At 37.3% G+C, this 68,886-nt stretch overlaps 9 protein-coding genes and 1 long non-coding RNA gene across 14 annotated transcripts; 3 read left to right on the top strand and 7 right to left on the bottom strand.

The window, feature by feature from the left end:
- Positions 1-3,623: 3,623 nt before the first annotated feature.
- On the bottom strand, positions 3,624-5,745 carry LOC149037816 (uncharacterized). Its single transcript, XM_089187388.1, has one exon. It carries the CDS (start codon positions 5,743-5,745, stop codon positions 4,276-4,278), a length of 1,470 nt encoding a protein of 489 aa, XP_089043514.1. The 3' UTR covers positions 3,624-4,275.
- LOC113664876 (uncharacterized) lies at positions 3,624-10,225 on the bottom strand. Of its 2 annotated transcripts, XM_089187412.1 has the most exons (6): positions 10,096-10,183; positions 9,591-9,674; positions 8,998-9,153; positions 8,136-8,237; positions 7,758-8,025; positions 3,624-6,813 (listed from the first exon to the last, which is right to left on the bottom strand). In XM_089187412.1, the coding sequence occupies exons 1-6, from the start codon at positions 10,177-10,179 to the stop codon at positions 6,653-6,655; spliced, it is 855 nt and encodes a 284-aa protein (XP_089043538.1). In that variant the 5' UTR covers positions 10,180-10,183; the 3' UTR covers positions 3,624-6,652. The 2 variants fall into 2 exon arrangements, with proteins under 2 accessions (XP_089043538.1, XP_089043539.1); XM_089187413.1 differs by lacking the exon at positions 8,136-8,237 and having other exon boundaries at positions 10,096-10,225.
- A 610-nt stretch (positions 10,226-10,835) lies between these two features.
- On the top strand, positions 10,836-12,458 carry LOC149037815 (uncharacterized). 3 transcript variants are annotated; one of them, XR_016181098.1, is made up of 4 exons: positions 10,836-10,973; positions 11,085-11,138; positions 11,285-11,323; positions 11,902-12,458. XR_016181098.1 is itself a non-coding variant. In XM_089187425.1 (3 exons), exons 1-3 carry the CDS (start codon positions 11,012-11,014, stop codon positions 12,051-12,053), a joined length of 318 nt encoding a protein of 105 aa, XP_089043551.1. In that variant the 5' UTR covers positions 10,894-11,011; the 3' UTR covers positions 12,054-12,458. The 3 variants fall into 3 exon arrangements, 1 of the variants encoding a protein (XP_089043551.1); XR_016181097.1 differs by lacking the exon at positions 11,902-12,458 and having other exon boundaries at positions 11,285-11,531; XM_089187425.1 differs by having other exon boundaries at positions 10,894-11,138.
- A 727-nt stretch (positions 12,459-13,185) lies between these two features.
- LOC149037814 (uncharacterized) lies at positions 13,186-14,307 on the bottom strand. The gene has a single exon (XM_089187400.1). It carries the CDS (start codon positions 14,260-14,262, stop codon positions 13,201-13,203), a length of 1,062 nt encoding a protein of 353 aa, XP_089043526.1. The 5' UTR covers positions 14,263-14,307; the 3' UTR covers positions 13,186-13,200.
- A 5,929-nt stretch (positions 14,308-20,236) lies between these two features.
- LOC149037813 (uncharacterized) lies at positions 20,237-23,313 on the top strand. Its single transcript, XM_089186408.1, has 6 exons — positions 20,237-20,256; positions 20,588-20,666; positions 21,077-21,232; positions 22,158-22,259; positions 22,366-22,636; positions 23,135-23,313. Exons 1-6 carry the CDS (start codon positions 20,237-20,239, stop codon positions 23,311-23,313), a joined length of 807 nt encoding a protein of 268 aa, XP_089042534.1.
- Positions 23,314-34,283: 10,970 nt separating this feature from the next.
- LOC149037812 (uncharacterized) lies at positions 34,284-36,106 on the bottom strand. Its single transcript, XM_089187423.1, has 4 exons — positions 35,934-36,106; positions 35,537-35,614; positions 34,870-35,148; positions 34,284-34,445 (listed from the first exon to the last, which is right to left on the bottom strand). Exons 1-3 carry the CDS (start codon positions 36,053-36,055, stop codon positions 34,899-34,901), a joined length of 450 nt encoding a protein of 149 aa, XP_089043549.1. The 5' UTR covers positions 36,056-36,106; the 3' UTR covers positions 34,284-34,445; positions 34,870-34,898.
- Positions 36,107-41,684: 5,578 nt separating this feature from the next.
- Positions 41,685-43,413, bottom strand: LOC149037811 (uncharacterized). The gene is made up of 4 exons (XM_089187424.1): positions 43,243-43,413; positions 43,005-43,082; positions 42,338-42,616; positions 41,685-41,908 (listed from the first exon to the last, which is right to left on the bottom strand). The coding sequence occupies exons 1-3, from the start codon at positions 43,362-43,364 to the stop codon at positions 42,367-42,369; spliced, it is 450 nt and encodes a 149-aa protein (XP_089043550.1). The 5' UTR covers positions 43,365-43,413; the 3' UTR covers positions 41,685-41,908; positions 42,338-42,366.
- Positions 43,414-46,184: 2,771 nt separating this feature from the next.
- On the bottom strand, positions 46,185-46,975 carry LOC149037810 (uncharacterized). Its single transcript, XR_016181107.1, has 2 exons — positions 46,838-46,975; positions 46,185-46,408 (listed from the first exon to the last, which is right to left on the bottom strand). It is a non-coding gene; the product is annotated as an uncharacterized LOC149037810 (long non-coding RNA).
- A 6,015-nt stretch (positions 46,976-52,990) lies between these two features.
- Positions 52,991-54,977, bottom strand: LOC113678859 (uncharacterized). Of its 2 annotated transcripts, none has more exons than XM_027195775.2 (4): positions 54,688-54,977; positions 54,279-54,356; positions 53,639-53,914; positions 52,991-53,212 (listed from the first exon to the last, which is right to left on the bottom strand). In XM_027195775.2, exons 1-3 carry the CDS (start codon positions 54,807-54,809, stop codon positions 53,668-53,670), a joined length of 447 nt encoding a protein of 148 aa, XP_027051576.2. In that variant the 5' UTR covers positions 54,810-54,977; the 3' UTR covers positions 52,991-53,212; positions 53,639-53,667. The 2 variants fall into 2 exon arrangements, with proteins under 2 accessions (XP_027051576.2, XP_027051577.2); XM_027195776.2 differs by having other exon boundaries at positions 52,991-53,209; positions 54,688-54,963.
- Positions 54,978-57,000: 2,023 nt separating this feature from the next.
- Positions 57,001-61,101, top strand: LOC149037809 (uncharacterized). Its single transcript, XM_089186407.1, has 3 exons — positions 57,001-57,090; positions 60,541-60,714; positions 60,899-61,101. The coding sequence occupies exons 1-3, from the start codon at positions 57,001-57,003 to the stop codon at positions 60,974-60,976; spliced, it is 342 nt and encodes a 113-aa protein (XP_089042533.1). The 3' UTR covers positions 60,977-61,101.
- The last annotated feature ends 7,785 nt before the right edge of the window (positions 61,102-68,886 follow it).

Genomic DNA, 68,886 nt, shown 5'->3' with positions numbered 1-68,886 from the left:
AAATGGGTGAAAAACGGTTACCAAATATAAAGATTGAGCTCGATTTGTACAGAAAAACAAAAAAGCCGTATAGGAACCTGAAAATCAATGGCTTGTCAACTTCTCCATAAATTAAGCACGCAAGGTTAAATGATCAAACAGACTAGATTTTCCCGCCTTGAATTAATTCGAAACTTAGCAATATTGTGCGATTTATATAAACTTTGCGTTACAACTGACACTGCAAAAAATTAAGCAAATTAGGACGGCCAAGCAAACAACATTGGACGAGCTGGACTAAACGGAGATTTTATGAGAAGAATTTCTGCTCATGTGATAAACATTTTCATGAAAACAGTTTCAATTTTAAATGGCCTTATTTCACCCGTTGTTTAAATTGGGAACACTGACAACGGCTACCATCTTTCTGGATCTTAAAACCTGTTCTGCCGAAGATAACTGACCCCGCGCGAAAAATGCAATGTGTACATGATATTAACATTTATAAACTTCTCATGACGTTTATGGGCACAGATTAAGCACGTCTATTTGATTAAATTCACACAAGCGGTTTGATTGTTAACCAACTGATAAATAGGTATGAATGAAATGAATTTGACTCAACACAGCAGAAGTACCGATGTTAATGCGTCAGATGTTCTTTATCTGAGGGATAAGACGAAAATTTTGAAAAAATGAGGGAACTTCGTAAGAACGACGTCCTTCTAAGGCAATTCATGTCGTATAAGAATATTAATCAAAATAATGATGGTCTGTGTAATAGCAGCTCTGATTATAAAAGCGCTAGTGTATGAATTTAAATGAAAACACGATTTTTTAAAAATTTTTTAAAACATTTTTTTAAACATGATTTCAGATTTAAAAATTTGATTTTCCCGATCACATATCGCGTCTCTACTTTTATCTTTCACTCTAAGAATATGACACCACAGAATTGTTTAACGTACAATTTCTCCCTACAGTATCAATATATTCTTTAGCCAACAGTTTTGGAGAATAAAGAAACTTATCAGCTGGACGGCGTCAAATTGACGCAACACTTTATTCTCTAAAAATATTTCCTGACATATTTGTTACGTTTGCAAAGGAGACTTAGTAAGATCATGGAAGTTCAAGGCCTAAAATTGAGTTCATCATTTTATTTTGCAGACTATAATCATTTTAGTCAAGATTTAAGCAACAAAATCTTTGCCGGAATCTAAGATTATTTGGAGGTTATGTCCTCTGACTTTGAATGTCCAGTGCAAAACATTTCAGTTTTGTGAAACGGGAAAGATTGTTTCTAAATTTATTTTTATTTACTACTAACCTTTTTTACGTAAGAAGCTTGTCTTGTTTGATATTCTAGTCGAATGACTGATGAAACCAAAGGCAAGAAACCGAAATACGACTTTCTCTGCAAAACAAAGATAAATGCAAATAGCTATTGTAAGAAAGACGTGAAACCTTCTGTAAAATAGAGGTGAAATGGGTGAATAACGGTTACCAAGTATTAAGATTGAGCTTGATTTGTACAGAACAAAAACAAAAGTAAAAAAAGCCGTTTAGGAACCTGAAAATCAATCGCTCATGATCTCCATGAATTAAGCGCACAAGTTTAAATTATCAAACAGACTAGAATTATCTCCCCGCCTTGAATTCATTTGAAATTTAGCAATACTGTGCGATTTGTATATAATCTGCGTTACAACTGACACTGAAAACGTTAAGCTACTTAGGACGGCCAAGGAACAACAGTAAACGAGCCGAGGCCAAAAGAAGATTTTATGAGAAGAAGATTTTCTGCTCATGTGATGAACATTTTCATGATAACAGTTTCAATTTCCAATGGCCTTATTTCACGCGTTGTTTACATTGGGAATACTAAAAACGGCTACCATCTTTCTGGATCCCAAAACTTGTTTTGCCGAAGAAAACTGACCCTGCACGAAAATTGCAATGTGTACAAGATATTAACATTTGTAAACTTCTCATGACGTTTATGGGCAAAAATTTAGCTTGTTTTATTTGATTAAATTCATACAAGCGGTTTGATTGTTAACCAACTGATGGATAGCTATGAATGAAACGAATTTGACTCAACACGGCAGAAGTACCTATGTTAATACGTCAGACGTTCTTTATCCAATGGATAAGAAGAACATTTTGAAAAAAGAGGGAACTTATTGAGAACGACGTCCTTCTATGGCAATTCATGTTGTGTAAGAATATTAATCAATGTAATAATGGTCAGTGTAAGAGCAGCTCTGATTATAAAGGCGCTGGAATATGAATTGGAAAATTGATGAGAGGTCGCATTAACACATCAAAACATTGACAATTAAATATCGTACTTACCTCGACTCTCACTCTGAACGCTTTATTGCTTTGTATGGTGAAACAGCCAAATTTAGAATTAGAATCAGCAGCATGTGTCTATTATAAGGTTATAAGCATGTGGTGAATCTCAGCCCACCCCTGAGGGGCCGATATTAAGTATGCATTGTAAGACAAGTCGGGCAGAGGTTTGCGGGGAATCTAGCACTAATTATTAGTACAAGAGCCCAGACAGACCTCTTGCTGGCTCGTGTTTCTAAAGACCTCGTACGTTCGCGTGGGCGAAGAAGCGCTCGTGACCAAATGCCGATAATGAGGTCTCGTATGCTAGCGTATCCTCCCTCGCAGTTTTTGTTAGCTCTCGTCACGCAACGGAATGAGGGAGTGCGCGTTGCGTGACGAGACTAAACAATGGATCCGAAGGAGACAACAGTGAGCGTTGCACCGATTCAGTTTATTTTTGCTTACAATTATTTAGACAACAAAGAAAATAAACCACAGAAGGCAGGTTACAAACCCATTTTCTGAATCTTTGCCCGATTTGACGTTCTCACCTAGCAACCATAAAAAAATACCATTAGTGTAAGAATCACGTTCCGCAAATATTGATAGTTTTACTCATGCGTAGATCAATCCGAGGCTTCATCATTCCCCCACCCCCCACCTGCGCATAGGGTGCGTTGCGTGACCAGACCAAAGAAGACGCGGCTGCGATACATTACGAGCAGCCCCTCCTTTTCGGCATAGTCCGCCGCGCGAGTCAAAAAAAAAAAAAGAACAAAAGAACAAAATAAAACAGGGAAAAAAAGAAAGAAAGAAATTGTTGTCAGCACGCTACAGGGAGCTCTGGGAGTGAGGCGCCCCATCATCAATTTTTCTCACCAACTTTTTTTTTTGTATTTTTTTTTCTTCATAGGCGACGGACTTCGCTGAAAAGAAAGACTGGAACTGCTTGTAGTCTACAACTGCCAAAAAGACTGCAAACGCATAAAAAGTTTGCATATTGTAATTTATCACATAAACTGCGGTGTTATGCAGGGATTTCCGGCCCCGAGAAAAGCCGTAACAACACAGGTGAAAAGATATCGTATTTGTTCACGTGTGTTGATATAGCCAATACAATTTGTCGGAACTTTATCTATAAAAGACCTGCGCGCTCGATGTACTTTGGTTTGATTTATGACCCTCAAGCGAAAGAACTCCTCTAACAAAGTATACAAAAAATATTTTCGTTGCAGATATTGGCAATGAATCCAGAATAAAAGCTGAACAAAACAGAGATGTACTGACTCTCACAAGGGCGTTGTACTCTAACCAAGTGCTTTTATTTCTCACCAAACGTTTTTCTAGTTATATTTACATTATATGCTACCAAATTTAATGTATGTGGCTTAAAAATAGGCTGCGATTTGGCCAATGGTACTCGTATCTTCTACAAAGTTCTTCTCCAGCTTTCTACGGTGCAGCGCTTTAAAGGTCACACTTCGCAACAAAAAGATTCGTTTATGTTATCAAGCCAAATGGACATTATCATTTCATTGTCATTATCATTTCAACTTCATGCAATAGTGTAGTTTGATCGTCCGGGTGAGTGTAGTCCTGAGAAGGACTGTTGTCGGTAGTGGTGACTGACTTTTCGACAACCTGAGCGGAAATCATCATCAGAGTCAAGTGAAAGGTTGTTGTCAGTCGAATGTACTTAGTCCAGTTTGTGTACACAGATTGTTCAGTTTTGCCGTGATGTTATTGGCTGTAAGACTCAAATGGCGTAGGTCAGTCGTGATTGGTCGGTTTGGATCCGTTAGTGAAGTTAGGTCGTTCTGTTCGGGTCGTTTGTAATGTTAATGTTGCGGATGAGTCGTTTGTATTGTGCCGGTAATGGTTGACACCTGTTGAGGGGAGTCTGTTCCAAGTTAGTAAACCACCTTTCCAGAGTCAGTCGTTGAAAGTAGTTGGTGCTTAGGTTAGGCATTGCGCAGAGTTCCAGTCAATAGTGTGGTTCCTAAGTCGGTGATGTTCAGCAATGTGATTGTTGACATCGCCTTTCCTCGTCGCTCGTTTGTGTTCAGTCAGTCTAGTTGCGAGGTTTCTGCTAGTCTCACCGATGTAGGAGGCGTGGCAGTCGGAGCAATTGATCTTATATACTGCTCCTTGTCTGTTCCTCGGTTCGTCTCTGTCTTTGATGTTAGTCAGTAACTGACGTAGTGTGGTAATAGGTTTGTAAGCGACGCGGATATTGAATGGTTGTAGGATGCATGAGATGTTCTCAGATATGCCTTTTATGTATGGTATAGTGGCTGTGGTCGTAGGAGTTGCGTTGTCGTTAGCTTCGGTAGTAGTAGTAGGTCTGTGAGTGTTACGTTGGATGAAGTCTTCGTTGTAGTTGTTCTTTGAAAAAACACGGTTAAGGTACTTGTTCTCGTCGGATAAGCTGTCTGTCGTATTACATACTAATTGCGTTCGTCGGATAAGAGTCCTGATAGTAGTGGCTTTGTGTGATGTCGGGTTGTAGGATGACTCGTCCAGTAATCTGTCGGTATGTGTCGGTTTCCTGTAAACTGTTGTCCGTGGTGAATTGTCGTCACGGCTTACCAAGCAGTCTAGAAAAGGTAGTTTAACATTTTCTTCGACCTCTCTATTAAACTGTATGTCAGTGTTTTGTTCGTTAAGGCGGTGGTGGAATGCGTCGATTTCGTCGTGTCGTACGGCAGTAAAAGTATCGTCAACGTAGCGTAACCAAAGTGGCATCGTCTGTCGGCAAGTGGAAAGGGCGCTTTCCTCGATGTTCTGCATCACAATTTCTGCTACAACAACAGAAACTGGAGACCCCATAGCTGTACCGTGTAACTGTTTGTAGTGTTTGCCGTTCCACTGAAAGTAAGTTGATGTCAGGCAAAGGTTTATTAAGTCCATAATGTCCTCTGTCGGTAGCGGTAGAGGGTCGCTAGATTGTAGGATAGCAGTCTCAGTACATTGTAGTGCCAGTTGAAGTGGAATACTTGTAAAAAGCGATTTCACATCAAATGACACTAGTTTGTAGTCGTCAGGTATCTGTACAGTCTTAGTGGCGTTAATGAAGTCCTCGGTGGATTGTAGTTTTCGTCTGGATTTGTCGGTGAGCGGTTGTAGTATTGTCGTTAGGTACTTGGACAGTTGGTATGTCGGAGAACCACAGAAGGAAACAATAGGTCGCGTTGGGAAACCAGGTTTGTGTAGTTTCGGCAGACCATAAAGTTTCGGCGGCTGTGGTACTGAGCACCTTAGTCGGTAGTAGCGTTGGGTGTCAATGGCGTTTGTCTTCTTGAGTGTCAGTAATGTGCTGTTAAGTTTGCATTGAAGCGCAGGAGCCGGGTCACGTTTGAGTTCTTCGTAAGTCTGTTTGTCGTTAACAAGTGTGTCCATTTTGTCGTGATAGTCAGTCTTGTCCATGACAACAGTAACTCGTCCTTAGTACCTAACGACAATACTACAACCGCTCACCGACAAATCCAGACGAAAACTACATTAACATTACAAACGACCCAAACAGAACGACCTAACTTCACTAACAGATCCAAACCGACCAATCACGACTGACCTACGCCACTTGAGTCTTACAGCCAATAACATCACGGCAAAACTGAACAATCAGTGTACACAAACCGGACTAAGTACATTCGACTGACAACAACCTTTCACTTGACTCTGATGATGACTTCCGCTCAGGCTGTCGAAACGTCAGTCACCACTACCGACAACAGTCCTTCTCAGGACTATACTCACCCGGACGATCAAACTACACTATTACATGTTACCCCCGGGTTCAAACCATCTACTGTATTTCAACTTCAGTTACGATCTAAAAACCTCTAATATAATCAAGGGCGCTTTCCATCTTGCTCAAATGTCTGATTTAACCAATTGAAATCCAAGCCCAACATGGCCACCAAAAAAACCAAACTTTGGCAATATTTCTTTTCTTCATCGGTTTGAATGGAAATTCCAGATCCATTTGAAGGACATAAATTTTTTCCTTGAGTATACTGTTAACTTCCTCGAAAGCTGAGTCAACGAGTAGTTCATTGAAATCTTAGATAGAAGCGACTTTTCCTAGTATTAACGTATAAAAGGAAGACATGTTGAAAATTTTCAGAAAAGAAGTTTTGTAGTTGAGTCCCGCGTTTCGACCCGAAAATCGATTCACGAGTCTGGATAAAAAACACTGCTTAAGGTTATGGGATATGAAACCGGAACTGAATTTTAGCTCAAAGGATAGCGCAACGGGATTAATCTCTCATTGAAAAAAAAAATTATTACACTTGGTTCGAGACAGAAGAGTTTATCATATTCGTGTCTTCTATTTACAAACCACGCCACATGTCAACCGTCGGACATTATGGCATACCCGACGCCAACGGCGGTTCCTAAACACACGTCTGCAAATCCGTCGTGCTACCCAGTTACACACCCGGTTACAAACCCATCCTCTAAATCTTCGCCAGATTAGGCGTTTCTCACCTAGAAACCACGAAAAAATTCAGTTGGTGTAAAAATCACGTCCCGTATATCTTTCTTGAGTTTTACACCCCGCCCAGGGTATTTTTTTAACTTTTAAAGATTGGTTTGTTCTTATTCTACTCCCGACTTTCTAGGCCAAAATTGCAAATTTTTTATTTAAGGATTCTCTTTTTTGTGATCAACGAATGCTGTAGAATCAAGCGAAGTCACTTATTATGTTTCGGTGCTGCTGTTGGGTGATTCGCTTGTATGCATCAAACTGCGCTGTAAAACTTTTCGTTCTAAGTCATTTGCTCACAAAACGTTCTCTTTTCATTTGGACTTCTCCATGTTAAAAAATAAAAACACTTGTATTCTTCTTTGCCATCTCGACACTTCAGCTTTAAATTCCCCATCCAGGCAAGGTTCACATTCCCCACCCCCCAGAGGGCCTTTTGGTCAAACGACCCTAGGTGTCCGAATCGATGTCTACATGTATCATGTATTACGGCGTGAATTATCTCGTGGATAATGCGTGACACATTACCCTGTGGTACGCACACATGCGCTATAAAATAAAACACCGCACAAATCTTCGAATTTTCCACAAATGTAGTTAGACAAAGTTGCCTTTAGTCCCCAAGTATTTCTGATTGAGGGACCAAGCGGCCAATTATAAGCGGAAAAAATGGCCCATCTCGCTTTCTTGAGAGTCAATCAGCACACATCAATCGAATCACGTTACCAGCACGCAGAGGTCATAAGGTCCCATTTTTTTTCTAATCATCGATGTAAACAGGGAATAATATTAAGGATTACTTTCTTTCTTTTAAGCAGTTCTCTCTTAATGTGCGTTATTTTGTCAAAGAAAACAAAAACAATAGTTGTCCTAAACACATCCCACCCACAGCCTCACCCGGACACCTTACATTACCAGAAAGCACATCCTATTCGATACGACTTACGTGCGTTAGGAATGTCATATAGATCGGTTATTTTAGGGAAATCTCTGGCTTCCTCATCAATGACTTCATCAACATCCTCATCAGACTCCACATGAGCTTCCTTGTCATTTGGTTTCATAGCTCTTCTTACGACCACATAAATTGGCAGATTTGCACACAGATCCTCCATTTCAATACTGAGCACTGAACGATCGTCAAGCAGTTCCACAACCTTCATTTGTATTTCAGTTGAGGTGGTTGGTACGTCTTCACCTGTTCCGAAAGTATGCTGATTATATAATGAGACAAAGTCATGAAAATTAGTAATCAGACGCGCCAAAACATTGCGAGGCTGACGGTAAAAGACCCAAGGTGTGGAAGTAATTCAATCTCACTCACCGTCTCTAAAGCTTCCTTTAAAACAGCGGGTGTGGGAGTTTTATCGACTGAATTCGCCACATAGCAAGCCTTTTCTGCTGGCAGATGAATCATTGTCACTTGCTGCATGAAAAATAAACTCGGCTTCAGTTGGTACTTTTGGGAAAAGCAAATAGTAAAGCCGGGACACAGATACAATGAACTGACACACTTGAAAACCTAAAAGTTTATACTGAGATAAACTCGAGTTATTGCAGTAATTGATAATGATAAAGATGCATTTAAATGGCGCATTTTCCGAATGAATATGCTCTGATGCGCTTAACAACCCTTCAAACTACAGTTTACAATGCTCTATTCAAATGAAATTTTGTAGGTACTCTTAGTTTAGGAATTTGTGGACACATGGCCAGGCCATAACACCGGAGCTACGTTCTTAACGGTTTATCGTCCTTATTTGGATAAACTTGAAGGTCTAAACATTTGCAGATGTCATAGCAAAGGCAGCACATTCTCGTCATTCATATTAAGACTCTGAGTGTTGGGCGGGTCTGGGACTTGAAACCTTCACCTCGTGCACGGCAGTCCAGCGCTCTACAACCTGAGCTAACCGTGGGGTTATTAATATCATTAGAAGAAATGGCATGAAACAGACTTTTAGCGAAGCTTGCAGCGCGTAACAAAGTGCCATACTAATAAAAAAAAATGATAGTAATAATCTGGTTAATAAAAATCTAAGAAAACACATAATAGTTAAAGGAAAGAGGTCCTTCAACAACTTATCGGTGAAAGGTTTTTTTTTTTTTTAAATAGAATGAGTTCAATACTTCACCGCCCTTACCAACCCAAACAATTGTATTCAACAAATACGACCAAATATTACCTTTTTGAAATCGTAGATTATATCTCCTGCTGATTTATTAGGTGATGTCTTTGGTATATGGAAAGTCTCTGTTCCCTTTGTAATGTCGATTGCAATCTCTTCTTTAAATGTTTTCCCGCCTTCAGAGAACTCCACTGAATATTTACTGACAGAGCTCTGAGAAAAAATGGGATTTTATTCAATTAAAAGAAGATGTATTTCGACCTACATGTAATTACGTGGATTCGTTTTCGCTACCGTTAGTCAAAAACCAAAATTAAAGGTTGAAAAGGAAGTTGGACGGCAATGACTTAAAAATTCTGGTCTTTGTTAACGCAACATCTACTAAACTATGGAATAACAGAAACTGAACTTGCAAAGATCGATCTTTATTTAAAAGGAACAATTTTATGAAACAGGCTAAGGGTAACTCAATAAATTTCTAACCCCTCAACATCCAGGATTTCTGCCGACTGGTAACCATACATTTTCCAATTGGCTCTCTGAGAGAATTTGAAGCTAAATCAAGACCATGTCTTTTTCTTAATTCTCATTATATTCCGGCCCGACAATGTATTTTAACTGCTTGGATATTAAAACAAATAATCACTTACCTTCTTCTCTGATATCGAAGAGAATGACTCGACAGATACGACCAACGGGGCAAGAAACGAAAACAATATTGACAACTTGAATGTCTGTGAAAAAACTGCAAGTCAGTAATTTAACGCGAATTTCGAATTTTAACATTTAAAAACTTCTCTTATTTTTTACTCCCGTACTCGACATATGATTTTTCTCTTGCTTTATATCAATAATATCTAGGCATTCAGATTAAGAATTTCAATAGTCGTCTGATACTAGCCGGAGCATGGCTGAGGAGTCTAAGAAGTCGAAAAACAGATAAAATATGAGTCACTACGTTATACCTACCATTTCTATTAACACGTGGAATTAGGGATTGGATCTTGACAAAATTAAATAACTAATATGAAAGAAATACCCAAGGAAGAGTACATTACTCAACTTCAATTTAGCCTATAAACCTGCAATGCAAGTGCATGTGTTACTAAGACGACAGTTCGTGCTACAAATACTCCTAAAATTTTCAAAACTCACCATCTTCACAGTGTAAGAACACAGCAAGTCAAACGCCAGAGCTTCTGATTTGCTTTCAGGCGAGCTTCTGCCATTTAAATGCATGGCGTTTCAGCAATCTCGAAACAAATATTGGTAACAGTTTCGAACTGTTTTCCTTTTCAGCGCTGCGGGATTCGATTCAATGTTCGTTGAAAGTTGATGATCACACAACGGTCAAAACGTTACGTGCTCATCAACTTTCAAAACTTAGGTTAGAGAGTAGCAGTGCAGCAGGATTCAATTCAATGTAGCTTGAAAGTTGGTAGGCACACAAACAACATATAACATCACGTACTCATAAATGGAGAGTGTAGCGCCATCTTTCCCTCTTAATATGTGAGGTGAAGTGAGGATTTACAACTCATGATCAGGATTAAAACAAATCGACATCTTTCATTTATAAGATATGAATGAATCGGGGTGAAAGCTGAATAATGAATAACGGGTTTAAGTTAAAAGTAAATAATGAATAATTGGGTTTGTAAACCTCGGAATAATGAATAACCTAGTCATGCCAATGGAATAATAAATACCGCTTTCTTATAAGATTGTCTTGGTTATGTATTTTCTGATATACCTTCAGAAGCTTTTTTTTAAGTGAATCAACAACGTGCAAAGTAAAACTACAAGAGACGCAAAAAGTGTTCCGACGAAACTTCCGGCCGAAAGTGTTTCGAGTCGTAAGACAACTTCACAGCTTGACAGGTTTTCTGTCAAATGTCTTGTTATGGCATCGTTTGACGTTTGATTCTCGTGGAAGTTGCACGGTGGTTATCTTTGCCGAGGTCGTGTCTGGTCGGTTTTCGGGGAATAATGGGTAAAAGCAAGAAAGAGAAAAAAAGAATTCGCGATCAACGGTAAGGCAATTTTATATCTATTTCAGTTTGTTTCAAACATGCACCGATTTCAAGTTTATTCGAATCTATCTTTTTTGTATGCTTTGGATATGGTAAATATCTTTCCCTCAGCAAACGTTTCTGGTCACCTGAATGACGGCGCTGTTCAAGGCGGTCAACCAGCAGGTCAGTACCAAACAGATTTTGAGATCGATTTGTGATACGATGATGACAATAATGAATAGTGAATCACAAACTTCGAATAAAATTCATCATGACATGAGTACAAAATTTTTTAGACTATTCATCCTTTTTTCTTTCTCCCTATCCAGGTCGCAATCAACGGAAAGACGCCGGAAGGATAAATCGAGGTACGGATTTCAATGCCGTATGCGTATTTCGACGAAATAATCGGAGAATTCCAGTAAGACATTTCCTCGCATCATGAACATAAAGTGGCGCGCATCGCCATTGGGAAACTACCATGTCCAGATCAAGTTAACAAATACAAACGCTGCGAAGCAGTTTCCGTGTAGATCGATTATGATCGAGCATTAGTAAGAGAAATTTGGAGAAATCGATTTTGAAGGATGTTGTTTCTTAAATTAGCACCAAAAGTTTAGAGTAACTTATTTGGAGACGACTTTAATTTTGTGTTGTCCTTTCCAAAATCTCGCACATTCCTGCTGGCTATAGACAACCAACCGACTTGACCTTTTGCTTGTGCTTTATCATATCGATTCCGCTCTTAATGGCAATTGAATCTCCACTTGTTGAGTCAAAGTTTGGTATTAAGTTTCCAAGCTTCATGATTTCAACATGGTCTAGAAAGATCACTTTTTTTCTTCCTGTCAATAATAAGTCGATCGCCGCCGATGCGGCAGGGTACATCATTTATTCCAAATTTACTTCACGCTGTGAACGTCACTTACTCTTTCTGTTTCCTCAGGATTGGTGTGCGAGCGAAAGGTGAGCCACCTGAAAGCGCGGAAAAAAGGCTCCTATATTCGGCTCGTTTATGCTTTGCTAAAAGGAGACGAAAAGACTGTTGCTCAGGCTAAGGTTTTGGCAGAGCTGCGTGCGATAAAGATAGCATGCTAATCTTTTACAAAAAATAAAATATCTTCTAATGAACAGTTTTCCTTTAACTTTAGTATCAGCTTGAGGCAGTCGGAAAAGCTATAAACGAGCGAACACAAACACAAGCATTATGCTTGTTAATAGAGATAAGTCTTTTATTTTTTACCCACATAGCCCCACTTCATCATGTAAAAGCTCCATACAGATGTTTTTTTATCTTTTGCCTATTTTGTGGTTTTTCCAAACATTCGGGTTATGTTTATATAGATTTGTCACCAATAACTGGAGCAAGAAAGGTATGTAGGAAGATGGAGTTGCTTGCGGAAGAGAATAGTTGCCGTTAAAGCGAAAAATACTTTGTGATAATAATAACAACCATAGCACCGAACATTAGCAACAAACACATGTAAACGTAAACGTAAATAATCAAAGTGCTCTGTGAGCAAACTCGTGAATTGACACATGATTTTTTTGGATTATGTTTAATGTTATCTGGTTTAGGGAATTTTGTGGTTGATTGTCATATCTAGAGAACGAGCAGTAGTTCAGTGTTCGCAGCAAAGAAACAAAGTAACGTTGGGATAAGAAGGCATTACAATTAAAATGATCATGCTATTACATTTGACAAGGGTGGATGATGTCATGTGTTTTAAACGTATATCATTTTTGTTTCTGGTTCAAAAGAAAAGGTTGGAAGTACACCTTTTGCTGTTCATTTACGCAAAATGTAAATTCATCAACGTCAACAGTAGAAACTATACGGCAAATATACATTCATTAGCACTTCCATGAAATTCATGAACGCGAACGAACTTTCAATAACGCTATTTCCATATGTATTAACATTCAATAGCATCAACGGATGAACAATTGCACCTTTGAACAATCAAACAGAACAAATATACTTTTAATCTCGCGTAATGGTTGATCATTAACACCAATAGAAAATCAATTGCATAGTAGGACAATCAATTGCGTATTAGAGACATTCAATAATACAATTTGCATAGAGATGTACATTCAATTGCACCTTCATACAATCGTTTATTCGACATGGTAAATCATTAACGTGAACTGACAAACATGTGTGTAGTAATAACAATCAACTAGGGAAAAAGAAATTTCAAAATTGTTCGATTACAGTGTACTCTAATGTAATGTTTTGTAATTATCCTTCAATTTCTTCATTATTTAAACATCTTGGAATGTACGTTTGCATAAATCTGTACCACTGTCCACATTTAGCAGCCGTGATGGTGCCTATGTTTCTCTGCAGGGCCTGAAGTAGCAATTGAGTGCGGAAGTTGCCTAACGCGATTCCTTGTCGCCTTGCCTCTGCTCTGTTGTTCATCTGTTCTTGCTGCTCTGGACGGCTTATGTCCGCTTTTATGGCTGCTTTTAAGGCACTTATTGCTTGCTCTACAATGTTAAGAAACGGGCTGTATGGTGGTAGCTTTTTAAGCTCAGAATTAGGACCAGGAATGGCAGGATTGTTGTGGGCTGGTGCACCGTCATAAATGAAAATCACATGTTCATTTGGGTCGAGATTTAGCCTTGTCTGTGACAGAAAATCATTAAATCTTTGTCCATTCATTCCACCGAGAAATGCCGAGTGAAAAACGAGTCCATTGGTGGGTGAAATTGCCAGTGCTACAGTAACATTTCTCCCTCGCTGACCACATACTTGTCGATATGCCCTCTCTCCCATCCTTGCTCGTCCGTGACTTCTTGCCGTCCAAATATTGTACCCACACTCGTCTACGAAAATACTATGATTCACTACAGCATGGCGCATGAACCAGTTGGCATAGTCGACTCTTTTTTGCAGGACATCAGGGCGGTTTCGTTCAACTGGGAGTGGCCTTGCCAATTTCATACGATACAACATACCTTCAAGTGTTCTTGCTACTGTACGGTCATGGATTGTTGGTTTTCTTGGAAGACGCTGTCTCAATTCTTGATTTATCTGTGCTAGTGTCAGCAGGCAATTTTCGTTCAAAATGTCATTCAGGCAATTCCTCATTTCATCATCTACTCGAACATGATTTGCTCCTCCTCGTGGTCTCTCCGCGACCCTTCCTTCTCGCAAGTATCGTGCAACGATACTTCTTGCCGTTGAACGGTTCACTCCGATAGTAGCGGCAACCGTCAAATAATCTTCATTCACATCTTCGAAGGCTTGAATAATTCTTTGACGCTGTTCAAGTAGGATTCTGTTTCTTGGTGGCATGATTTTCTCCGGTTATTTCTGTCTACTTGTTCGTACAGTGTACTAAACATGTAAAATGTTCTTCATTTTATATCTGCTTCAGCAAAATATTGTGCAAAAAGGAACATAAAATTTAAATGATAATGTACATACTCTTGTATTTTTGTTCAATATTATAAAATACATGTAACTAAGATGAATGACACTAATGAATATTTTTTTCATCCTATTGGTTATTCGAAAAACACCAATGTTTGTCAGTTCACGTTAATGATTGACCATTTTGAATAAACGATTGTATGAAGGTGCAATTGAATGTACGTCTCTATGCAAATTGTATTATTGAATGTCTCTAATACGCAATTGATTGTCATACTATGCAATTGATTTTCCATTGGTGTTAATGATTAATCATTACGCGAGATTGAAAGTATATTTTTTATGTTTGATTGTCCAAAGGTGCAATTGTTCATCCGTTGATGCTATTGAATGTTAATACATATGCAAATACCGTTATTGAAAGTTCGTTCGCGTTCATGAATTTCATTGAAGTGCTAATGAATGTATATTTGCCGTATAGTTTCAACTGTTGACGTAAATGAACAGCAAAAGGTGTAAATGTGGGTGAAAAGTGAAATTTATTGTCTATCATTGTAAATATTAGAAAACCAAGGCAATACTGTCTTAATGAAAACATTAACGATTCCCTCTTTATCAAATGAGACAAACGGGAACGAGTTTTGAGTGATATAACTAAGCCAAGACTGCCACCGTCATTTTGGATCTCCGCCTGGGTAAATTTTAGTCACGTGCTAGGCAACGTATAATCAAGAACAAGATAGAATTTCATTTCAGACCTATTTATCAATTTTGTGGTGTATAACTTTCGCATTTTAGTGCTTAGTATTTATTTTGAATCTTCAAATTGCCTTGAAACTTAAAAGAAAATTGTTCTTTAAAAATTCACTGAAAATCGGTAGTTAAAATTGTTTGTTTAGGTGTTATTTGATTTTCGTGATAACTTATAATTTCGTCAGTCGCCGGCATCTTTTGTTGCTTTACACATGAAAAACACACGATACGAAACGTGATGATCGATTTTGTCCTCAATCTCACGTCACGCCATAACAGAAAAAGCTTTTAAACATCTGTAAACTTCGAGCGCTTCGCAGTAAGTGATATTTTTAATGAATCTTAGGATTGTTTTCAAGTTCAAGGATTGTAAATTACAATTTTATGAAAAACGAAGGTTGTTCTGTTATTTCAGCGTGAATCCTTGCATGCCTGCCAGTCGCTGGCGCCGCTTGTTGAAACTAAAACGAAAAAAAAAACAACTCTTTTAAGATTATCATTGGCTTCTTTTTCACCCCACCACTATTCTTAGCAACAAAGGTCGCCATTTCGTTTGTTTATTGCTCGCCAAAAACTATCAAATGCACTTACAAGCCTAAAATCGAAAAAAAGTTTACAGGAATCGACCAATTGAGCGAGCGAGTGAGCGAGTGCCATTTCCCACATCATATCTATAACTCACTCTTGCGCATGCGCGCAATTCACTAGTTAAAAATGGGTCATCAGACAAAAGGAAACAGTATTTCCTTTATTAACATGACATATATAAAAGATCTCGATTTGTTCTAATCCTGATCATGAGTTGTAAATTCTCATTTCACCCCACATATTAAGAGGGAAAGATGGCGCGACACTCTTCATTTATGAGTGCGTGATTTTAGATGTTGTTTGTGTAATCATCAACTTTCAAGGAACATAGAATTGAATCCTACAGCGCTGAAGAGGAACTTTTTCAGGCAGGAAAACAGCGCGAAAATGTTATCAATATTTCTTTCGAGATTGCTGAAACGCCATGCATTAAAATGGCAGAAGCTCGCCTGAAAGCAAATCAGAAGCTCTGTCGTTTGACTTCCTGTGTTCTCACCCTGTTTGTGAAAATGGTGAGTTTTGAAAATTTTAGGAGTATTTGTAGCACGAACTGTCGTCTTGTCAAGATCCAATCCCTAATTCCACGTTTAAATAGAAATGTTGGGTCGTATTTTATTTGTTTTTCGATTCCTCATACTCCGGCTAGTATCAGACGACTATTGAAATTCTTCATCTGAATACCTAGATATTATTGATATAACGCAAGAGAAATCTCATATGTCGAGTACGGGAGTACAAAATAAGATAAGTTTTTTATTGTTAAACGACTGAAGGTTAAAAGTTATTCCCTTGACAATCTTGAAAAGGGAATAAGGTTTTACGAGACTTAAGAAGTGAATGTCGACAATGAATAAAAGTGCTTTTCTTAAATGCTCTGACTTTTTAGAAGTCGTTAGTTACACTTAGAACAAGTAATTAATGCTTCATTGTTCCTTTATTAGAAACATCAACTAAAAACAGCCGTACGAACGCTTTTGATAGCGTCGCAGCGATAGCTCCATTTTAAGACAGTTGGCATCGGACGAACCAAGTTCAAAAGGGCTCAAATAAAATTATATCATGAGGAATTTTGTCTTAAGTCGTCTATGTTGAAATCGCTGAAATGTACTGCACCAGGAAACAAACATATTGCTTTGAAAGCAGCATTTCATAAATCTTTAACGAAATTCGCGTTAAATTACTGACTTGTTGTTTTTTCACAGACATTCAAGTTGTCTCTTGCCCTGTTATCCGCGAGATAATTCATGTGGTCATACAAGATACATGTAGACACCGACTCGGACACCCTCGGTCGTTTGACCAAAGGCCCTCTCGAGGGTGGGGAATATCAACCTTGCCTGGGTGGGGAATTTAGAGCTGAAGCGTCAAGACTACAAAGAAGAATACACGTGTTTTAATTTTTAACATGGAGGAGTCCAAAGGTAAAGAGTACGTTTCATGAGCAAAGGCTTAGAACAAAGAGTTGCACAGCGCAGTTTAATGCATATAAGCGAATCACCCAACAGCTGCACCAAAAACTAATAGGTGACTTTGCTTGATTCTACAGCATTTGTTGATCACAAAAAAGAGAACCCTTAAATAAAAAGTTTGCTTGAGCTGGGCATTTGAACGCAATTTTGGCCTAGATAGTCGGGAATAAGAACGAGCCATTCTTTAAAAGTTCAAACGCCCGGGGGTGGGGAATGATAAGGCCTCGAAAATAATTACGTACGACCAAAACTCAAGAAAGATGTACGGAACGTAATATTTACACTAACTGCATTTTTTCGTGGTTGCTGAGAAACGCCATATCTGGCGAAGATTCAAAAGATGGGTTTGTAAGCGAGTGTGTATGTGGACATTAGACCAAGGAATGAAATAAGGTGCTTTTTCAGCGCCAGTGCGGTGTTTGCATCATTACTGGTAATGTGGCTTCTGTGACGCTCAATACCGTTTCCGAATCAATTCGATTACTGCTTACAACAACTTTTAAAATACCAGCAGTGACGGCCATCGCGTAAGTTGACGATCGAGCTGGGTATCTAAGATCATATAACCGATATGTGACATATGTAAAAAGCCCACCACAAATGTCAGTTGTCAGTTAGATTTTCAGCGATTTGTCAGTTGTCAGTTAAAATTTTGGCCATATGTCAGCTAACAGTTAACCCCATCCCGACCCTCATGCATGGATGCACGTAGATATGGAATTTTTGCCTCTAGGGCTGGAAATCCTTTTAAAACACTGCAGTGTATTCTATGTAGTAAAGTGATTTTCGCGGCCTTTGTGGATTTTGACAATATTTCAACGAGTTTTAGGTTACACAACACTACTTGAAGAACCACGACACAAGTTCGTATAATAGAACACAGCTTTGATGTAATCTGATAACAAAAATTTCTCAAGTGCCCGCCTGCATTGAGATAGGTTTTTTGGAAAGTTCTCAATTTGATTTTACCATTTCATATCCGACTCTCATTTTAGAATACAACAGACTATTGCATGCTTAAAGCAATATTATCATTCTCCTTTCCTCGTGGTAACCTTACTTACCCCTTGTTATAAATAGCCACACATAAATTGTCGATCTCTTCGCCTGACGAAGACTAGCAGTGTAGCAGTCAGCATTAGTGGATATGACGGCGACACGCAATTTAACAGTGTGAACGCTATAGCCCAGTATGTAGTCGGAGGTTATGATGGTAGAGGGTTTTTGAACACTCTCGAGTAATATGAACCTGGGACGTAGTGGAGTGGGGATTGCAGTAGGTTGGAAACCTGCGGTCAAAGGACCGGATCGGTGTCTACATGTATCATGTATGATCTCATGAATTATCCCGTGGATAATGCATGGCACATTACCCCGTGGCACCCACATGCGCCATAAAATAAAACACCGCATAAATGTTCGCACTTTCCACGATTGTAGTAAGACAAAGTTGCCTTTTAAGTCTCCAATTATTTCATATAGAGGGAGTAAGGCGGCCAATTCCTAAGCGGGGAAAATGGCTCATCTCGCTTGCTTGAGAGTCAATAAGCACACATTGTTCGATTCGTGTTACAAGCAGCAGAGCCAGTCATGCCATTAGGTCCCTTTTTATCTTTCATGAAAACAAGGAGTAATATTGAGGATTTAATTCTTCCTTTGTTTCTCTTTTGATTTGCGTTATTTTGTCAAAGAAAAAAAAAATAACTGTCCTAAACACGTTCCAACACTGGCTTCGCTTCGACACCTTACTCTAACAGAAAACACACCCTATTCGGTACGACTTACTTGCGCTAGGAATGTCGTGTATATTAGTTATTTAAAGGAAATCTTTGGTCTCCTCGTCAAGGACTTCATCAACATCCTCATCAGACTCCACATCAACTTCCTCGTCATTTGGGCTCATAGCTCTCGTTACGATCACATAAATTGACTGATTGGCACACAGATCCTCCATTTCAATACTCAGCACTGAACCATCGTCAAGCAGTCCCACAACCTTCATTTGTATTTTAGTTGAAGTGGTTGGTAAGTCTTCAACTGTTCCGGAAGTTTGCTAATTATATAATAAGGCAAAGTCATGAGAATTAGGAATCAGACGCGCCAAAACATTGCGAGGCTGACGGTAAAAGACCCAAGGTGTGGAAGTGATTCAATCTCACTCACCGTCTCTAAAGCTTCCTTATAAACAGCGGGTGTGGGAGTTTTATCGACTGAACTCGCCATATAGCAAGCTTTTTCTGCTGGCAGATGAATTATTGTCACTTGCTGCATGAAAAATAAATTCAGCTTTACTCAGAGTACTTTAGGGAAAAGCAAATAGTAAAAAGGACACAGGTACAATGAACTGACGCACTTGACAGCCTGGAAGTTTATACTGAAACAAACTCGAGTTATTAGAATAAGTGATAATGATAAAGATGTATTCATATGGTGCATTTTCTAAATTAATATGCTCTGATGCGCTCTATAGCCCTTTCTCGGGGGACTTTAGCCAAAATACAGTGTGAAATGCTTCCTTTAAATTAAATTTTGCAGGTACTCTTAACTCTTTACGAGGTGCGTAGGTTCTTTAACGTCCCCTCCTATCCAGTACGGAGAAGATGCAGGACACGGGGCTTACGGTTTATCGTCCTTATTTGGATAAACTTGAAAGTCTAAACATTTCCATATTTCATAGTGAAGGCAGCACATTCTCGTCATTTCAATTAAGACTCTGAGTGTTGGGCGTGTCTGGGGCTTGAAACCTTCACCTCCCCACGGCAGTCCAGCGCTCTACAACCTGAGCTAACCGTGGGGTTATTAATATTATTAGAAGAAATGGCATGATATAGACTTTTAGCGAAGTAGCGCTATACTTTAAAAAAAAGTAATAATAATCCGGTGCAAAAGAATCTAGAAAACATATAATAGATAAAGGAAAGAAGTCCTTATACGACTTGTCGGTAAAAGGCTTTTTTTTTTTTTTTTTAAGAAAATGAGGAAAGTCTCTGTTCCCTTTGTAATGTCGATTGCAATCTTTTCTTTAAATGTTCTCCAGCCTTCCGACATCTCCAATGAATATTTATTGACGACCTACATGTAATTACATGGATTCAGTCTCGCTACCGTTAGTCAAAAACCAAAATAAAGATTAAAGAATTCTGGTCTTTGTTAACGTAACATTTACTTAACTATGGCACAATAGAAACTGAACTTGCAACGGTCAATCTTTATTTAAAAGTAACAATTTTATGAAACAGGCGAAGGGTAACGCAATAAATTTCTAACCCTCAACATCCAGGATTTCTGCCGCCTGGTAACCATACATTTTTCATGTTAATGTTATCTTTCTTAATTCTCATTATCTTCCGGCCCGAAAATGTATTTTAGCTGTAAGGATATTAAAAAAAAATGATCGCTTGCCTTCTTATCTTATATCCCAGAGGTTGACTGAATAGATACGACCAAAAGGGCAAGACAGTTCTTGCCCTGTTGCTCGTGTCTGTCCAGTCAACCTCTTTGATATCAGAGAAGAAGGTAAGTGATCATTTGTTTTAATATCCTTACGGCTAAAATACATTGTCGGGCCGGAAGATAATAAGAATTAAGAAAAAGACATGGTCTTGATTTAGCTTCAAATTCTCTCAGAGAGCCAATTGGAAAATGTATGGTCACCAGTCGGCAGAAATCCTGGATATTGAGAGGTTAGAAATTTATTACGTTATCCTTGGCCTGCTTCATGAAATTGTTCCTTTTAAATGAAGATCGATCGTTGCAAGTTCAGTTTCTGTTATTCCATAGTTAAGTAAGTCAATGCCGTTCAACTTCCTTTTTAATCTTTAATTTTGGTTTTTGACTAACAGTAGCGATATTGAATCCATGTAGTTACATGAATGCCTAAAAAAGAATATCTTTCTTCCATGAATTGAAATTCTATTTGTTCTTAGAGCTCTGTCAGCAAATATTCATTGGAGTTGTCGGAAGGCGGAAGAACATTTAAAGAAGAGATTGCAATCGACATTACAAAGGGAACAGAGACTTTTCATGTACCAAAGACATCACCTAATGAATCAGCAGGAGATTTAATATACGATTTCAAAAGGGTAATATTTGGTCGTATTTGTTGAATACAATTCTTTGGGTTGGTAAGGGCGGTGAGAGGAAGAATTACCGTCGGGATTTCTTGTTCGATCCTTACCCTGTTCATATATTTATGTACTGCGTCTCATCCTGGAAGTAGTGAACTCATTCTCTTTAAAATAAACCTTTCACCGATAAGTTGTTTAAGGACTTCTTGCCTTTACCTTTTTATGTTTTTCCTCAGATTTTTTGTACCATTATTATTATAGTCATTTTTTTTTATAAGTATAGCACTTTGTTACGCGCTGCAAGCTTCGCCTAAAGTATGTGTCATGCCATTTCCTCTAAGGATATTAATTACCCCACCGGTTAGCTCAGGTTGCAGGGCGCTGGACTGCCGTGCACGAGGTGAAGGTTCAATCTCGAGACCCGCCTACCTCTCGGAGTCTTAATATAAATGACGAGAATGTGCTGCCTTTGCTATGAAATCTGCAAATTTTTAGACGTTCAAGTCTATTTGAATAAGGACGAATAACCGTAAGCCCTGTCTCCTACATCTTCTCTATAATAGATAGGAGGGGACGCTTAAGAACCTACGTACCTCTCGCAAAGGGTTAGGAACGTAGCCACCTGTGTTATGGCCTGTCCTTGTGTCCACAAGGGGGTAACTGCAAAATTTCATTAAAAAAAAAAACAAAAAAAACATTGTAAACTGTATTTTGGCCAAAGTTCCCCCGGGAAAGGGCTGTAAAGCGCATTAGAACATATTCATTTGGAAAATGCGCCATATAAATACATCTTTATCATTATCACCTATTGTAATAACTCGAGTTTATCTCAGTATAAACTTCCAGGCTGTCAAGTGTGTCAGTTCATTGTATCTGTGTCCTCTTCACTAATTGTTTTTCCCTAAAGTACTGACTAAAGCTGAATTTATTTTTCACGCAGCAAGTGACAATGATTCATCTGCCAGCAGAAAAGGCTTGCTATATGGCGAATTCAGTCGATAAAACTCCCACACCCGCTGTTTTAAAGGAAGCTTTAGAGACGGTAAGATTGAATTACTTTCACACCTTAGGTCTTTTGCTGTCAGTCTCGCAATTTTTTGGCGCGTCTGATTTCTAATTCTCATGACTTTGTCTCATTGTGTAATCAGCAAACTCCCAGAACACAAGGTGAAGACTTACCAACCACTTCAACTGAAATACAGATGAAGGTTGTGGGACTGCTTGACGATCGTTTAGTGCTGAGTACTGGAATGGTGAATCTGTGTGCAAATCTGCCAATTTACGTGGTCGTAAGGAGAGCTATGAATCCAAATGACAAGGAAGCTGATGTGGAGTCTGATGAGGGTGTTGATGAACTCGTTGACGAAGAGGCCAGGGACTTCCCTGAAATAACCGACCTATACGACATTCCTGACGCACGTAAGTCGTATTGAATAGGATGTGCTTTCTCTTAGCGTAAGTGTCTAGGTGAAGCTAAGGATGGGATGTGTTTAGGACAACTAATGTTTTTTTCTTATTTGACAAAATAACGCAAATCAAGAGAGAAATGGCTAAAAGGAAGAATCAAATCTTCAATATTATTCCCTGTCTACTTCACAGATAAAAAAAATTAGGTACCTTTATGACATGACTGGCCCTGCCTGCTGCTAACATGAATCGAATGATGTGTGCTGATTGACTCTCAAGCAAGTGAGATGGGTCATTTTTCCCGCTTAGAATTGGCCGCCTTGGTCCCTCTATAAGAAAGACTTGGAGACTTAACGACAACTTTGTCTTGTTACAAATGTGGAAAATGCGGGGTTGGGGGTGGGGGTGGGGGAATTATAAGGCCTTGAATTGATCGACGCACGACTAAAACTCAAGAAAGATGTACGGGACGTGATTTTTACATTAACTGTATTTTTTCGTGGTTGCTAGGTGAGAAACGCCAAATCTGGCGAGGATTCAGAAGTTGGGTTTGTAACTGGGTGTGCAACTGGGTAACCCAACGGATTTGCAGATTTTTGTTTAGGTACAGCCGTTGGCTTCGGGTATGCCATAAATTCCGACAATGGATCTGTCGCAGAGTTTGTAACTGGGTGACACGAAGAGGATGAACTCTTCTGTTTCGAACCAAGTGTAAAAGCTTTTTCAAAGAGATATTAATCCAGCAGCGCTTTCCTTTGAGCTAAAATTCAGTCCCAGTTTCAAATCCCAAAACCTGAGGCAGTATTTTTTTCCCCCAGACTCATGGATCGATTTTCAAGTCGAAACGTGAGACGCAACTACAAAACATTTTTCTGCAATTTTCAACATGTTTACTTTTTATACGTTAATACTAGGAAAAGTCGCTTTTGTCAAACATTTCAGTGAACTAATCGCTGACTCAGCTTTCGAGGGATTTAACTGTATACACTAGGAAAAAAGTCATACTCCAATGGGTCTGGAATTTCCACTCAAACCGATAAGGAAAAGAAATATTGCCAAAGGTTCATGTTTGAGTGGCCATGTCGGGCTTGAATTTCAATTGGCTGAATCAGACATGTGAGCAAGATGGAAAGCGCCCTTGATTGTAATTGAGGTTTTTAGATTGTTACTGAAGTTGAAATGATACTGGTAATGAAATAATAATGTCTATTTGGCTTGATAACATACACGGATCTTTTTGTTGCGGAGTGTTTAAAACACCTGGCATTTAAAGAGCTGCACCAAAGAAAGTAGAAGAAACACTTTGGAGAAGATACAAGGTCCGAAGGCCAAATCGCAGCTTATTTTTAAGCCGCATATATTAAATTTGGTAGCATATAATGTCACTGTAGCTAGAAGAACTTTTAGTGAGAAATAATGGCACTTTGTTAGAGTACAACGCTCTTGTGAGAGCCAGTAAATCTCTGTTCTTTTTATGCTTTTATTCTGGATTCATTGCAAACATATCTGTAACGAAAATATTATTTGTTTCCTTTGTTAGAGGAGTTTTCGCTCTAGACTCGTAAATAAAACCAAAGTAGATAGAGCGCGCGGGAAAAAGTGGGTTATTAGTCGCGATCCCTTTTTTGTCTAACATCAAGCGCGGGTGAAAACGCGAGTGACCCGATTGGGATTGGTTTTAAAGCCGCAACCGATTGGTGGAGAGGTTGGCACGAGTTTTCCGGGCCAATCACAGCTCCGGGAAAGCAGAACCTATGCAATCATTGATTACTTTTTGAGCCCGGTGGCAGGTTTCCAATCTACTGCAAACCCCGCTCCGTTACGTCCCAGGTTCATACTGCTAATCAACACCCGACAATCTTGTTCACGAAAGTATTCCTTGAGAGTGTTCAAGAACCCTCCTCCATCATAACCTTGGACTACACAAAGCTTCCCACTAAGTGCGCTAAGTGCACTTCTCCTATGTATTAAAGGCGAAACAGTTATCCAGGTATCAGAAGCTTGGCTATAGCGTTCACACGGTTAAATTGCATACCGCCGTCATATCTACCAATGCTGACTGCGACTTTTCGACTGCCACACTGCTAGTCTTCATCGGGTTTAGAGATCGACAATTAACTTGTGGCTATTTATAGCAAGGGGTAACTAAGATTACCACTGTTACAACAAATTTAAAGGCCAGCGGTTTATCTGCAAATTAGGCTTCAGTCCCCTCGCGTCCGTATACATATATTGAAATTTTCGCGCGAAAAGAACAGTAATGTTATACAGTTGTCGTGCCATGATCATTTCTTTGCTGCATCTCATGTACTCTTTCTATCCAAACCGTCAGGTACGTTTGCGTTGTCTTTTCTCGTTTGATGTTTCGCTTTGCGATCCTAATTATTGTTGTCGGTAGTTTGCTGTAGTGTAATTTAAGTAAATCATGTTTCAGAAACCACTGGTTACGAATAAATTGCATGGTTCGATAAACAGTTTAAAAATTTGCCGGTGCGTTTGCCACAACCACGAAGAAAGAATAATGATAATATTGCTTTAAGAATACAATGGTCTGTTTTGTCCTAAAATGAGAGTCGGATATGAAATGGTAAAATCAAACTGAGAACCTCGGACACTTGTGAGGTTTTGTTATCAGATTATGTCAAAGCTGTGTTCTATTATATGATGTTTGTATCGTGGCTCTTGAACTTGTGTTGTCAAACTTAAAACTATAACTGAAATATTGTCAAATCCTCAGAGGCAGCGAAATTGCTTAACTATATAGAATAAACTGAAGTGTTTTAAAAGGATTACCAGGCCAGGAAGCAAAAAATCCATATCTATGTGCACCCATGTGTTATTCTCTATTCGAAATAGAAAAATGAGTATTTGTTGTAAGCATACATTGGCTATTGTTTTTGTTTGTTTGTTTGTTTGTTTTTTATGTGTTTTACATGGTGTTAGAGTAGGACCCAGAACGGAATTTAGACTTAAAAAACAAACCGACAGGAAATTCAAAAGCAATCCCGAATAGCCAATGTAGATAAACTTGAATGCTGCACCTTGCAGCATTCAAGAACTCTTCCAAGATGTTTCTGAGAAGCATTCTTATAACACCCGATATTCTCTGACAACTTTCATAAACAGAGTTCTAGACTATCAATTCGACTACTTTCTTTCACCAGAATTGGAACAAAATTTTTGGATTGAGGTGCCCTTAAAATTGAGAGAAGACAATAAAAAGAAAACTCTTTGACATTTTCATTTTAGAAGACTATTCTGTTGACACTCAACAAATCATTCAAAAGGTCAAGCTTATTATATAAGGCGGGTATAGTATATATAGCCGCCAACATGTTATATCCTTAGCTGGTCCTTAGGATAAACTTGTAGCTTCTCATCCCTCCACGATATTGTAAATCTATTTATTCCGTAAAAGTAAATTTGTCCTATTAACAATATTATTAAATTATACTAATTTGCTAACGCTTATGTCATAGTTTTACGCCCAACATGCGACTCACCTAGAATAGCACTCAAGCTAACTGAGTGCGCATGAAAACCTGCAAATACAAATCCAAGGATAAAATGTATGTATGTATGTTGGATATGGCTGTACAAAGAGCTAATTCCACGGTTAGTTTTTATGATTCCTTTCAAAAATACAAACTCAGACATTGACGTAAGAATACTCAGCGAGCTGCGAATAATTTTATCGATTACAGCAAATGTTTGTTGTAACCAACCATAACTATATCTTTCGTAGAAGTAACGTTGACTTTTAAGTTACTTTCCAATACCATAAGCGCCTTTCACGGTTTTTGAAACGATTTAATCTTTAAGTATATAAAGACCCTAAGACTTATTTCAGGAAAATATTTCCTGCCTTTATGTGACGGAAATTGCGTTAGAAATGTGGTCCGAACCATGAGGAAATTAGGAAATGATGTTTACACCAAATTTGATGTGATCAGTGTTCTTTTACTATACAAACATATGAGCACATAGAAATCATCTATTAGTCCGTCGTCCATGTAAAAGAAAGACCTAAAAAAAACAGTCACTGAAAAAATTTAATTTTAGTGCGCCGCGGGGAGCTTTGAAAGTGGGGCTCCTCACTTCTAGAGCTCCCTGTAACACGCTAACATCAATTTCTTTCTTTCTTTTTTTCCCTGTTTTATTTTAATTTTTGTTTTAAACTTCGCCGAAAGGGACTGCTCGTAATATATTGTAGCCGCGTCCTATTTGGTGTGGTCACGCAACGTACTCTATTCAGAGTATTATGTGACGAGACCAAGTAAACGTCACGCCAGAGTGCGCGCTGGTCCTATTTCAGTTTTCATTATGACATAGCGATTGACGCAATCAGCGCAGAGTGTGGAGAGGAAGCATTCACAAGCAAAAATGTCTCAAGTCTTTCGCGGCATGTCGCTCGTGATGTTCTTTTTCATATCTTTAATCAGTTTTGGTTTGAAGAGAGGCGAGAATGGTGGAGTCAGATTGCTAGTTATTCGTAGAACAAAAGTAAAGAAATTTAAGAAGGTTGACGGAAATGACTTTTTCCCCATCGTGAGTTCAAGCCCAAGCCCAGGTGGCGAGGATCAACTTGGCAATAACTTCACAAAAGAAGAAAACAACTTCAGCAAGAAGCAGAAAAAGAAGAGGGCAAGATTTAAAAGAATCAAGGTCGCGCCGGGTGAAGACAAACATGACTGGCCAAACGGAGAGACTTATCGGAATTCCTCGATAGTTCTTCCAAAAGAAAGTTACAAATCTTCACCTTACGCCTCAGACGTTCCGCTGCCTCCGCCCTCGACGGACAGTTACAATGTATTAAATGCTGAAGAAGCATCTGGAGATCAGCCCTACATGGTTGAGAACGATCCTGGTACAAATGATGCTTTTGTTGCTACTCATGTAGCCTTGAATTTGACGGATAAATTTTGCTGGGAGCAAACTTCTACAACTACTAAGAAAAAATCTGCTCTGTCAAAATTCTTTGCAAGATTTAAGCGCGATGGACCAAAAAGTTTAAAGGTTCGCAAATTTCGGAAATAATCAAAATGCAACTGACTCTTTTGAGTTTCTTGTATTATCTGTATTGCAAACTTATTTGATTCTTTCTTTTTCTTTTTATTTAAGTTTTGTTGTGGATAATAGACCAAAACATAAGAAGAATAAAGATTGAAACTCTAAATAGCATAAGCTTCTCTTATTTTTCAAAGCGGTGTTCCTAAATCCAACCGAGCATTTTTAGCGTGTTCAATCGAAAGCTATCGAAAATCAAAGAAACTAAGGCAAAATTTAAACGAATTCGAAATATTGCGCATCTCGAGACCGGACAAGCACTGCAGCAAAGAGATCCGTTGACATAAATTTTTCCTGCATTGGATAAATGGGGAGATAGCTTTTAGCGCTAACAGTTAAAATTTGGCCACTATACAACTACAATTAATCCAAAATGACACAAACTAAGTGACACGTTTACGTTTTACGGCTTACAGTTTACCCCAGTGAGATCCATGTTTATTGGCAAATATATATTTTATAAAAATACAAGCTGAATTCATTTTTAAGACCCACTTGAGATATCTTTCTAGCTAGAAAATTCCCGATTCTGGTAACTTTGTCTACTTAAAAGAGCTGTTCCCAAATTCAATTTTTGTGACAGCAAACAAAATACGTTTAGCGAGACCTTTAGGCCTCGATGATCATTTATTAGAATTCACTTCACCGCCAAATATCAAAGAAGAAAGTGGAAAATTTCGGTCAATCTCTGTGTACATAATATAGATGTTCATGTTTTACATATCATTTTGAACAAACTTCGGAAGAAAGGGAAGCATCCCGGCTGACAAAAAAGACTATTTCAAGCCAGGAACTTGTTTCATAAACACTTTTATTTTCATAAGGATATATCAAAATTCAACTTAAACTTACACTCTGATTTAATGTGGCATTTACTATTTCTAAACTACATCTTTCAATGAAACACCCGAGCTCTGAGGATAAATCATTTTCTTAACTAACTATCTTTTGTATTTTTGCTGGGCAGACTGTGGCATTTCTTTTCAGCCGAGCGGAAGTTGGGTGAAAGAGAGGAGCAAACTCGAGAAAAAATTTAAGTTCAGGGGGAGGGGTGGAAAGGCTTCCCTGTCCGTCAGCAAACTTTGCAATAGAACCAGAAAAACTAAACCACACGAGAAAAACTTTGAGAATAAATTACCTCCACTACAACCAAAAAAAATTGAACTTATCAGAGTCACAAGAAAAACAAAAACAACAGAGCCACGTGTTTGTGAAGTTGACTTATCTTTAATGACGCAAACTTATAGCAAATCACAACATTTTCTTTACTGCTTCCGTATTACTTCCTCCTCATTTTACTTTAACAGCAGCGAGGCAGATGTACTTTTTAGAAGTATTACAATATTCCGAAGCATAAAAAGCTGTGTTATCGTAATTCCCAGTTTTCCATTTGTGCATTTTCGAGGTTCGTATTCATCAAGACCTGCCATGGAAGAAAAAATTCAAACATAAGTACTAATGAGGGTTACTCTAAACCCTTAATAAACCAACGTCAGTATATATTCTTCAAACTGTTTATGTTTACATTTCCAAATGAGCTGGTAAGGAGAGTTTGTTTGACAATCAAGAGCTTTTTTAGTTGATGATCGTTTCCTTTATTCTCATGACTTTGATATGTGATTCAGAGGAATATTTTAAGGGGAATTTAGATGCAAGTCTGAGCTCATTTTAGAGCGACTAAGCGGGTGTCCATGCGGTGACAACTCGAGCTCTGTAAAAGCCTTTAAGCAACTTTTTGTGGCTACTGCCTCCTGTAGGAGGCGAAGCTACATACGTCGTCGAGACACCTAAGTGACTGAGAGAGTGAGTATAAAAATAAAATTTCGATCTTGACCCCGGTGCTACTTATTCAGCTTGTTTCGGAGTATTTTAATAGTTCGACATTTGCACTCGATAAACAGTCTAGTTCTCTCCTTTCGTGATTTATGGCTTTAAGCCACTAACACATTATTTTTCTTTTGTAGCGGGGCATTATAATTCCGTTAATCTCCTAAAAAGCCGTTATTTACTCTCGTCACGCAAAGGGTGACTGCGATTTACGCTACCATGATGTTGTCCGTTGAAATTTTCCCGAGGTGTCCAGTTCGTTACTTATCATCCTCTTAAGTAATACCGTGTTGTATTACATATTTTGTTTTTGAAACGCAATGCAATAACGATGCAAAGAGTCTCTTCCTTTTTGAAGGCCTCTGTAATTTTTTTTAGTTCAGGAGGGATGATAATAAAACGCAGAATGGTTAGCAGGTATATTCCTTTTCAATTCCACTTTACTCGTCGTTTTCAAAGGAACCTTTCAATTAATCTAAACAAGGAAATGGTGAGTAGTTTCAGTAATGCAAGCCAGCCTGTAAAAATAATTAAAGATGCTTTTCGCAGATTAACTTGTAAATGTAAGGCATTTTTCAGATCATGGGATCATGGAATAATAACGTGCGTATATGGTCGCTTTGCTCTTCTAACATCACCAAAAGATACAAAATAAGCTGCACGTCCTATATTCCTTATTTCTGCTTATCCTCACTGAAATGGTTTCCGTCAACCGCGACGAAAACGACGAATTGCACGACGAACACGACGAATTCTACGGCGAATGCGACGGAGACCGCGTCTGATCCTACGTCGTAATCGTCCAAAGAGAAAGAGATCAGCGGATTTTTCTATTGCTATTACGTCATCTTCGTCATTAACTTCGTCTCCATCATCGTCACTCTCGAAGTTTTTCTGGTTCAAATTCATCTACTATCTCGGTCAACTCATTTTCAGTTACTGCGACTGAAAAAACCAACAGTGAGTACAAAGCCAAACAGAGCTAAAATAACAGATGTTTTCATTTTGTCCTCTCCGTTGAGTTCTCAACTTTAGGTAGCCTCAAAGCTCACAGCTTTTATGGACCCCATCCTATATGATATTAAAATCTATTTCGTCCCGATCCTTTTTTAACTCGATATCTGATCATGGAATGTAAACCCTCGAGAATCTGTAAAAAAAATAGACTGAAGAGTACACTTGAAAGTCTCAAAGATATTGCGTCCGTCTTTTATTAATTTTACTAGGTAGGCCTTATAGTTTGATAATATTTACTATCATATGGTTTTGGAGAAAAACGGATTTTAGGAAAAAAAATCACCCATCCTGAAGTTTACGATCTTGTACGTTTAACTATGCAGTTTCATAAGTTAAGTTATTTTAAATTCGTTTATTATCTCTTATTCCGTTATTCACCAGCGAAACCTTTTTTTTTTTTTTTAATAAAATGAGGATAAACAGGTCATGAAAGATTAAGAAAATTTATTTTGTAAACATGATCGGCACCACAACAAATTCGAACTTCCAATTTGTGGATGGAGTGTAAATTACTTTGAAATAGGAAATGCGTATTATTTTCTCGAGTATGCAATGCTTTATTGTATTCAGGTCCCCATATCACCCGATATGTGATCATGGAATGTAGACCATTGAAAATCTGTAAAAAATAGACTTTAAATGCGTTATTTTAAGGTAAAAACTCAGTGGACCTTCCTAAATATTTCTCCTTTCTGTAACAATGTTATCAGATAAGCCATGTAGTTTGAAAATATTTACTTGCTTAAATTCCTAACTATTTCATAGCTTTCCTTGACTTAAAGTTTGTTTAATTTAACAATTAGAAACACTTACTTCAATTTCATTTCATTGAAACGATTGGTTATTGCGTATCGTGCCCATATCAGTGATTTCACAGAATGTAGACCCTTGAAGTTCTATAAATAACAGATTAAAGAAAGCACTTGTTAGTCTTAAAGATACTGGGTTCTCCTAAACGTTCGTCCTTCGTGTAATGATATTATCAGATAAACCTTATAGTTTGATAATATTGCTGTTGAAATTCCAAATTATTTCCATAGCTTTTCCTTAGGATGTGATTTTTTTTATTTTTGCAGATAGTTGCATTTATACTTCCAATTCATTTCATTAAAAAAGATATAAATTACACATACCATGCTGATATTAAGGGCCTTGAAGAATTTCTACTAAACCCTGAAAAATCTTCTAAATAAAAAAAACATTTAGGGATACTCTTGTTACCCTTTCAGATAAACAATCTCAATGGGTCCTTTTAAATGGTCTTCCGTTCAGTTTGTAATGATGTCATCAGATAAATCACGCAGTTGGATAATACTAACTCGTTTATAAGTAGTACTAGCATTTATTTATACACGATTAAAAATTACAGCAGTGCTGATGTGATCGTGATTTGAATAAAAATATGAAAATTTTATATAAAAAGTTATTAAAGAAAGGGATCACTATACATTTTCAATACTGATTAGATAAATATTAAAACTATTTACAATGATCCAAAAACAACTAAGTTATTCGTATATACATTTAAATCAGAAATCTAAATGATTTGCTCGAAATAAGTTTCAGTTTTTTTTTTAAAACAGTTTACTTTGGATAGCTCTCTTGTTCTGCGCTCGAGCCAAAGGGCTCGGAGCTTATCCCAACTTTCTTAGCATGAAGCGACTAAGAATATTACTACTTCCCCCTGGATGGGATCCTATTCCATATCAAGGTTCGATTCCTCTTGGGGAACTCAGAATTTTCTCTTTGTCTCACGCTCGTAACAAGACAAAAAGCATCTTAATTCTCTAATTATTGATTGGTGTCAAGCAGAATTGTGATTGAGTTCCATTTTCCAAGGTATTACCTCAGAGATCAGCTTCCAGCGTAAATTGTATTGCCAAAATACTGTCTAAAAGTATTTCCGGATAGTGACCGAAGCATTACATAAGAAGATTTATGGGTCAACAGTAGGAAGTTCTAACTGTTTCCATAACTTTTTTTTTAAGTTTAATTAAAATTTACCATAAAGATAGCAACATTTACTTCAATTTAATTTCTCCAATGAGTTAAAATGATTTTGAAACCCATACGTTTTCATTCATTCATCCATTCACCTTTGATACCTGTTATCTGTCTTTAACTATAGTAAGCGGTACATGAAAGATCGAACAAATTTATGTTGTCAACACTAGTTGTACTACAAAAACATTAAATTCATACTTGGTTGATGGAGCGTAAAATACTTTGAAATAGGAAATATGTATTGTTTTCTTGAGTAAGCAATATCTATTTTATTCAGATCCCACCCGATATCTGATCACGGAATATGGACCCCTGAAAATCTATAAAGACAAAAAAAGATGTTTGATTTTCCGTCTTGTAATGTCGTTATCCATTAAAGCTTTTCCTTAAGGTTTGATTTTTTTATCATTATTAATTTACAGATGGAAACACTTATACATCACTTTCATTTCATTTCAAAAACAATTTGAAAAACACATACCATACCCATATCAGTAGTTTTAAAGACCACGATTGATATTAAGAAATATTATATTTTTCTGTCGGTGTCATTAACACCCACTCGCTGAAGGAGTAGGTCGCTTCAGGAGCCCGATAAGAATTGTAATTTCCCCCACTAAAACGTACACATGAAATTCAAGCGGTAAACCTAACCTTTCCCAGAATTTTTTTTTGTAATAAATTCTATACATTCGACTTCAGAGGCCTTGCGCTCATCTGTGAGGCGTGCTTGAATAAAGTATCGTTGCGGTAAGTGTTTTTGTTGTTGTTGTTTGATGCACTGTGCGAGCGAAAGTTTCACCATGAACTAATGAAAGAAGAGGCAGCGACATCAATTTTAATTCCTGTTTCTATGCCAAAACTATGGGGATATTTACCAACTCATCAACCCAAAATGAGAAAACAGTTGACTTGATTTTTATTTTTCCAATGTCCACAATAAAGTATTGTTGTGGTAGGTGTTCGTTCTGTTGTTGAACGCATCCAATTCACTGTGCGCGCAAAAGTCTTATAAAAAATGTCCAACCATGAAGTGTTCATAAGTGAAAGGACCATCTAGTTTTATTCGGAAAGATATGTGCTTCCTACTCGCATCCAAATATTGTATGAAAAATGTAGAAGATTGTCATAATTTACAATTTAGATTCATTTAACACTTAAATAGGGTGTCTCCGATGTCTCCCACGCCAATTTCAATTCTGTGCCAAAACTGTAGGGATCAAACCGGTAATGAGGAGATATTTGAGTCTTTTTTACTGTTCTCATTTCCGCAGCATCAATGGGGACACTCTTTTGCATACTTTCTTTTCTAAATCTTACCACTAAAAAGTTGATACAGCTGATTAAAGCAGGGCACACGAGCCCTTGCATGAGTTACCTTCATGTTTTCACAACCTAAATAGTGTTGTGGGTGAGTATCTTCTTTTATTTCTTCTAGTTCTTTCTGCATATTCCAAAGGCTACATCGTCGTTGCTTATATAGAGAAAATAGCATGGCTTCGTGGCGTGTGCACATAAATTTTTATCTTCTAGTGTTAATGATGTAACTCACATATCTACCTTCATGAGGAATCTTATTTTTATTCTCGCGGAAGTCCAGACGAAAGAAAAACCCTCGAATAGAAACAGGACACAACCAGAAAAGCAAAATCATAACGAGAAAAAAAAATTCACCAAAAATAAAATTCACCAAAAAAAATAAACTTATCAAAGTCACGAGAAAAACAAACAAAACATAGCCAGGTATTTCTGAACTTGATTTATTTCTGTTCCACATTATTTTTTATCAGCAGGTGGGGAGTTTTACTTTCTAGAAGTATTACAATATTCCGAAACATAAAAACTGTCCTATTAGTTGTTCCAAGTTCTCCACTCATACATTTGCGAGGTTGGTATTCATCAAGACCTGCCAGGGAAGAGAAAAGTCAAACATAGGTAATAATGAGGGTCACTCTTAATCCTTTACACCTTAACATCAGTATGTACATTCTCCATACTGTTCTCTATAAAATTCCTAAGCGGCTAAAAAGGGGAATTTGTTTAACAATCAACAACTTCTTTGGTTGGTGATCGTTTCCTTTATTCTCGTGACCTTAAAGTGTGATTAAGGAAGGATATTTTAAGGAGAATTTAGATGCTAGTCACTCTTCGGGGTGGTCAAAAGTCATTTTAGTGCAGCAAACAGCTATCGATATGATGAAAGTTCGAGCCCCTCCAAAGCCTTTAAGCTATTTTTTGTGACTATTGCCTCCTTCAGGAAGCCGAGTTATATATGTCGTCGAGATGAGTGAGTGAATAAGCTGCAAGTCCCATTTCTCATTTCTACTTACCTTCACAGAAATAGTCTTCCTTGGCCGCCTTAGCCGCGGAAACGACGAAATATACGACGACCACGACGAATTGTACGACGAATTTTTCGACGAACAGAAGGAACACGACGTCTGATCTTACGTCCTATTTTGCGTCCAATACGTCTAAAGCGAATAAAGGGGTCAGCTGACTTTTCCATTGCTGTTACGTCACCTTCGTCACTAACTTCGTCTCTATCATCGTCATTATCGAATGCTCTTTCGTCAAACTCCTCGTCTTCGGCCGCCACTTCGCTTTTACTGAGTGACAGAAAAAAGATTACAAAAGATAAACTTGAACGAATTGGTTATTTATTAGAGCTGTTTTAAATGGGGGCCTATATAACTGATCAACATCGAGGTCACAGCACAACACCAGGAGCTACGTCCCCTACTCTGGCGGGAAGTGCGTGGATTCTCCTGGGTTCCCCTGCTAACCAGTGCAGAGGAAATGCAGGAGACGGTTTATCATCCTTTTCCGAGGAGACTAGAACATCTAACCATTTGCAAGTGTTACAGTTAAGGCAACAAATTCTCCAAAATTTCTTTAAGACCCTGACTTCATTTTTTGCTGAGACTCGTCACTCAGATCATTTGACCGCGCAAGTTTCCAAAACTATCAAGAATGATTTCATCTTCCGCAACGTACCTTCTGGGGATTGCCATATCATTGTCCTCTAGATCCTCTTCATCGAACTCTCCATCATTCTCTTTCATGTCGTATTCACTGAAATATGAAGAAAAAATAATGAAACCATTTCCAATGCAGCACTTCAGAATTGCCATAAGGCTAAAGCATAATCCACTTTCAGAAACATAATTCATTCACGAACTTAACTTTGAAACGAAATCGTCAATAAATTTCTGTTCCCTTCCCCCCTTCCGCTGGCTCAATGAATTGTCTTCGGAGGAATTGCCAGTTCCCACCATAATCTAATCTCTATTCTTCTTTGGAACAGGAGAAACTCGGTAGAAGTGGCATCTTTATTTCAGTTTATTTTGTAACTACAGTTATCATTTCCAGTTATTTTTGTGATGCAACCTACCCTCGAAGTTTCTCTGCTTCAAATTCATCTGCTATCTCGGCCAACTCACTTTCACTTAGTGCGACTGAAAAGCCGACAGCGAGTACAAAGCCAAACAGAGCCAAAATAACGGATGTCTTCATTTTGTCCTCTCCGTCGGAACTTGAGTCCTCAACTGTTGGTAGCCCCAAAGCTCACTGCTTTTATGCTTCCCATTCTGGGTGATATTAAAATCTGTTTCGTTCCGATCCACATTTAACTCGATATCTGATCATGGAGTGTAAATCCTCGAGAATCTGTAAAAATAGACTGAAGAACGCACTTGTAGGTTTTAAAGATATTAATCCGTCGATTAAGGATTTTATCAGATACGCCATATAGTTTGAAAGTATTTGCGATGGTATGGTTCTGGAGAAAACGCATATCAAGATAGAAAAAAACACCCATTCTGCGTTTATTTTCTTTTATTCATCTATTTATCAGAGATACCTGTTTTCTGTATATAGCGAGAATTGGCAGGCCACGTAAGATTGAGCAAGTTTGTTTTGTAATCACTGTTGGAACAACAACAATTTAAACTTCTAGTTAGGGGATGGAGTATAAATTAATTTAAAATAGGAAATACGTATTGTTTTCTCGATTATGCAATGCTTTATTTTATTCATAACCCCATATCACCCGATATCTGTTCATGGAATGTAGACCCTTGAAAATCTGTAAAAAATAGATTGAAGAATTCCTTATTTACCCTAGAGGTAAAAAAAAGTATGGAATGCCCTAAGTGTTCGTTTGTCCTAGTGTTTGCTTGTATTTACTCGTGTAAATCTCTTTATTTTTTCTTTTCTTTCTTTCTTTATTTTCCATAGCATCTCCTTAAGGTTTAAGCTTCTTTTATTTTACAGATTGAAAAACTTTAACTTGAATTTCATTTCATTAAAAAAGATATGATTGACACATACTTTGCCTATATCAGTGACTTTCAAGAATGTAAACCCTCGAAAATCTATAAAAGTTGATGAAAGAATGCACTTGTTACCCCTAAATATAAAAATCTCAATATATCATCTTGAAAGTTCTTCCTTCTTGTCATGATGCATGTTATTAAACAAACTTGACATTATTCCATAGGAATTCTCTAAGATTTGAGTGTTTTTCTTATTTTGTAGATTTTACTACAATTTCAGTTCATTGCAAACACACTCATGGCCAAATAAATGGCTTCAAAGACCACAATTGACATCAAGAAAGATGACAAGACGAAAAAACATCTCAATTTTCTAATTGTTGGTTGGTGGCGAGAGGAATTGCGATTGAGTTCCATTTTCTAAAGTGGTGCCTCAGAGATCAGCTTCCAACGTAAAATGTATCTGTCAAAATATTTCAAAAAGTATTTCTGCATGGAGACCGCAGCAGTTACATAAGTACATTTATGGGTCAACAGTAGCAATTTCTAATTATTTCCATTGGTTTTTAGTGAGGTTTAAGTACAATTTACTTTAAAGATAGCAACATTTACTTCAATTTCATTTCTCTGATAAGTTAGAATGATGTGGAAACCCATTTGTTTTCTTTCATTCATCTATTCAACTTTGATACCTGTTTTCTGTTTGTAGCGAAAGTAGGCGGTTCATGAAAGATTGAGCAAATATATTTTGACAACACCAGTTGTACCACAACAACATTAAATTCACACTCGGTTGATGGAGCATAAAACACTTTGAATAGGAAATATGTATTGTTTTCTCGAGTATGCAATGTATATTTTATTCAAATTCCCATATCACCCGATATCTGATCACGGAATGAAGGCTCTCGAAAATCTATTTAAAAAAAAAGGAAATGCATGATTTTCCGTCTCGTAAAATAAAACGTCTAGTTTGATAGTAGTTATTCCTTTGAATGCCTTATGATTTCAATTAAAGCTTTTCCTCAAGGTTTAATTTTTTTATCATTATTAATTAACAGACAGAAACACTTATACAACAATTTCATTTCAATAAAAACCATTTCAAAAACACATACCATGCCCATAGTAGTAGTTTTAAAGACCACGATTGATATTAAGTAATATTATATTTTTCTGTCGGAGTCATTAACATACACCCATTCACTGAAGGAGCAGTTCGCCTCAGGAGCCTGATGGGAATTATAATTTCCCCCACAATAACGTACACATGAAATTCAAGCAGTTAACCTGACCTCTCCCATTTGTTTTCTAACTATCTGCTGTACATTCGACTTCAGAGGCGTGCTATAATAAAAAAGTATCGTTGCGTAAGTGTTGTTGTTGTTGTTGTTGTTGTTGTTGTTGTTGTTGGACGCAAGACACTGTACGAGCGAAAGTATCACGATAATATGTCGAACCATGAACTATTCACAGGCCAAAGAGGCAGCGATATTAATTTCCATTACTGGTCCTATGCCAAAACTATGGGGATATTTACAAACTGATTAACCGAAAAATGAGAAAATATTTGACGTGATTTTCATTCTTCTAATAATAGATTACTGTTGTGGTAATTGTTCGTTTTGTTGTTGTTGTTGTTGCTGTGCAAAAGTTTCATGATCATGATAATTTCCAACCATGAAGTGTTCAAAAGTAAAAGAAACAGCTAAATTTACTTGGACAGAAATGTGCTTCCTGCTCATATCCAAATATTGTTTGAAAAATGTAGAAGTTTCTGATATGTTTACCACTCTAATAGGTTTTTTTGGCCAAAACCGATGTCTCCCTCGCAAATTCCATTACTATGCCAAAATTATAGTGATCAACCCGGTAACGAGGAATATTTGAATTATTTTTTACTGTTCTCATGTCCACAGCATCAATGAGATAAACAGTCGAGTTCTTTCCTTTTGTGATTTATGGCTTTTAGCTACTAGCACATTACTTTTCTTTTGTGATGAGGAATTACAATCCTGTTAGTCCCTCAAAAAGTCGATATTTACTCCTATAACGCAAAGCACGACAGCAAAGAAGATTACCATAATGTTGTCCTACGAAATTTTCTTCTGATGTTCAGTTTATCATTTATCATCTGCTGAAGTAATACACTGCTGTATTTCATTTTCTATTTATGAAAAAGCAATGCAACAACGATACAAAGATTCTCTTCTTTTTCAGGTCCATTGTAATTTTAGTTCGGGAAGGAATGATATTAAAGCGAAGAATATTTAGCAGGTATATTCCTTTTCAATTTCACTTTACTTGTTTTCAAAGGAACCTTTGCCATTATTTCAAACAAGGAAAACCATTTACAATGATCCAAATACAGCTAAGTTATACATATTTACATTTAAATCAGAAATCCAGATGATTTGCACAAAATAACTTTCAGTTTGTTTTTAAAACAGTTTACCTTCGATAGCTCTCTTGTTCTGTGTTCGAGCCAGTGGGCTTGGAGCTTATCCCAGCTTCCTTAGCATGAAGCGACTAAGAGTATGACTACTCCCCACTGGATGGGATGCTATTCCATATCAAGGTACCCCCCCCCTCCCCCACAGCATTTCATCAGGCTTCCCTGACAATCCGCCGTTACACATTTATACTCCAAAGTAGAGAGACACTCTGTGAATAAAGTGACTTACCCAAGAACACAACACATTGATCCATATCCAAAGAGTCCCAAACAATTATTGATTTGTAAATAGAATATTTAGTTATACCAGCAGTATGATGGAGGCGTGTCTTCTGAACTTCGTAATAGACCCTACTCACCGTAGAGTCTCAGAAGCTCAGTGGTAGAGCATCGGAGCACGGAATCCGAAGGTCTGAGATTCGATTCCTCATGGGGAACTCAGAACTTTTTCTTTGTCCCACGCTCGTGACAAGACAAAAAAATCTTAATTCTCCAATTATTGATTGGTGTCAAGCAAAATTGTGATTGAGTTCCATTTTCTAAAGTATTTTTAAAAGTGTTTCTGGATAGAAACCGGAGCATTTACATAAGTACATTTATGAGTCAACAGTAGCAATTTCCAATTATTTTCATGGGTTTTTCTTGAAGTTTTTAAAAGTACAATTTAATCTACAGATAGCAACATTTACTTCAATTTAATTTAATCTGACAATTCAAAATGATTTTGAGACCCATTTGTTTTCTTTCATTCATCTATTCACCTTTGATACCTGTTTTCTATTTGTAATTAAAGTAAGCGGTTCATGAAAGATTGAGTAAATTTATTTTGTCACCACTAGTTGTACCACCGCAACATTAAATTCACACTTGGTTGATGGATCGTAAAACACTTTGAAATAGGAAATATGTATTGTTTTCTTGAGTGCGCAATGTCTATTTTATTCAGATTCCCATATCACCCGGTATCTGATCAAGGAATATAGACCCTTGAAAATCTAAAAAGTAGATCACCTCGTTTGATAGTAATTATTCCGTTGAATTCCAAATTATTTCCATTATAGCTTTTTCTTAACGTTTGAGTTTCTTCTTATTATTATTTCACAGCTAGAAACGCTTATGCATCAATTTCATTTCATTAAAAACGATTTGAAAAACACATACCATACCCACAACAATAGTTTTAAAGACCAGAAAGAAATATTTTATTTTCTGGCGGTGTCATTAACATACACCCACTCGCTGAAGGAGCAGTTCGCTTCAGGAGCCAGATAGGAATTTTCATTTCCCGCACTAAAACGTACATTTGAAATTCAAGCAGCTAACCTACCCTCTCCCATTTTTTTTTTTAATATATGCTGTATATCCAACTTCAGAAGCCTTGCGCCCATCTGTGAGGTGTGCTTGAATGAGGTATCGTTGCGGTAAATGTTGTTGTTGTTGTTTGACGCAAGACACTGTGCGAGCGAAAGTTTCATGATAATATGTCGATCCATGAACTAATCACACGTCGAAGGGGCAGCGACATTAATTTCAATTCTTGTTTCTATTTCAAAACTGTGGGATATTTACCAATTGATCAACCTAAATGAGAAAATATTTGACGTGATTTTTATTTTTCCAATGCCAACAATAGAGTACTGTTGTGGTAAGTGTTCGTTCTCTTGTTGTTGAACGCATGCAATTCACTGTGCGCGCAAAAGTGTTATGAAAATGTCCAACCATGAGGTGTTCATAAGTGAAAGAACCATCTAATTTTACTCGGAAAGAAATGTGTAAATATTATGTGAAAAATGTAGAAGATTCTTAAAATTCACAATTTAGATACATTTAACACTTTAATAGGTTTATTTTTGGCCAAACCCGATATCTCCCTCGCCAATTCCATTCCTGTGCCAAAACTATAGGGATCAACCCAGTAATGAGGAAATATTTGAATCTTTTTTACTGCTCTCATGTCCGTAGCATCAACGAGGACAAGCTTTTGCATACCTTCTTTTCTAAATCTTACCACTAAAACTTTGGTACAGTTGATTTAAGCAGGGCACACGAGCCCTTCTATAAGTTACCTTTATGTTTTCACAACCTAAATAGTTGTTGTGGGTGAGTATCCCCTTTACATTTTCTTCTAGTTCTTTCTGCATATTCCAAAGGCTACATTGTCGTTACTCATAAAGAGAATAGCATGGCTGCGTGGCGTGTGCGCATAAATTCTTATTTTCGAGTGTTAATAATATAATTCATATCTCTGCCCTTCACGAGCAACCTCATTTTGCTCATTTTCATACTCTCCCGGAACTCCAGACGAAAGAAAACCTCTCGAATAGAAACAAGACACAGCCAGAAAAGCTAAGTCATGACGAGAAAAAAATTGAAAATAAATCACCTCAACTTCACCAAAAAAATATTAACTTACTAAGGTATTTCTGAACTTTATTTATTTCAATTGACGCAAACTTATAGCAAATCACAACATTTTCTTTAACTACTTCTACATTAATTCCTCCTCATTATACTTTATCAGCAGGGGGGGAATTTTACTTTCTAGAAGCATTACAATACTCCGAAACATAAAAACTGCCCTATTAGTTGTTCCAAGTTCTCCACTCATGCATGTTTGAGGTTGGCATTCATCAAGACCTGCCAGGGAAGAGAAAAGTCAAACATAAGTACTAATGAGGGTCCCTCTTAATCCTTTACACCTTAACGTCAGTATGTACATTCTCCATACAGTTCTCTATAAAATTCCTAAGCGGCTAAAAAGGAGAATTTGTTTAACAATCAACAACTTCTTTAGTTGGTGATCGTTTCCTTTATTCTCGTGACCTTAAAGTGTGATTAAGGAAGGATATTTTAAGGAGAATTTAGATGCTAGTCACTCTTCGGGTTGGTCAAAAAATACCTCATTTTAGTGCAGCAAACAGCTATCGATATGATGAAAGTTCGAACCCCTCCAAAGCCTTTAAGCTATTTTTTGTGGCTACTGCCTCCTTCAGGAAGGCAAGTTATATATTTCGTCGAGATGAGTGAGAGAATGAGCTGCAAGTCCCATTTCTCATTTCTACTTACCTTCACTGAAATGGTCTTCCTTGGCCGCGTTAGCCGCGAAAACGACGAAATATACGACGACCACGACGTATTGCACGACGAATTGTTCGACGAACAGGACGAACACGACGTCTGATCCTACGTCCTATTCTGCGTCCAATACGTCTAAAGCGAATAAAGGGGTCAGCTGACTTTTCTATTGCTGTTACGTCACCTTCGTCACTAACTTCGTCTCTATCATCGTCATTATCGAATGCTCTTTCGTCAAACTCCTCGTCTTCGGCCGCCACTTCGCTTTCACTGAGTGACAGAATAAAGATTACAAAAGATAAACTTGAACGAATTGGTTATTTATTAGAGCTGGTTTAAATAGGGGCCTATATAACCTATCAACATCGAGGTCACGGCACAACACCAGGATCCACGTCCCCTACTCCTGGCGAGAAGTGCGTGGATTCCCCTGGGTTCCCCTGCTAACCAGTACAGAGGAAATGCAGGAGACGGTTTATCATCCTTTTCCGAGGAAACTAGAACTAACCATTTGCAAGTGTTACAGTTAGGGCAACAAATTCCCCACAATTTCTTTAAGACCCTGACTTCATTTTTTTTGCTGAGACTCGTCGCTCAGATCATTTGACCGCGCAAGTTTCTAAAACTATCAAAAATGATTTTATCTTCCTCAACGTACCTTCTGGGGATTGCCATATCATTGTCCTCTAGATCCTCTTCATCGAACTCCCCATCGTTCTCTTTCATGTCGTACTCACTGAAATATGAAGAAAAAATAATGAAACCATTTCCACTGCAGCACTTTAGAATTTCCAATAAGTCTAATGCATAATCCACTTCGGTAGAAGTGGCATCTTTATTTCAGTCCATTTTGTAACTACAGTTATCATTTCCAGTTATTTTGTGATGCAACCTACCCTCGAAGTTTTTCTGCTTCATATTCATCTGCTGTCTCGGCCAACGCATTTTCAGTTAGTCCGACTGAAAAGCCGACAGCGAGTACAAATCCAAACAGAGCCAAAATAACGGCTGTCTTCATTCTGCCCTCTCCGTTGGAACTTGAGTTCTCAACTGTTGGTAGCCCTAAAGCTCACTGCTTTTATGCATCCCATTTTGGGTGATATTAAAATCTGTTTCGTCCCGATCCTCAATTCACTCGATATCTGATCATGGAATGTAAACCCTCGAGAATCTGTAAAAAATAGACTGAAGAATACACTTCTGGGTCTTATAGATATTAATCCATCAATTAATGAATTTATCGGATATGCCATAGAGTTTGAAAGTATTTGCAATCGTAAAGTTTTGGAGAAAGCACATGTCAAGATAAAAGAAAAAACAGCCATTCTGCGTTTATTTTCTTTTATTCATCTATTTATCAGAGATACATGTTTTCTGTATAAAGCGGGAATTAGCAGGCCTCGTAAGATTGAGCAAGTTTGTTTTGTTATCATTGTTGTCCCAACATTGTTGTTCTAATGCTTTATTGTATTCATAACCCTATATCACCCGATATCTGTTCATGGAATGTAGAACTTTGAAAATCTGTAATTTCTAATTATTTCCATCAGTTTATTCGTGAGGTTTAAGTATAATTTATTTTAAAGATAGCAACATTTACTTCAATTTCATTTCTCTGATAAGTTAGAATGATGTGGAAACCCATTTTTTTTCTTTCATCCATTCACCTTTAATACCTGTTTTCTGTTTCTAGCGAAAGTAGGCGGTTCATGGAAGATTGAGCAAATATATTTTGACAACACCAGCTGTACCACAAAAACATTGAATTCATACTCGGTTGACAGAGCGTAAAACACTTTGAATAGGAAATACGTATTTCCTTCTTGAGAACGCAACTTCTATTTTATTCAAATTCCCATATCACCGGATATCTGATCACGGAATATAGACCCTCAAAATCTATATTAAAAAAAAGATGCATAATTTTCCGTCTTTTAATGACGTTATCAAGTAAATCACCTAGTTTGATAGTAATTGTTCGTTTGAATGTTTAATGATTTCAATTAAAGCTTTTCCTTTAGGTCTACTTTTTTTTTATCATTATTAATTTTTAAATAGAAACACTTATACATCAATTTCATTTCAATAAAAACCATTTGAAAAACACATACCATACCCATATCAGTAGTTTTAAAGACCACGATTGATATTAAGTAATATTATATTTTTCTGTCGGAGTCATTAACATACACGTGCACCCACTCGCTGAAGGAGTAGTTCGCCTCAGGAGCCAGATAGGAATTGTAATTTCCCCCATTATAACGTACACATGAAATTCAAGCAGTTAACCTAACCTCTCCCATTTTTTTTTAAATATTCACCGCAACATTAAATTCACACTCACGATACAGCATGAAATAGGAAATATGTATTGTTTTCTTGAGTGCGTGATGTCCATTTTGTTCAGATTCCCATATCACCCGGTATCTAATCAAGGAATATAGACCCTGTCCGTCTTGTAATCACGTTATCAAGTAAATCACCTCGTTTGATAGTAATTATTCCGTTGAATTCCAAATTATTTCCATTATAGCTTTTTCTTAAGGTTTGAGTTTCTTATCATTATTTTACAGATAGAAACACTTATACATCAATTTCATTTCATTAAAAACGATTCGGAAAAATTCATACCATACCCATAGCAATAGTTTTAAAGACCACGATTAATATTGAGAAATATTATATTTTCTGTTGGTATCAATAACATACATCCACTCGCCGAAGGAGTAGTCCGCTTCAGGAGCCAGGTAGGAATTTTCATTTCCCGCACTAAAATGTACACATGAAATTCAAGCAGTTAACCTAACCTCTCCCATTTTTTTTTAAATACATGCTGTACATCCGACTTCAGAAGACTTGCGCTCATCTGTGAGGGGTGCTTGAATAAGTTTCATGATAGTATGTCGATGCATGAACTAATCACACGTCGAAGAGGCAGCGACATTAATTTCAATTCTTGTTTCTATTCCAAAACTGTGGGATATTTACCAATTGATCAACCCAAAATGAGAAAATATTTGGCGTGATTTTTATTTTTCCAATGCCCACAATAGAGTACTGTTGTGGTAAGTGTTCGTTCTCTTGTTGTTGAACGCATGCAATTCACTGTGCGCGCAAAAGTGTTATGAAAATGTCCAACCATGAGGTGTTCATAAGTGAAAGAACCATCTAATTTTACTCGGAAAGAAATGTGTAAATATTGTGTGAAAAATGTAGAAGATACTTAAAATTCACAATTTAGATACATTTAACACTTTAAAAGGTTTATTTTTGGCCAAGCCCGATATCTCCCTCGCCAATTCCATTCCTGTGCCAAAACTATAGGGAACAACCCGGTAATGAGGAAATATTTAAGTCTTTTTTATTGTTCTCATGTCTGCAGCATCAATGAGGACAAGCTTTTGCATACTTTCTTTTCTAAATCTTACCACTAAAACTTTGGTACAGTTGATTCAAGCAGGGCACACGAGACCTTCCATAAGTTACCTTTATGTTTTCACAACCTAAATAGATGTTGTGGGTGAGTATCCCTATTTATTTTCTTCTAGTTCTTTCTGCATATTCCAAAGGCTACATTGTCGTTACTCATAAAGAGAATAGCATGGCTGCGTGGTGTGTGCGCATAAATTCTTATCTTCGAGTGTTAATAATATAATTCATATCTCTGCCCTTCACGAGCAACCTCATTTTGCTCATTTTCATACTCTCCCGGAACTCTAGACGAAAGAAAAACTTTCGAATAGAAACAAGACACAGCCAGAAAAACTAAGTCATGACGAGAAAAAAAAATTGAAATAAATTACATCAACTTCACCAAAAAAATATAAACTTATCAAGGTATTTCTGAACTTGATTTATTTCTATTGACGCAAACTTACAGCAAATCACAACATTTTCTTTAATTACTTCTACATTAATTCCTCTTCATTATATTTTATCAGCAGGGGGGGGGGGGGAGATTTACTTTCTAGAATTATTACAATATTCCGAAACGTAAAAACTGCCCTATAAGTTGTTCCAAGTTCTCCACTCATGCATGTTTGAGGTTGTATTCATCAAGACCTGCCAGGGAAGAGAAAAGTCAAACATAAGTACTAATGAGGGTCCCTCTTAATCCTTTACACCTTAACGTCAGTATGTACATTCTCCATACAGTTCTCTATAAAATTCATAAGCGGCTAAAAAGGAGAATTTGTTTAACAATCAACAACTTCTTTACTTGGTGATCGTTTTCTTTATTCTCGTGACCTTAAAGTGTGATTAAGGAAGGATATTTTAAGGAGAATTTTGATGCTAGTCACTCTTCGGGTTGGTCAAAAGTTACCTCATTTTAGTGCAGCAAACAGCTATCAATATGATGAAAGTTCGAACCCCTCCAAAGCCTTTAAGCTATTTTTTGTGGCTACTGCCTCCTTCAGGAGGCCGAGTTATATATGTCGTCGAGATGAGTGAGAGAATGAGCTGCAAGTCCCATTTCTCATTTCTACTTACCTTCACAGAAATGGTCTTCGTTGGCCGCGTTAGCCGCGAAAACGACGAAATATACGACGACCACGACGTATTGCACGACGAATGCTTCGGCGAACAGGACGAACACGACGTCTGATCTTACGTCCTATTTTGCGTCCAATACGTCTAAAGCGAATAAAGGGGTCAGCTGACTTGACATTATTCCATAAGAATTCCCTAAGGTTTGAGTGTTTTTCTTATTTTGTAGACTTTACTACAATTTCAGTTCATTGCAAAAAAATTATTAACACACTCATGACCAAACAAATGGCTTCAAAGACCACGATTGACATCAAGAAAGATGACAAGACGAAATAATATCTTAATTTCCTAATTATTGATTGTTGGCGAGAGGAATTGCGATTGAGTTCCATTTTCTAAAGTGGTACCTCAGGGATCAGCTTCTAACGTATCTGTCAAAATATTACTAAAAGTATTTCTGCATAGAGACTGCAGCAGTTACATAAGAGCATTTATGGTTCAACAGTAGCAATTTCTAATTATTTCCATTGGATTTTCGTGAGGTTTAAGTATAATTTACTTTAAAGATAGCAACATTTACTTCAATTTCATTTCTCTGATAAGTTCGAATGATGTGGAAACCCATTTTTTTCCCTTTCATTCATCTATTCACCTTTGATACCTGTTTTCTGTCTGTAGGGAAAGTAAGCGGTTCTTGAAAGATTGAGCAAATAAATTTTGACAACACCGGTTTGGTTGATGGAACGTGAAACACTTTGAATAGAGCGCAATGTCTATTTTATTCAAATTCCTATATCACCCGATATCTGATCACAGAATATAGACCCTCGAAAATCTATAAAAAAAAAAAAGGAGATGCATGATTTTCCGTCTTGTAATGACGTTATCAAATAAATCACCTAGTTTGACAGTAATTATTCGTTTGAATGCCTAATGATTTCAATTAAAGCTTTTCCCTAAGGTCTGATTTTTTTATCATTATTAATTTACAGATAGAAACACTTGTATGAGTGTCGGAGTCATTAACATACACCCACACGCTAAAGGAATAGTTCGTCTCAGGAGCCAGATAGGAATTTTAATTTCCCCCACTATAACGTACACATGAAATTCAAGCAGTTAACCTAACCTCTCCCATTTGTTTTCTAAATATTTGCTGTACGTTCGACTAAAGAAGCCTTGCGCTCATCTGTGAGGCGTGCTTGAATAAAGTATCGTTGTGGTAAGTGTTGTTCTTTTTGTTGCAGTTGTTTGACGCAAGACACTGTACGAGCGAAAGCTTCACGATAATATGTCGAACCATGAACTATTCACAGGTCAAAGAGGCAGCGACATTAATTTCAATTACTGGTTTTATGGCAAAGCTATGGAAATATTTACCAACTGATTAACTAAAAATGAGAGAATATTTTACATGATTTTTATTGTTCTAATGTCCATAATAAAGTACTGTTGTGGTAAGTGTTCGTTTTGTTGTTCTTGTTGCTGTCGTTGTTAAACGCATGCAATTTACTGTGTGTGCAAAAGTTTCATGATCATGATAATTTCCGACCATAAAGTGTTCAAAAGTGAAAGAAGCAGCTAAATTTACTTGGACAGAAATGTGCTTCCTGCTCATATCCAAATATTGTTTGAAAAATGTAGAAGTTTCTGATAATGTACAAAATAGATATATTTACCACTTTAATAGGTTTCTTTGGCCAAAACCGATGTCTCCCTCGCCAATTCCATTCCTTTGCCAAAATTATGGGGATCAACCCGGTAATAAGGAAATATTTGAATTCTTTTTTACTGTGCTCATGTCCACAGCATCATTGAGGACAGTCTTTTACATTCTTTCTTTTCTAAGTCTTACCACTAAAACTTTGGTCCAGTTGATTCAAGCAGGGCACACGAACCTTTGGAAAAGTTGCTCTTATGTTTTCATCACTTAAACAGTTGTTGTGGGTGAGTATCCCCTCATATTCTTTTCGTTCTTTCTGTATATTTCAATGGCTACATTGTCGTTACTCTTATGGAAAATATTAATGGCTCCTTAGCCTGTGCGTATGAAATTTTATCTTCGAGTGTTGATGACATCACTAACATCTGTGCCCTTCACGAGCAAACTTATTTTATTCTAGCGGACCTCCAGACGAAAGAAAAATTCTCGAATAGAAATAGAACACAACCAGGAAAGCTAAATCATTTCAAAAAGTTAAAAAGAAATTACCTCAACTACAAACAAAAAGAAAATGAAACTGATCAAAGTTGCAAGAAAAACAAAAACCACATAGCCAGGTATTTCTAGACTTGATTTATTTCCATTGACACAAACTTATGAACAACACTTTCGTTAACTACTTCCAGTCTGCATTACTTCCTTCCCATTATATTTTGTCGGCAGGTGGGGAGTTTTACTTTCAAGGAGTATTACAATATTGCGAAGCATAAAAAGCTCTCTTATTAGTTGTCCCCAGCTCTCCATTTATGCATTTTCGAGGTTGGTATTCATCAAGACATGCTAGGAAAGACAAAACTAAAATATGCACTATCAGCATATATATTCTTCATACTGTTCTCTATATATTTCTTAAGGTGCTGACAAGGAGAATTTGTTTAACCATTAAGACCTTCTATAACTGGTGATCGTTTCCTTTATTCTCGTGACGTTAATGTATGATACAGGGGGGGGGGGGTATTTGAAGAAGAATTTAGATGCTAGTCACTTCTCGGAGTGGACAAAAGTTTAACATGTGGCTTGATAGCTCATTTTATTGCAGCTAAACCGCTTTCCTTGCAACGAATACTCGAGTCCTTTACGTTATTTTTCGTGGCTACTGTCTCCTATAGGAGGCAGATGTTTCCCATCTGTTTTCCGATACAACTTATTGTTTCTTTCCGAGTATCTTTATAGTTCAACATTTGTATTCGATAAACAGTCGAGTTCTTTCCTTTTGTGTTTTCTGGCTTTTAGCCACTAGCACATTACTTTTCTTTTGTGATGAGGAATTACAATCCTGTTAGTCTCCCAAAAAGCCGTTTTTTACTCCTGTAACGAAGATTGCCATGATGTTGTCCTACGAAATTTTCTTGTGATGTTCAGTTTATCATTTATCATCCGCCTAAGTAATACGCTGCTGTATTTCATTTTCCACTTATGAAAAAGCAATGCAACAGCGATACAAAGATTCTCTTCTTTTTCAGGTCCATTGTATTTTTAGTTCGGGTAGGAATGATAGTAAAACGAAGAAAAGTTAGCAGGTATATTCCTTTTCAATTCCACTTTACTTGTTTTCAAAGGAACCTTTGCCATTAATTCAAACAAGAAAAAGGTGAAAATTAAATAACGCAAAGAAGCCTGTTGAAAAAAATTGTAGATGCTTTTTGCAGATTAACTTTTTAAATGTGAAGCATTTTCTAGATACCATTTTCTTATGGGATCATGGTGTATGAAGGTGCGTACGTACGTATGTGGTCGCTTTGCCCTTGCTAACATCCCTGGAAGAGGCAAAGCCAGCTGCACCTCCCATTTCTTATTTCTATTGACCCTTACTGAGATGATCTTCGTTAGCCGCGACGAAAACGACGAACTGTACGAGGAACACGACAAAGACCACGTATGATCCTGCGTCCTAATCGTCTCACGAAGAGATACCTAATTAGATTGATATTAAAACTATTTACAATGATCCAAAAACAACTAAGTTATACATATTTACATTTAAATCAGAAATCTAGATGATTTTCACAAAATAAGTTTCAGTTTGCTTTTAAAACAGTTTATGTTCGAGCCAATGGGCTTGGATTTTATCCCAGCTTCCTCAGCATGAAGCGACCAAGAGTATGACTACTCCCCACTGGATGGGATGCTATTCCATATCAAGGTTACCCCCCCCCCTCCCCCACAGCATTTCATCAGGCTTCCCTAACAATTCGCCGATACTCATTTATACTCCAAAGTAGAGAGAGACACTGTGAATAAAGTGACATGCCCAAGAACACAACACATTGATCCATATCCAAAAAGTTCCAAACAATTATTAATTTGTAAATAGAATATTTAGTTACAAACATGACGCTATCAACATTGCTGTGATCCCAGCAGTATGATGGAAGCGTGTCTTTTGAACTTCGTAATAAACCCTACTCACCGTAGAGTCTCTGTGGCTTAGTGGTAGAGCATAGGACCACGGAATCCGAAGGTCTGACGTTCGATTTCTCATGGGGAACTCAGAATTTTTTCTTTGTCCCACGCTCGTAACAAGACAAAAAAATCTTAATTCTCTAATTATTGATTGGTGTCAAGCAAAATTAAGATTGAGTCCCATTTTCTAAAGTATTTTTTAAAGTATTTCGCGATAGAAACCGGAGCAGTTACATAAGTACATTTATGAGTCAACAGTAGCAATTTCCAACTATTTTCATGGGTTTTTCTTGAAGTTTAAGTACAGCTTACTCTATAGATAGCAACATTTACTTCAATTTCATTTCTATGACAAGTTAGAATGATTTTGAGACCCATTTCTTTTCTTTCATTCATCTATTCACCTTTGATACCTGTTTTCTGTTTGTAACTAAAGTAAGCGGCTAATGAAAGATTGAGTAAATTTATTTTGTCAACACCAGTTGTACCACTACAACATTAAATTCACACTTGGTTGATGGAGCGTAAAACACTTTGAAATAAGAAATATGTATTGTTTTCTTGAGTGCGCAAATGTCTATTTTGTTCAGATTCCCATATCACCCGGTATCTGATCAAGGAATATCGACCCTTGAAAATCTAAAAAAAAAGCATGCATGATTTTCCGTCTTGTAATGACACTATCAAGTAAATCACCTCGTTTGATAGTAATTATTCCGTTGAATTCCAAATTATTTCCATTATAGCTTTTTCTTAAGGTTTGAGTTTCTTATCATTATTTTACAGATAGAAACACTTATACATTAATTTCATTTCATTAAAAACGATTTAAAAAAATTCATACCATACCCATATCAATAGTTTTAAAGACCACGATTAATATTGAGAAACATTATATTTTCTGTCGGTGTCATTAACATACACCCACTCGCCGAAGGAGTAGTTCGCTTCAGGAGCCAGATAGGAATTTTCATTTCCCGAACTAAAACGTACACATGAAATTCAAGCAGTTAACCTAACCTCTCCCATTTTTTTTAAATACATGCTGTACGTCCGACTTCAGAAGTCTTGCGCTCATCTGTGAGGCGTGCTTGAATAAAGTATCGTTGCGGTAAGTGTTGTTGTTTGACGTAAGACACTGTGCGAGCGAAAGTTTCATGATAGTATGTGGATGCATGAACTAATCACACGTCGAAGAGGCAGCGACATTTATTTCAATTCCTGTTTCTATTCCAAAACTGTGGGGATATTTACCAACTGATCAACCCAAAATGAGAAAATATTTGGCGTGATTTTTATTTGCCAATGCCCACAATAGAGTACTGTTGTGGTAAGTGTTCGTTCTCTTGTTGTTGAACGCATGCAATTCACTGTGCGCGCAAAAGTGTTATGAAAATGTCTAACCATGAAGTGTTCATAAGTGAAAGAACCATCTAATCTTAAAATTTACAATTTAGATACATTTAACACTTTAATGGGTTATTTTTGGCCAAGCCCGATATCTCCCTCGCCAATTCCATTCCTGTGCCAAAACTATAGGGATCAACCCGGTATTGAGGAAATATTTGAATCTTTTCTAACGTTTTCATGTCCACAGCATCAATGAGGACAAGCTTTTGCATACTTTCTTTTCTAAATCTTACCACTAAAACTTTGGTACAGATGATTCAAGTAGGGCACCTAAGTTACCTTTATGTTTTCACAACCTGAATAGTTGTTGTGGGTGAGTATCCCCTTTTATTTTCTTCTAGTTCTTTCTGCATATTCCAAAGGCTACATTGTCGTTACTCATAAAGAGAATAGCATAGCTGCGTGGCGTGTGCGCATAAATTCTTATCGAGTGTTAATAATATAATTCATATCTCTGCCCTTCACGAGCAACCTCATTTTACTCTCGCGGAACTCCAGACGAAAGAAAACCTCTCAAACAGAAACAAGACACAGCCAGAAAAGCTAAGCCACGACGAGAAAAATAAATTGAAAATAAATTACCTCAACTTCACCAAAAGAATATAAACTCATCAAGGTATTTCTGAACTTGATTTATTTCTATTGACGCAAACTTACAGCAAATCACAACATTCTCTTTAATAACTTGTACATTAATTCCTCCTCATTATATTTTATCAGCAGGTGGGGAGTTTTACTTTCTAGAAGCATTACAATATTCCGAAACATGAAAACTGTCCTATTAGTTGTTCCAAGTTCTCTACTCATGCATTTTCGAGGTTGGTATTCATCAAGACCTGCTAGGGAAGAGAGAAGTCAAACATAAGTACTAATGAGGGTCAGTCTTAATCCTTTACACCTTAACATCAGTATGTACATTCTCCATACTGTTCTCTATACATTTCCTTAGCGGCTGACAAGGAGAATTTGTTTAACAATCAATAGCTTTTTTAGTTGGTGGTCTTTTCCTTTATTCTCGTGACCTTAATGTTTGACTCAGGAAGGATATTTTAAGGAGAATTTTGATGCTTGTCCCTCTTCGGGGTGGTCAAAAGATAGCTCATTTTAGTGCAGCAAACAGCTATCGATATGATGAAAGCTCGAGACCCTCCAAAGCCTTAAAGCTATTTTTTGTGGCTACTGCCTCCTTCAGGAAGCCAAGTTATATATGTCGTCGAGATGAGTGAGTAAATGAGCTGCAAGTCCCATTTCTCATTTCTACTTACCTTCACTGAAATGGTCTTCGTTAGCCGCATTAACCGCGAAAACGACGAAATATACGACGACCACGACGAATTGCACCACGAATTCTTCCGCGAACAAAAGGAATACGACGCACAATCCTACGTCCTATTCTGCCTCCAATACGTCTAAAGCGAGTAAAGGAGTCAGCTGACTTTTTTATTGCTGTTACGTCACCGTCACTAACTTCGTCTTTATCATCGTCATTATCGAATGCTCTTTCGTCAAACTCCTCGTCTTCGGCCGCCACTTCGCTTTCACTGAGTAACAGAAAAAAGATTACAAAAGATAAACTTGAACGAATTGGTTATTTGTTGAAGCTGGTTTAAATGGGGGCCTATATAACTGATCAACATCGAGGTTACAGCACAACACCAGGAGCTACGTCCCCTTCTGCTGGTGAGAGGTGTCTGGGTTCCCCTGGGTTCCCCTGCTAACCAATCCAGAAGAAAATGCAAAAGACTAGAACATCTAACCATTTGCAGGTGTCAAATTTAAGGCAAAAAATTCTTCTTAGTTACTTTAAGATCCTGACTACATTTTTTGCTGAGAATCGTCGCTCAGAACATTTGACCACGCAAGTTTCCAAAACTATCAAAAATTATTTTATCTTCCTCAACGTACCTTCTGGGGATTGCCACATCATTGTCCTCTATGTCTTCCGCATCGAACTCTTCATCGTTCTCTTTCATGTCGTACTCACTGAAACATGAAGAAAAAAATAATGAAACTATTTCCACTGCAGAACTTCATGGCGTCAAATGGTCCATAAGTCTAAAACATAATCCACTTTCAGAAAAATAATTCATTTATGAACTTAACTTTAGATTCCATAATTTTAAACTAAACCTTCAATACATTTCAGTTCACCCCCGCTAGCTCATTGGATTTTATTCGGATGAATTGCCATCTCCCACCAGAATCTAGTTTCTGTTCTTCTTCGAAACAGGAGAAACTCTGCAGAAACGGCATCTTTGTGAAGTACATTTTTTACTACAGTTATTATTTATAGTGAATTTGTCACACAACCTACCCTCGAAGTTTTCCTGCTTCAAATTCATCTGTTATCTCGGCCAGCTCATTTTCAGTTACTGCGACTGAAAAGCCGACAGCGAGTACAAAGCCAAACAGAGCTAAAATAACAGATGTCTTCATTTTGACCTCTCCGTTGGAACTTGAGTTCTCAACTGTTGGTAGCCCCAAAGTTCACTGCTTTTATGCATCCCATTCTGAGCGATATTAAAAATATGTTTCTTCCCGATCCTCATTTCACTCGATATCTGATCATGGGATGTAAACCCTCTAGAATCTGTGAAAAATAGACTGAAAAATACACTTGTAGGTCTTAAAGATATTGATCCGTCGATTAATGATGTTATTAAGGCCTACTCTGAGACCTTAAGTCGCCTTAAGTCGATTAAAGTCACCTTAAGTCGCCTTAAGTTTCCTTAGGTTGGTATTGATTAAGCAATGTTATAAGGGTTCAACCCTTCCCAATTGACCCTATCCACTCCACTCCAATCATAAGGATCAGAGGAGGAGGTATGGTGGCCGTATAGTTGTGCACTGGATTCAACATTAAGCGGTCCAGTTTTGGTCTCTAACATTGGAGCATTGAATCTTGTTCTTGGGCAAGATACTGTAAGCTTCAAAGTGTCTCACCTATTCCGGATGTAAATATGGGTACTGGTTGGGGGGGGGGGGGGGGGGAGAGGTAACCCTGCATATGAATTATTGTGAGGATGGTAATGGCTTCCATATACATGGAAACCCCTTGGGAAATATTCATACACCTGTCTAGCCCCTGTGCTAGCATGGGTAATTCCAACATGCAGACAATGCTGTCGTAGGAAGTATGACAGTCTTCCATTTTCTAAATCAAGCAGCTATCTGTTTCAACTAAATTCCTTTCTTGTATTTCATGATGAAAAAGTTGATCAAAAGGTTGACACTGTGTATTATCATCAGGAAACAATAAATATTGAATCAAATCAAACCTACAGGTACGAATCATCAAGATAAAACAAAAAAGAAAGGTATTCTGGAGAAAGGCTCGATTCTTGCCACTCACTTATACATTTAACAGAAAAAATAATATTATCAAAAGTCAATCGAACTCAACTGAAGCTAAAGTTTAGCCACTTAACTTACACGGAGTAAAAGAGTGACAAAAGTGCGCCATTTCTCTAGCATAAACCCATTAATCTGTACTAGTTACTTCCACCATCATACTCGACAAACTGAAAACATTTGAACTTTGTAGCTCGACGAACCTTCTAAACTTGTGAACATTCCTCTATCTTGAGACTTTGATACTCTTTTTGTAAATTTCATTTTCATTTTCATTTTTTAATGAAACTTCAGTAATCTTAAAACGCCCATCACAACTTAGAAGAATTAATTCTAAACGTGAACTTAACAGTTACTGGTTACCTAACTCTGAATAATTAATGTTTACGGCGATACATTGTAAATTTTTGACAACAACCTATATTATAGGATAGGAATATAGACATAAACAAGGAATATTAAACCTTTGAAAAAGCATAACACTGCGTCCCAACATGTACATTTGATTGACTGATCATGTCTTCATACTTGGGCATTGTCAAATAAAACGTTAATAAATATTTCAGTCAGATGGTATAGTGGCACAGCAGTTGTCAAAATCTTCAAGATCTACTATGTTGAAATTAAATATCTTCAAATTAATTGTGTTACAAAGTTTATCAACCGCTCTATAATTATGTCTGCATGCACACTCCGCAGTGGTCAAATGCACTAGTTCCTGTAACATCTGTTATTCATGTCTTAATTTTTCTCTAATCTTCCTCATCAAGCTAAATGATAAGACAGTAAATGAAAAGATGAGCTTTGTATGCTGCATGTAAGTTAAGGTACCAGGTAAATGTCAAATTCACTTATTGAATCTGAAGTCATAATAAAATGATGGAAACAATTAATGTCAATTATTTATGTTTCTGTATCTCATTCCATTTTTCTCGACACTTCTTCCCACAAGTTTAACATAACTTGGCTGCAAATGAGAAAAGTTTAAAAAAAATAATAAAAACATAGAAATACACTTAAAAGCTCTTGCATGTCGTTGTTGATCGCTAAAGTTGTGATAACAGTACGGACGTCATTTACCCACGCGATGCAGCAGATTGCGGCTGATGGAAAAAGTAGTGTGGTTCTCGCATTTCAATGCTGTTTATCAATTTATTAACAGTTTGAGCTACAATTGACCTGGGACAATAGATCGCTTAAATCATCGGTTAACTTGCTTATTAACTATGACGCGTTGGTTCCATTCGCGTATTGAGTGTTTTGGTATTTGCTAATGATGGCGTCCAAGTCATCCAACTTCCTCAATGGCCTGGAATTTTATTTCATTACCAAAAAGCCTTACAAAGTTCAGAGATTTGAAGGGACTGTGAGCGACCGCTTCAATGAAAACACCACGCTCGCACGTGCTTTTTCCTCGTGGAGTAGATTATCATTCCGGCCTGCATTCTTTCCATTCCACACAGCCATAGAAAAAGTCCGCCTTGTGTCTATTCACTGGTTACCTGCTTGTATTGCGGAAAGAAAATCCTACCAGCGACACAATTCGAGGTAAAGTAAAGGAAATTTTTCGGTAAGATATGGGCGTACTTGGCGAGAGAGGTACGGGCTGAAGGAAGAGGAACCCTCCAAGTGCCCAGCTCCTCACTTCAAAGCATGGAAACTAGTTAGCGGCGCAAAGATTACTGGGAGAATCAAAATGGCGGACACTAGAAAATTTGTTACCAGTTTGTAGAATTTCCTTGTGACTCCTTAGTTTCTGGACAGGTTCAAGGTAACAATGAATGCCATTAAACCTGTTATTCTGCCACCAAACCAAAAAAAACTTATCTAACTTTTTTAGGTGAAACACTGCGGGGTAGAAACAAGTGAATGCTTATAACTTTTCCTTTAAGTTCGAGTTTTGTATTTTTTTTTTGGCAGATTGCACCCTTTACTTTAATTTCATTAAATATATCTGATTGACACATACCACGCCCATATGACCAGTGGTTTTTATAGTTCACATTTCATATCAATAAAGATTTTATTTATCTGTTGGTAAGAAAAACATACCATATAAAAAACATACGCCTACTCGCTAAAGAAGATGTTCGCTTCAGAAGCCATATAAGGATTTGCACTTCCCCTTCTACAACGTAAACATTAAATTCACGCACTGCACCTGCGTTAAAACTATTATGAAATATTTAGTTCGTTTAGTCAGTCAGATAGTTAGTTCAGTATAGTTAAGTTGTTCTATTATATTTAATTAGAATGCAGTTACTGTGCATGAATTCAAAGTCCGCAGTTATTTTGATTTGAGCTATCGTGATGAGTTTCCCACTTGTGGCAGTCTTGTCTAACTTACATAAGAGGAGTGCTTAGTTTTTCTACAGATCTTACTTTGGACCCACGAGAAAGTTCTTCAAGGTTGTGGCTAACGCAGTCAGAGGCTGAATCAGTTAATCAGAGGCACTAAGTACTTTGTTGTTCATTTCGTGAAATTGTTTGGGTTAGTGTTCTAACGACCAATTTTTAATCTCCCAAAGTCAGCCAGCTGGCATGCCCATATCTATCAATAGTGTATATTTAAGCATGTTTTTAAGAGCAGAAAAAGGCAGCTGGAGAGCCCCTCGGTGCCCGACATTTGATAGCCTTCAAAATTACTCTACGTTCTACTGAAGAAGTCGCCATTTGAGTCTAAGTAATTCCTCTTTCATTTCTTGGCAATCAGTTTGAGCATTAAGAAGCTAAGCAAAGAAGCACTTTTGACTAACAAAAAATACCTTTTTTACAATTGCTGCTGCTGTTTTTGTTTCGTTTAGGTTTACTTCAACGGCTAGGTTATTAAGTTCTCTTCAAAATGGTTGCATCTATGTTCGAATTATTACCACATTTGATAACAATTTTCGAACGGTTAGAATACCTTTGGAATCTCAGGACGCTGTTAGTAGGGTTCTATTGCAACAAATATATACTCGCACCAGGGTATTCTAATACAAAGTCAAACTGTCCTTAGCCATAACTTGGTTGGAAAAAGTGCGATTCGAGCAAACGTCCAGTTGTTCAAAATGGCGAATGTGAGTAAAATTTGAGAGCAGCAACTAAGAGGAGTTGCTAACAACACAGCTGTATATTGCGATCCCTTATATAGTACTTGATAAAAGTAATCGAGAAGATTTTTCATCAGGTTGTAGGAAAAAAGTGCACGAAAATAAAAGTGTAAAATTTTGGTTATCTAAGTGGTATACTAAACCACTCTTAACATATGAATGCCATGAATTTGAACTGCAGATTAATAAATGAAGATGATCATCGCAGTTAAAAACAATTTTAAAGCAGTGATGAAAATTCAGCCGAAAAAGAAAAAAACAGTACGCTATACAGGAATTGAACCCGTGACCTCTGCGATAGCGGTATAGTGCTCTACCAACTGAGCTAACAAGCCAACAACTGTGAGATGTTGGTTCGATACTAACTCGTTGTGGAAAAATTGGATTCTCACGAATGAACGAAATCTTGTTTTATTTCAAAGAAGTTTACACTCCATTCCCCAAATGTCAGTTCAACTTGTTCCTTTCCAATCCGTGTATACAAAACAAATTTGCTCAAATCTTTAACAAGCCACTCACTTTAGATGCATAAAGAAAACATTTAGAACTGTTGAATAGACGAATAAAATAAAATCAAAGAGTTTTAAAATAATTTAACCTAACAAAGCTGCACAGTTGAACGGGTAAATGGTTACTTTTTTTCTTAAAATTCTTTTTACACCAAAACCATATGATTGTAAATATTATCAAACTATATGGTTTACCTAAAAAAAATAATTATACGGACCCAAGTGCGTTGTTTAGTCTACTTTTTTTTTAACAGATTCTCGAGATATTGGGTGAATTGAGGATCGGAACGAAAAAAATAGAATGAACGACTGTAAACATATGAATATCATATGTAAGTGGAAAACAATTTCGATCTTTCCAAATCCTCTTATACATATTGCATAACTGGTTAACCAGCTAGGCAGAACACAGTAAGTGAGTATTATAATTCACATTATTTTAGCTTTTCATTACCATATTGTTATCTAGTTAAAATAATGTATTTTCACGCGCACGTTCAAACGAGCCTAAGCTCATTCGGTGTCGCGTGCTCGAATCAAGTATTGTTGTAGTAATATTGTTGCTGTTGATACACGAGCCATTATTCAAAGAGGCAGCTAAAAATTACTTTTAGATAGATGGGTCTTTCCACCCATATCCGGTTTTGTTGTGGACATCTAGAAAATCCCGAGAGTTTGTTTAGATATATTCTTGGTTCTATGCCAAACCTTAGGGGATATTTACCAACTGATCAAACGTAAATGGAAAACATAACACTTGTTTTTTTTTACTGCTCTTATTTTTACAATATCAGTGGAGAAAATCTTTCTTATCTTCTCTTTTTAAACTCCTACAACTATAAACTTTGGTACATTTGATTCAGACCTAGTTTATTTTTTCCAATCGAAATTGGGGATCTTTAGATCTTTGGGTATCTTAGAGGGTCTTTCAGTATAACTAGAATACATAATTTGGACTGTTCTTATTTAAATTTTGGAAAAACTGTTTCCGCGTTTTCATTTGAAAAGCTTCAAAACTGAACGAGAAGGACTTTGCTGTTCAAATGTAGGTTAGTGAGTAGGGAGAATTTTTTAACGAGGTTGACATTACCACTGGAGCCATTGCGTTTTTTTTTTTATCTGTATCTACACTCAGAGAAAACGATATGGCGACCGTAGACGAGGAGTTTGACGAAGGAGTATTCGATAATGACGAAGATGACGTAGGAGCAATAGAAAGGTCAGCTGACCCCCGACGCATTACACGCTGAATTAGACTGCCTAGACGCATTCGTTGTCGTAGAGCTGGCCGCATTCCTCGTTTTCGTCGTAGAGCTCGCCGCGTTCGCGGTAGAATACACGGTTAACGAAGACCATACCAGTGATGGAATGAACAATGGATGGGTAAAGGTGAATGGCCAAAAAAGATAAGAAATAACACTTTCAGCTCCTGGTTGTTATGCAAATTCTCCTTTTCAGCTTCATGGGAATGCATAAAGAAGAGTATAAGGAAAATACATACTGATGATAGGCGGTAGATGGTTATGAGTGAGCCTCATTAGTACTTATGTTTGATTTTTCTCTTCCCTGGCAGGTCTTGATGAATACTCAGCTTGAAATGACCTGGCAAACTTGGGACTATGATATAACTAACAACTTTCGATACTTCTAGAAGTAACTTAACTTTCTCAGTGCATTCGACAACTGTTATGAAATCACTTGCAAGCTTCCCGTAAGAAAAATAACTAGGGGGTGGGGTGGGGTCACTTCCTAGAAAGAGGCTGATGGTGACGTGCCACTGGATGGGGTTGCATTTTCACGACTGGATTGATTATAATGGGGTTGCATTTTGAACAGAGTAACTAGAATACGGTTCCTCATTTTCGAGAGTTCGAGGGTAAGAAAATTCTCGTGAGTAGGGATTTAAAAATGGGGTTGCGGCTAAAATGTTGTGACGTTTGCCCAAAAGTGACTTGGCCACAGAACAGGCTGTAACGTTAGTGATCATGGTTGCTTTCAACCTTTCGTTCATGGAAAATGAGATGTTCTACCGTTAAGAATTAGCGTGTTTCTTTAATAGTTGCATAATTAAAAGGAAACACGAGAGAAAAATTATGATTGGCATCACTTTAATTTAACGTTTGTTACCGTATTTCCTCAAACAAGTGCACAGGCTCTAATAATCGCCCTCCTCCGAATTAACACTCACCCCCTGGACCATAATGTCAAAAAAGTGCCCCCTTTCTCACTTTTCAAACTAGTGGAGATGCAAGGAAAACTTGTTTCTGTTACCACGTTATTTACAGCTTTTTATGCTTCATCTGCATCGGAATCAGTACAGGAGAATAGCGTATATTCCATAAAGTCAGTTCAAGTTATTTCTATCTCCATATGCATGCTGTTCTTTAAATTTTTTAAATCTATTGTAAAAATAGATCACCGAACCTTACACGATTTTGACCCGAGAATACTTATCTTCTGTTTCGGAGTATCTTCGGTGTTTGACATTCACACTAGAGATTATCATTATCATCTAGAGAAAGATGATTGCCTTTTGAAACAAATTATTTTTTAGAAAAATATGTTTTTCGTCTTGTGACGAGCGTGGGACAAACAAAAAATTCTGAGTCCGCAGGAATCAAACCTCAGACTTTTGGATTTCGCGCTCCGATGCTCTATCACTGAGTTACAAAGACTCAACGGTGAGCGAGGTCTATTATGAAGTTCATATGACACACTTCCTGCATACTGCTAGGATCAGCAATGTCGATAGCGTCATATTTGTAACTAGAAATAGAGATGGGAAGTTTTGAGCTCGGTAAAGGAATGGTGTAAGATTTTTTTCGTCTTGCCACGAGCGTGGGACAAAGAAAAAGTTCTGAGTCCCCATGAGGAATCGAGCCCCAGACCTTCGAGTTTTTTTTTTCTTTTCAGGAAAATTCAGGAAAATAGTTTAACCAAAGGGCATTTGTTTGCAAATGCATCCTACTTACCCAGTGGATTCCAGTAGAATTTTGTTACTGAACAACCGAGTCACGAAAGAAAGCGAAAAAGGCTGTGTTAGAGCCCCTTTGTGCCCGACATTTGATAGTCTAACAAAACGCTTTTGAAATTTGTCTTTAAAAATACTCTACATTCCACCAAGGACGCCGCCATTTGAGTCTTATAACTTCCTCTTTCATTTCTTGGCAATCTTTTTTAGCATTATGTAGTAAAGCAAAAGGGCATTTTTGACTCGCAAAAATATTTATTTGCGTTAACAAGAATTGTAACTGTTTTTGTACCGTTTAGGTTTTCGTCAACGACTAGGTAACTAAGTTCTCTTCAAAATGGCGGCATCTATGTTCGAATTATTACCACATTTAATAACAATTTTTGAACTGTTAGAATACTTTTGGAATCTCAACACGCTGTTAGTAGAGTTCTACTGCAACAAATCTAAACTTGCATCAGGGTCAAAGTCAAACTATCCTTAGTTATAACTTGGTTGGAAAAAGTGCGATTCGTGCAAACATCGAGGAGTTGTTCAAAATGGCGGATGTGAGTAAAGTATGAAAGCAGCAACTAAGAGGAGTTGCTAACAACACAGCTATATATTGCGATCCCTTAAATGGTACTTGATAAAAGTATTGGAGGAGAGTTTTCCTCAAATTGTGGGAAAAAAGTGCACGAAAGTAAAATTGTAAATATTGGTTATCTAAGTGGTATACTAAACCATTGTAAACGTACGAATGTAATGTACTTGAACTGCAGATAAATATCTAAAGATGGTAATCGCAGTTAAGAACACTTTTAAAGCAGTAATGAAAATTCAGCCGAAATAGAAAAAAAAGTAAGCTATACAGGATTTGAACCCATGACCTTTGCGATACCGTTATAGTGCTTTACCAACTGAGCTAACAAGCCAACATTTTAGTGGTTCGTTACAAACACGTAGTGAAAAAATTGCATTCTCACGAATGAACGAATTGTTGTTTTATTTCAGAGTAGTTAACACCCCATTCCCCAGTTGCCAATTTAATTTGTTCCTTTCCAATCCGTGTTTACAAAACAAATCTGCTCAAATCTTTAACAAGCCGCTCGCTTTAGATGCCTAAAGAAAAGATGCAGAACTAACGAATAGACGACTAAAATAAAATCAAAGAGTTTTAAAATCATTCAACTTATCAAAGCTGCATAGTTGAACGAACTAAAACGTACATTGCAGAATGGATTCCTTTTTTTTCTTAAAATTATTTTTACACCAAAATTATATGATTGCAAATATTACCAAACTATATGGTTTACCGGAAAAAAAATCATTATAGGACGGACCCAAGTGCGTTCTTTAGTCTACTTTTTTTTACAGATTCTTGAAGGTCAACCTTCCATGATCAGATATCGGGTGAATTGAGAATTGAGGATCGGAACGAAAAAACTAGAATGAATGACTGTAAACATATGAATATCATATGTAAGTGGCAGACTGAAACAATTTCGATCTTTCCAAATCCTCTCGAACATATTGCATAACTGGTTATCCAGCTAGGCAGAACACAGTAGTGAGTATTATAATTCACACAGTTAAAGCTTTTCATTACCATATTGTTATCTAGTTACTATCATTTATTTTCACGCACACCTTCAAACGAGCCCTGAGTCCCTCGGTGTCGCGTGCTCGAATCAAGTGTTGTTGTGGTGATATTGTTGCTGTTGATATACGATCCATTATTCTAAGAGGCAGCTAAAATTACTTGGAGATAGATGGGCCTTTCCACCCGGTTTTGCCTTGGACACGTAGAAGTTTCCGAGAATTTATTTAGATATATTCTTGGTTCTATGCCAAACCTTTGGGGATATTTACTAACTGATCAAACGTCAATGAGAAAACATACGACTTGTTTTTTTTTTTACTGCTCTTATTTTTACAATATCAATGGAGAAAATCTTTCTTATTCTCTCTTTTTAAACTCCTATAACTATAAACTTTGGTACATTTGATTCAGACCTAGTTATTTTTTCAATCGAAATTGGGGATCTTTAGACCTTTGGGTATCTTAGAGGGTCTTTCAGTATAACTAGAATACATAGTTTGGACTGTTCGCATTTAAATTTTTGGAAAACCTGTTTAAGCGTTTTTATTTGAAAAGCTTCAAAACTGAACGAGAAGGACTTTGCTGTTGACATATAAGTAAGTGAGTAAGGAGAATTTTTTAACGAGGTTAACATTACTACTGGAGCCATTGAGATTGTTTATCTATATCTAAACTCAAAGAAAACGATGTGGCGACCGAAGACGAGGAGTTTGACGAAGGAGCATTCGATAATGACGAAGATGACGTGGGAGCAGTAGAAAAGTTAGCTGACCCCCGACGCATTACACGCCGAATTAGACTGCCCAAACGCATTCGTCATCGTAGAGCTGGCTGCGTTCCTCGTTTCTGTCGTAGAGCTCGTCGCGTTCGCGGTAGAATACACGGTTAACGAAGACCATATCAGTGATGGAATGAACAATGAATGGGTAAAGTGAGTGGCCTAAAAAGATAAGAATTAAGACGTGCAGCTCCCGATTGTTATACAAATTCTCCTTTTCAGGTTCATGGGAATGCATAGAGAAGAGTATAAGGAAAATACATACTGATGATAGGCGGTAGATGGTTATGAGTGACCCTCATCAGTGCTTATGTTTGATTTTTCTCTTCCATGGCAGGTCTTGATGAATACTCAGCTTGAAATGACATGGCAAACTTGGGACTATGATATAACAACTCAAGATACTTCTAGAAATACTTATGTAATTAAAACTCCCCAGCTTCCATTTAATTACAGTGGGAAGTAATGCAGAAATAGTGAAAGAAAAGTTGATTTGCGCTAACTTCATGTTTTTTTTTTTTGTTTTTCTTTGATTTTTCCTTCAGTTTAATTTTCTTCTTGGATTGCCGTCGAGGTAGATTTTTCTGTTTTTTCTCATTGTTGATTTGGTTTTCATTGATAACATCCAACCCTGTTTCTAGTCCATCAAAAATTGCTGCACTGGTCATCGATTACAGAAATTTTCGTAAGTAGCTTTTAGAATGAAAACACCGTTTTCCTCAACTTTCTCAATGCATTCGACAAATGTTCTGAAATCACTTGCAAGCTTCCCGTAAGAAAAATAACTGGGGGCTGGGGCGGGGTCACTTCCTAGAAAGAGGCTGATGATGACGTGCCACTAGATGGGGTTGCATTTTCAACAGAGTTACTAAAATACAGTCCCTCATTTTCGGGAGTCTGGGGGTAAGAAAATTCTCGTAAGTAGGGATTTAAAAATGGAGTTGCGGCTAAAATGCTGTGACGTTTGCCCAAAAGTGACTTAGACAGGACCTATAATTGGCCACAGAATAGGCTGTAACGTTAATGATCATGGTTGCTTTCAACCCTTCGTTCATGGAAATGAGTTGGTCTACCGCTAAGGCTTAGCGTGTATCTTTAATAGTTGCATAATTCAAAGGAAACACGGGAGAAAAATTATGATTGGCATCACTTTAATCTAACTTTTGTTACCGTATTTCCTCAAACAAGCGCACACGCTCTCATAATCGCTCTCCTCCGAATTAACACCAACCCCCTGGACCATAATGTCAAACAAGTGCCCCCTTCCAATAAGAAAACCCCCTTCCTCTCTCACTTTTTCAAACTAGTGGAGATGCAAAACTTGTTTCTGTTACCACGTTATTTACAACTTTTTATGCTTCATCTGCATCGGAATCAGTACAGGAGAATAGCATATTTCCCATTAAGTCAGTTTAAGTTATTTCTTTCTCCATACGCATGCTGTTCTTTAAATTTTTTTATGTCTACTGCCTCCATGAAGAAGCGAAGTTACAGACAAAATCGAATGTAAGAGTCAGTCTGTGAGGGTAAAAATAGATTACCGAACCTTACCCGATTTTGACTCGAGGTTACATATCGTCTGTTTCGGAGTATCTTCGGAGTTCAACATTCACACTATAGATTATCATTATCATCTAGAGAAAGACGATTGCCTTTTGAAACAAATTATTTTTTTAGAAAAAGATGTTTTTCGTCTTGTCACGAGCGTAACAAGCAAAAAATTCTGAGTCCCCGAGAATCGAACCTCAGACTTTTGGATTTCGCGCTCCTATGCTCTACCACTGAGTTACAAAGACTCAACGGTGAGCGAGGTCTATTATGAAGTTCATGTGACACGTGTCCTGCATACTGCTAGGATCAGCAATGTCGATAGCGTCATATTTGTAGCTAGAAATAGAGATGGGAAGTTTTGAGCTCGGTAAAGAAATGGAGTAAGATTTTTTCCGTCTTGTCACGAGCGTGGGACAAAGAAAAAGTTCTGAGTCCTCATGAGGAATCGAGCCCCAGACCTTCGAGTTTTTTTTTTTTTTTTTTTTTTTCTTTTCAGGAAAATTCAGTAAAATAGTTTAACCAAAGGGCATTTTTTTGCAAATGCATTCTACTTACGCTTTGGATTCCAGTAGAATTTTTCTTACTGGACAACCGAGTCACGAAAGAAAGCAGAAAAAGGCTGTGTCGGAGCCCCTAAGTGCCCGACATTTGATAGCCTAACAAAACGCTTTTGAAATTTGTCTTTAAAAATACTCTACATTCCACCTAGGACGCCGCCATTTGAGTCTTATTACTTCCTCTTTCATTTCTTGGCAATCTTTTTGAGCATTATGTAGTTAAACAAAAGGGCCTTTTTGACTCGCAAAAAGATTTATTTGCGTTAACAAGAATTGTAGCTGTTTTTGTACCGTTTAGGTTTCCGTCAACGGCTAGGTAACTAAGTTCTCTTCAAAATGGCGGCATCTATGTTCGAATTATTACCACATTTGGTAACAATTTTTGAACGGTTAGAATACCTTTGGAATCTCAACACGCTGTTAGTAGAGTTCTACTGCAACAAATCTAAACTCGCACTAGGGTATTCTAATACAAAGTCAAACTATCCTTCGCTATTACTTGTTTGGAAAAAGTGCGATTCGAGCAAACAAACGAGGAGTTGTTCAAACTGGCGGATGTGAGTAAAGTTTGAGAGCAGCAACTAAGAGGAGTTGCTAACAACACAGTTATATATTGCGATCCCTTATATGGTACTTGATAAAAGTAATCGAGAAGATTTTTCATCAGATTGTAGGAAAAAAATGCACGAAAATAAAAGAGTAAATATTGGTTATCTAGGTGGTATACATAACCAATGTAAACATATGAATGTCATGTATGTGAACTGCAGATTAATAAATGAAGATGATCATCGCAGTTAAGGACACTTTTAAAGCAGGAATGAAAATTCAGCCGAAATAGAAAAAAATAGTAAGCTATACAGGATTTGAACCCATGACCTTTGCGATACCGGTTTCGTGCTTTACCAACTGAGCTAACAAGCCAACATTATGGTGGCTCGTTATAAACACGTAGTGAAAAAATTGCATTCTCACGAATGAACGAATTGTTGTTTTATTTCAAAGTAGTTAACACTCCATTCCCCAGTTGTCAGTTCAATTTGTTCCTTTCCAATCTGTGTTTAGAAAACAAATTTGTTCAAATCTTTAACAAGCCGCTCGTTTTAGATGCCTAAAGAAAACATGTAGAACTGATGGAGAGACGAATAAAAGAAACTCAAAGAGTTTTAAATCATTCAACTTATCAAAGCTGAACAAAAACGTACATTATTTTACACAAAAAAACCATGATTGTAAATATTATCAAACTATATGGTTTACCTGAAAAAAATCATTATAAGACGGACCCAAGTGCGTTCTTTAGTTGACTTTTTTTTTACAGATTCTTGAAGGTCAACCTTCCATGATCAGATATCTGGTGAATTGAGGATCGGAACGAAAAAAATAGAACGAACGACTGTAAACATATGAATATCAAATGTAAGTAGCAGACTAAAACTATTTAGATCTTTTCAAATCCTCTTGTACATATTGCATAACTGGTTATCCAGCTAGGCAGAACACAGTAGTGAGTATTATAATTCACATCATTATAGCTTTTCATTACCATATTGTTATCTAGTTACAATCATTTATTTTCACGCGTACGTTCAAACGAGCCCTGAGTCCCTCGGTGTCGCGTGTTCGAATCAAGAATTGTTGTGGTAATATTGTTGCTGTTCATACGCGAATCATTTTTCTAAGAGGCAGCTCAGAGGCAGATAGATGGGCCTTTCCACCCATATCCGGTTTTGTTTTGGACACGTAGAAGTTCCCAAGAGTTCATTTAGATATATTCTTGGTTCTATGCTAAACCTTTGGGAATATTCACAAACTGATCAAACGTTAAGAAAACATACGAATTGTTTATTTTTTTTACTGCTCTTATTTTTACAATATCAATGGAGAAAATCTTTCTTATCCTCTTTTTTTAAACTCCTACAACTGTAAACTTTGGTACATTTGATTCAGACCTAGTTTATTTTTTTCAATCGAAATTGGGGATCTTTAGATCTTTGGGTATCTTAGAGGGTCTTTCAGTATAACTAGAATACATAATTTTGACTGTTCTCATTTAAATTTTTGGAAAAACTGTTTCAGCGTTTTCATTTGAAAAGCTTTAAAACTGAACGAGGACTTTGCT

This window comes from Pocillopora damicornis, chromosome 11, assembly GCF_964200805.1.
Source record: "Pocillopora damicornis chromosome 11, jaPocDami1.2, whole genome shotgun sequence".
Classification (NCBI taxonomy): Eukaryota; Metazoa; Cnidaria; class Anthozoa; order Scleractinia; family Pocilloporidae; genus Pocillopora; species Pocillopora damicornis.
The sequence above is the reverse complement of the archived record's forward strand: the minus strand, read 5'-3'. Positions and strand labels throughout refer to the sequence as shown.

What these genes read in the sequence shown, in the direction of transcription:
- LOC149037813 (XM_089186408.1), top strand. Translation starts at nt 20,237, where the DNA reads ATGGATTCAGTCTCGCTACC. An exon ending in CTTTGATATCAGAGAAGAAG is followed by an intron (nt 20,667 to 21,076) that starts GTAAGTGATCAT and finishes ATTTGTTCTTAG; the next exon opens with AGCTCTGTCAGCAAATATTC. An exon ending in ATACGACATTCCTGACGCAC is followed by an intron (nt 22,637 to 23,134) that starts GTAAGTCGTATT and finishes CGTGGTTGCTAG; the next exon opens with GTGAGAAACGCCAAATCTGG.
- LOC149037816 (XM_089187388.1), bottom strand. Translation starts at nt 5,745, where the DNA reads ATGGACAAGACTGACTATCACGACAAAATGGACACACTTGTTAACGAC.
- LOC149037811 (XM_089187424.1), bottom strand. Translation starts at nt 43,364, where the DNA reads ATGAAGACAGCCGTTATTTTGGCTCTGTTTGGATTTGTACTCGCTGTC. An exon ending in GAAGCAGAAAAACTTCGAGG is followed by an intron (nt 43,083 to 43,242) that starts GTAGGTTGCATC and finishes TTCATATTTCAG; the next exon opens with TGAGTACGACATGAAAGAGA. An exon ending in GATATGGCAATCCCCAGAAG is followed by an intron (nt 42,617 to 43,004) that starts GTACGTTGAGGA and finishes TCTGTCACTCAG; the next exon opens with TGAAAGCGAAGTGGCGGCCG.
- LOC113678859 (XM_027195775.2), bottom strand. Translation starts at nt 54,809, where the DNA reads ATGAAGACATCTGTTATTTTAGCTCTGTTTGGCTTTGTACTCGCTGTC. An exon ending in GAAGCAGGAAAACTTCGAGG is followed by an intron (nt 54,357 to 54,687) that starts GTAGGTTGTGTG and finishes TTCATGTTTCAG; the next exon opens with TGAGTACGACATGAAAGAGA. An exon ending in GATGTGGCAATCCCCAGAAG is followed by an intron (nt 53,915 to 54,278) that starts GTACGTTGAGGA and finishes TCTGTTACTCAG; the next exon opens with TGAAAGCGAAGTGGCGGCCG.
- LOC113664876 (XM_089187412.1), bottom strand. Translation starts at nt 10,179, where the DNA reads ATGCATTTAAATGGCAGAAGCTCGCCTGAAAGCAAATCAGAAGCTCTG. An exon ending in CTTCGATATCAGAGAAGAAG is followed by an intron (nt 9,154 to 9,590) that starts GTAAGTGATTAT and finishes ATTTTTTCTCAG; the next exon opens with AGCTCTGTCAGTAAATATTC. An exon ending in TAATCTACGATTTCAAAAAG is followed by an intron (nt 8,238 to 8,997) that starts GTAATATTTGGT and finishes TTTTTCATGCAG; the next exon opens with CAAGTGACAATGATTCATCT.
- LOC149037809 (XM_089186407.1), top strand. Translation starts at nt 57,001, where the DNA reads ATGGCGTCCAAGTCATCCAACTTCCTCAATGGCCTGGAATTTTATTTC. An exon ending in TTCAGAGATTTGAAGGGACT is followed by an intron (nt 57,091 to 60,540) that starts GTGAGCGACCGC and finishes TAGGAGCAATAG; the next exon opens with AAAGGTCAGCTGACCCCCGA. An exon ending in TGAACAATGGATGGGTAAAG is followed by an intron (nt 60,715 to 60,898) that starts GTGAATGGCCAA and finishes CTTCCCTGGCAG; the next exon opens with GTCTTGATGAATACTCAGCT.
- LOC149037812 (XM_089187423.1), bottom strand. Translation starts at nt 36,055, where the DNA reads ATGAAGACATCCGTTATTTTGGCTCTGTTTGGCTTTGTACTCGCTGTC. An exon ending in GAAGCAGAGAAACTTCGAGG is followed by an intron (nt 35,615 to 35,933) that starts GTAGGTTGCATC and finishes TTCATATTTCAG; the next exon opens with TGAATACGACATGAAAGAGA. An exon ending in GATATGGCAATCCCCAGAAG is followed by an intron (nt 35,149 to 35,536) that starts GTACGTTGCGGA and finishes TCTGTCACTCAG; the next exon opens with TAAAAGCGAAGTGGCGGCCG.
- LOC149037814 (XM_089187400.1), bottom strand. Translation starts at nt 14,262, where the DNA reads ATGCCACCAAGAAACAGAATCCTACTTGAACAGCGTCAAAGAATTATT.
- LOC149037815 (XM_089187425.1), top strand. Translation starts at nt 11,012, where the DNA reads ATGCACCGATTTCAAGTTTATTCGAATCTATCTTTTTTGTATGCTTTG. An exon ending in TCAAGGCGGTCAACCAGCAG is followed by an intron (nt 11,139 to 11,284) that starts GTCAGTACCAAA and finishes CTCCCTATCCAG; the next exon opens with GTCGCAATCAACGGAAAGAC. An exon ending in CGCCGGAAGGATAAATCGAG is followed by an intron (nt 11,324 to 11,901) that starts GTACGGATTTCA and finishes CTGTTTCCTCAG; the next exon opens with GATTGGTGTGCGAGCGAAAG.